This window comes from Salmo salar, chromosome ssa06 (genome assembly GCF_905237065.1).
Source record: "Salmo salar chromosome ssa06, Ssal_v3.1, whole genome shotgun sequence".
In the NCBI taxonomy this organism is placed as follows: Eukaryota; Metazoa; Chordata; class Actinopteri; order Salmoniformes; family Salmonidae; genus Salmo; species Salmo salar.
In genome coordinates, this window is record NC_059447.1 from 76,021,270 (window position 1) to 76,093,358 (window position 72,089).

The 72,089-nt window shown below is 42.7% G+C and overlaps 3 protein-coding genes across 5 annotated transcripts; 1 reads left to right on the top strand and 2 right to left on the bottom strand.

The window, feature by feature from the left end:
* Positions 1 to 576: 576 nt before the first annotated feature.
* On the bottom strand, positions 577 to 27,896 carry LOC106608088 (actin-related protein 10). 2 transcript variants are annotated; one of them, XM_014205791.2, is made up of 12 exons: positions 27,714 to 27,896; positions 27,235 to 27,307; positions 8,184 to 8,266; positions 7,917 to 8,025; positions 7,299 to 7,474; positions 6,979 to 7,058; positions 4,399 to 4,434; positions 4,114 to 4,193; positions 3,859 to 3,932; positions 3,401 to 3,482; positions 1,695 to 1,896; positions 577 to 1,568 (listed from the first exon to the last, which is right to left on the bottom strand). In XM_014205791.2, the coding sequence occupies exons 1-12, from the start codon at positions 27,788 to 27,790 to the stop codon at positions 1,387 to 1,389; spliced, it is 1,254 nt and encodes a 417-aa protein (XP_014061266.1). In that variant the 5' UTR covers positions 27,791 to 27,896; the 3' UTR covers positions 577 to 1,386. The 2 variants fall into 2 exon arrangements, with proteins under 2 accessions (XP_014061266.1, XP_014061267.1); XM_014205792.2 differs by lacking the exon at positions 1,695 to 1,896.
* Positions 27,897 to 28,491: 595 nt separating this feature from the next.
* LOC106608087 (armadillo-like helical domain-containing protein 4) lies at positions 28,492 to 38,379 on the top strand. The gene is made up of 8 exons (XM_014205789.2): positions 28,492 to 28,812; positions 32,520 to 33,713; positions 34,954 to 35,307; positions 35,498 to 35,653; positions 35,796 to 35,948; positions 36,123 to 36,154; positions 36,444 to 36,596; positions 36,829 to 38,379. Exons 2-8 carry the CDS (start codon positions 32,612 to 32,614, stop codon positions 36,901 to 36,903), a joined length of 2,025 nt encoding a protein of 674 aa, XP_014061264.2. The 5' UTR covers positions 28,492 to 28,812; positions 32,520 to 32,611; the 3' UTR covers positions 36,904 to 38,379.
* Positions 38,380 to 41,896: 3,517 nt separating this feature from the next.
* LOC106608086 (N-alpha-acetyltransferase 30) lies at positions 41,897 to 46,628 on the bottom strand. Of its 2 annotated transcripts, none has more exons than XR_001329377.2 (4): positions 45,301 to 46,628; positions 44,179 to 44,302; positions 43,847 to 44,004; positions 41,897 to 43,614 (listed from the first exon to the last, which is right to left on the bottom strand). XR_001329377.2 is itself a non-coding variant. In XM_014205788.2 (4 exons), the coding sequence occupies exons 1-4, from the start codon at positions 46,177 to 46,179 to the stop codon at positions 43,477 to 43,479; spliced, it is 1,197 nt and encodes a 398-aa protein (XP_014061263.2). In that variant the 5' UTR covers positions 46,180 to 46,625; the 3' UTR covers positions 41,897 to 43,476. The 2 variants fall into 2 exon arrangements, 1 of the variants encoding a protein (XP_014061263.2); XM_014205788.2 differs by having other exon boundaries at positions 43,949 to 44,004; positions 45,301 to 46,625.
* Between the last annotated feature and the right edge of the window lie 25,461 nt (positions 46,629 to 72,089).

The following is a 72,089-nucleotide window of genomic DNA, read 5'->3' on the forward strand; positions in this document are numbered from 1 at the left end:
TGTTTTAAACATAGTACACACATTAAATGATTTGCAGGTACTGGTTTAAAAAAAATGAACTATTGAAATAGAGAATAGATACCCGCACACTTGTCAAAGCTCACGTTACAACCCAAAATGACAAAGACCTTTGTGTCAGTGTTGCACAATGAAACAACGTGAGCATTCATTAGTGTGCAGGCATCTTCTCTTTATTTCATAATTCATGTGTCAGACTAATGGCACTCCATACCAGAGCAGCCAGTGACTGTGTCAGAGAAGAGACTACTTCCGCCCAGGTAGTTCAGAGATCTGCGTGTGCTGCTCAGCCTGTTATTTCTTATAAGCATGATACAACTGGTGATTACTTTGGCCTGGTGTTCATTACTTTGAAAGTGACAGTGCTGGGAAATACCCATAAACCATCTTCAAACAATCCTCCTGACTGCTGTCTCATGGAGTGAACATTATTCAGCCAGTGTACTCTATAGTATGCTTTCTAGTAGTGGGCATATCTGTGAAACATCACTTAAAGGCTCTGGAGAGTGAGAAATAAGTCTCATGAGAGACGGGACAGAGCAACATAGACAAGACAGGAACGACAACATGAATGTTTATTTAGCGCTGTTTGAGTTGATGCATTACATGATAAGAGCTCTTGGGAGATTGAAACTGATATTACAATGTTTTACATGGCAAATAAAAAAATTAATAAAACTACATATTAGCTGAAAAGGAATGCCTGGGGGTAGCATTCACAAGGACTACATAAAGAGAAACTTGACAGAGACAAATTTCAAAACTGAACTGCAATTTATCTGGTTGAACTGCAGTACATTTTCTATATACAGCTCAAGAGTGTTTTAACACGACAAGCCTCAGTTTAGCTGGAAAACAGAGTCAAATCCACACCTCTGCCTCAACGGGATAGTCACCACAACTCTGTTCAAGACCACCTTGTGTACCACGATCTGGACCCAGAACTTGCTCTCCCTGACCCCAGCACTTTCAATTCAAATGCTGACTACTGTACCATTGCACTCCTTAGACAAAACATCTAGTTAGCAATAGAGTGAGCAGAATCTGGAACGCAGTGTGGCAGGAGTCTTACAGAACAAGAACAGGCACCAAGACTGATAGAACTAAAACCCCCACAATCCACAGCCATCTGGGGGTTGAGATGCTGGGTGCATCTCTATAGTCTAAAGTGGCTCCCTCGCCTTACAGATGAGGGGAAGGGCATGAGTAGAGGAAACCACAATAGCCTATTGAGACACACCCATAGCATCTGATATGTTCAAGTTATGTCTGGGGTGAGTTTTAGTGGCACCACTTTCCTTATATAGTGCACTCTTTTTGGTTTAGGGTGGCACTGCAGACGCAGACAATAGTGTCTGGTCTGGTGGTTTATTTCTCTGTGGAGAAGGCTCTCTTCATGAGTGGTGGGGGGGTCTTCCCTGCATCATAGACTGATTCTGGCAGCGGGGAGCTGAGACAGCACCAGTCGGGGATACGGCCTGTCTGGTTGTAGTAGTCGCGCGACACAGAGCGACTACCCAGGATGTCTTGCAGTGCTCCAAAGATCGCTCCTATACAGGGAGAGGAAAGCAGGAGACAGGGTTATTCAAAGCTGGTTTATATCTACCTGCATTACCACCCAACTGATCCATACAGCGTCCAAGGACAAGGTTGTGTATCAGACTACTGTCTCTCACCCCCGAGCCATGCGGTGCAGTTGGGTTTGGCTGGAGGACTGTGCAGCCTGAAGCTCTTGGTGGCCAGGGCGTCGCGGTACTTGGGTTTGTCCACCAGGAGGCGTATCTCAGCCAGGAGCCGGTGCAGGAAGCCAGGCAGCATGGCCGTGCCCCCGATAATGACCAGGTTTTCAGATAGCGCCTTACGAGTGTCGATGGGACACTGAGGGGGTTCATCAGATAGAAACACATCAGTATGTATCAATCTTTTGTATTTTCTCAAATGTACTTTTCACAAGTTTAACAGTAATCTGGGCTTAAACTCCCCAAGCTGCATAAGACTGTCTATGGGACAGAAATAAGGATTTAATAAGACCAACAAAAAAAACATGTGATCAGAAGAAATGAATCAGTCAGTCATTAAGATTTTTTTCATTTTCTAAATCAGTTGTACTTGTTAAGTGGTTCACAGCAACCGGTGCCAAGCAGAGGCGACAGTGGCAAGAAAAAAACTCCTTAAGGACTGGGTGGGACGAAACCTGTTCGTCCACAGTGCTGGTCTCTCAGGAGAGAAATCTCATTGACCGACCCTACACTGTAGAGAAGTGGACTGTTTACAAGCTTACTACACTGCCTGTCACACTTGTCCACAAAATACCAATGAGTGCTTATGGTACTGTGCTTACAGAGTGCAGCACAAGCACAAAGCATGCAAGAAGAGTAATGGAAGCTGCTCTGCCTTTTAAGATGAATGGTCTGTCATTGGTCTGATCCGACTCGTTGAGAAGTTGCCTAAACAGACTGTTCCCATGGATATCAGTAAAAAAATAAATTTAAAAAAACCACTGTCAAAAATATGCAATAGCATCTACAAGGCAGAATGTTGAATAAAATTATAGTTACACTTACTTTACCAGCTGTAGCGATGGGGTATCCACAGGAAATTGTTTACCTGACTTTCTACGGCACCGATAGGTTCTCTCACTTGTATATTCAATATGCTGACGCATTGCACATGACGCACAATAGATGAATGTAGTCAACCGAAGCACTTTATTTTGCTATCAGCTGGAAGTGTTTGCCTTCAGTTAGGCACAACCATATTGTGCATGTTTGTCACGTGCGAATTGCATCAGTATTGAAAATAAAAAACAGAAATACAAACGATATACAGACCAGCATACTGAAGGTCGGGTTGATAACACTACTCTGTGGATATTTTGTCTCACATTCCTACCTGCAAAAGGACCAACTACACGGACAACCAGTAAAGTATAATTTTATTCAGCATTCTGGCTTGTAGAGGAAACTTTCCTGATACAAATGCTAATTTCTGCTCAAAGTAGAACTCTATGCAATTCAACATTGGGTCTTCAGGCAACTCGAGAAGGAACCGAGATGATTTCACCTCAGTGAACTGGAGAGTCCCGGGAGGCTGGGACTGTTGCTATGGTAACAGGGTTAAAGTCTCTCCTCGTACGTGTCGGTGAAATGCGTTCGTCATTACAAAATGGAAAAAGAAGGAATTATGAAATCGCTGACGATTTTAATTAGAAGACGCAGATGTCTGATGAAAGGTCGTTGCGAACAAAACAGTGTCCAGTAATTACTGACAAAGTAACATGAATTCCGTACCCATTTTGACAGCATCTCATCTCTTGCGGTTTGAGCAGAAAGAAACCCCAGATTAATACATGGTATTTTTCAATTATGAAAACTAATGTTACCTTGACCAGAGTGTCAAGCACTAGAGTGGCCACACTCTTCTCCTCATTGTCCTGCTCAAACAGCATCTCCATCACCGAGTCCCTTCAAAACACAACAACCCACACGTCACTCAGAGTCCCTACAATACAGAACCAACATCAATCAAGAGTCCCTGCAATAAGTTTGCAAAAATTTCAATTCAATAAACTTTTGTGGCCCCAAGGGTCAATTGTAGGTTCATTGGCCGCCCCTGAGAAGAGCATACAGACAGACATGATGGAAACCTTGACAACCCAGATTCAATAATAGAAGGTGACCCAGATATTAAAAAAGGAGACACAGAACCAAATATCTAAGTTTGAAATGTTCTGGACATGTATGAAATGGACAGACATTACATCAGAAAACACGACCCTTTTGCTGCGTTTTGTAATTGTATCACATTTTAGCTGAGAAGATATATATAAAAAACAGCTACCTGATTGGTCCCTTGATATGCAGAATCTTCTCCCCATCCAATGGGTAATCAACATCAGGGGGTGGTGTTGGTCGCTATAAGGTGGAAGAACATGGATGCAAGGGTCTCAAATTCACTGGACTATAATACTCACCAAACTAACTTTAACGAATGACATTTACTGGAAGAACACAGCAATAGCTACTCCTTAAATATACCAGACAATGCAAATATAGAAATGACTGACAGCCCAGTTGGGGGTTAAAGGTCACTGACCTCAGCCGTGCCCTCTAGGTTAAACTTGGCCTCCTGGATCTTCAGGCCTCTCTTTAGGTCACTGACAAAACAGGTCCTGACTGGACAAGAAACACCACAAGAGGGTCTATGAGAGTATGCTACCGCCAACATACATGAACGGGGCGAAGATATGTTTTTAAAAATGAATTAGCTTTAGCTGCCTTTTGTAGCTAAATCCATTTACTTTAGCTGCTAAACTGGAAACCCAGCATCGTCTGTAATAAAGGCAATAAAACAAGTGGTTTCAGTCTCTTTTGAACATACCCTTGATATCTTCCACAACTTCCTCTGGGATGGAGCCTGGGAACAAAATACAAGACGAATAGTGAGACCTATTTATCAATGACCCACTTATCTTCCCTCACATAGAGCCCTTCCTTTCACGTCAATGGTTCTAATTACTGTACTAAATAATTGTGTCTCATTGTAGTCAAATGGTGTGTGTCCGAGACAAGGAGAGGACACCAGAGGTGCACTCATTGGTTGAGGAAGTATGAAAAAAGTGAAGAAAGTAGATTATATCAACTCCTGATAAGTTCAGAGCAGTTTACTTGTCCCAAATTTAATACACACTTTTTTTTGCTTGCCTTGGATACGTTTGCTACAGTTTAGTGTTTGCATTCACAACAGTCTCAAGCCATTAATTACATAGGCTACATCAGTCATTTGACTGTAATAGTGCACTCAGTTGTGCCGTGGTACTGTAGTGGTGTGGTGTGGTTCAGTAGTGCAGAGAGAGAGGTGGTCTATGTTATGCCTGTTTAAATGATTTATGCCCATCAGGCCTGCCTAGCCCTGCATCAGCTAGCTAGTGAGCTACTGCTGCTCTTCATAGGAATTCACTCTCGAATCAGAAAATAAGTACTTCAAGGATACAGTACACAGGGAGAAAACTAACTCAAATAGGCCGTGTGTGTGTGTGTTATATATACTGCTCCAAAAAATAAAGGGAACACTTAAACAACACATCCTAGATCTGAATGAAAGAAATAATCTTATTAAATACTTTTTTCTTTACATAGTTGAATGTGCCGACAACAAAATCACACAAAAATAATCAATGCAAATCCAATTTATCAACCCATGGAGGTCTGGATTTGGAGTCACACTCAAAATTAAAGTGGAAAACCACACTACAGGCTGATCCAACTTTGATGTAATGTCCTTAAAACAAGTCAAAATGAGGCTCAGTAGTGTGTGTGGCCTCCACGTGCCTGTATGACCTCCCTACAATGCCTGGGCATGCTCTTGATGAGGTGGCGGATGGTCTCCTGAGGGATCTCCTCCCAGACCTGGACTAAAGCATCCGCCAACTCCTGGACAGTCTGTGGTGCAACGTGGCGTTGGTGGATGGAGCGAGACATGATGTCCCAGATGTGCTCAATTGGATTCAGGTCTGGGGAACGGGCGGGCCAGTCCATAGCATCAATGCCTTCCTCTTGCAGGAACTGCTGACACACTCCAGCCACATGAGGTCTAGCATTGTCTTGCATTAGGAGGAACCCAGGGCCAACCGCACCAGCATATGGTCTCACAAGGGGTCTAAGGATCTCATCTCGGTACCTAATGGCAGTCAGGCTACCTCTGGCGAGCACATGGAGGACTGTGCGGCCCCCCAAAGAAATGCCACCCCACACCATGACTGACCCACCGCCAAACCGGTCATGCTGGAGGATGTTGCAGGCAGCAGAACATTCTCCACGGCGTCTGTCATGTGCTCAATGTGAACCTGCTTTCATCTGTGAAGAGCACAGGGCGCCAGTGGCGAATTTGCCAATCTTGGTGTTCTCTGGCAAATGCCAAACGTCCTGCACGGTGTTGGGCTGTAAGCACAACCCCCAGCTGTGGACGTCGGGCCCTCATACCACCCTCATGGAGTCTGTTTCTGACCGTTTGAGCAGACACATGCACATTTGTGGCCTGCTGGAGGTCATTTTGCAGGGCTCTGGCAGTGCTTCTCCTGCTCCTCCTTGCACAAAGGCGGAGGTAGCGGTCCTGCTGCTGGGTTGTTGCCCTCCTACGGCCTCCATGTCTCCTGATGTACTGGCCTGTCTCCTGGTAGCGCCTCCATGCTCTGGACACTACGCTGACAGAGACAGCAAACCTTCTTGCCACAGCTCGCATTGATGTGCCATCCTGGATGAGCTGCACTACCTTAGCCACTTGTGTGGGTTGTAGACTCCGTCTCATGCTACCACTAGAGTGAAAGCACCGCCAGCATTCAAAAGTGACCAAAACATCAGCCAGGAAGCATAGGAACTGAGAAGTGGTCTGTGGTCCCCACCTGCAGAACCACTACTTTATTGGGGGTGTCTTGCTAATTGCCTATAATTTCCACCTGTTGTCTATTCCATTTGCACAACAGCATGTGAAATGTATTGTCAATCAGTGTTGCTTCCTAAGGGGACAGTTTGATTACACAGAAGTGTGATTGACTTGGAGTTACATTGTGTTGTTTAAGTGTTCCCTTTATTTTTTTGAGCAGTGTATATATAATTCAAAAGAGATGGAGCAGGTCCTTCCTTTCTTTCACATCAGGCTATAGCAACGACCTCTGAATATAAAATGTTGCATGATTGATTCACCCAGAGAGCGCAATTATAAATTCCTTCCTTCCTCTACATATAACAATGGAACACCAGCATCATTATGAAGCTAATTAGGAAAATCAATTCACAAGAATGTGAATAGCTGTTGTTGACAATGCATGATATAGCCACAGCAAGAAAACAAGAGGATCCATGGGACGACTGAGACAGTTTATACAATGACAAAGCACTGCTTGAGTTGTGCGGTAAGTTACTCATGATTTTGACAAGGAGGTTTCTGATGTCGGGGTCTTACCAATGACTGTAGGTAGACTCTGTCCAGTACTGGAGTCTGAGTCTACTGTACACTGTTCCACCAGGAGCCCATCCAACTCCCTGTGGTTTAGAACACACACAGCCACTAAGAACAAAGGGGGCAAGTACACCTGAAAGCACACACCTTGATACACTTGATTCTGTCACAGTAGTCCAGAAACTGGGACTTGAAACACACAGCTCTCAAGAGGTGAACAAAAGGTTGTTTCCCTGAAGTTCAGTACGTGACACAAGCAAAGTAGCACACACGGCAATATCTTTACATAATTACACCATCTCAAACACATGCACACTACTTACTTATGAATGGCCTTTCCACCCAAAGGCAGGGCTTCCCAGGCTGACAGGATGGGGATGCACTCATACACAGGCAGCACCAGTGTCTCAGTGTAGCCACAGTCCATCACCAGGCCTGAGTTGATGCCCAGAGACATGATGGACATGAGGTGACTGGGAGCAAACAGCACTGAGGGCACCTGGAAAACACAGAGGCATCATCCTAAACATCCATTGCCTGATCTGAAAATATAAAATCCATGCCCTTTTGTGTTCCAACTACTGACAGGTGTGAGCACTATGGAGATGGCTCCATCTAGCCTCCCTATTGGCTTAGGGGAGCATTGCATTCACCATTTAGCTTACACCCATCTAGTTTGGGTTAGGAGAAGGGGATAGCATTTCTGTACCAGGTAAAGTGGTTGTACACATAAGAGGCTGAGTTTACAAAGGCAGCCCATTTGATATGTTTTACAATAATTGGTTTTGACCAATCACATTAGATCTTTTCACATCAGCTCTTTTTCAGAGTTGATCTGATTGGTAAAAAAAACAATTCTTGAAAAAAAAAAAAAGATCAGAATTGGGCTGCATGTGTAAATGCACCCAGAGACAGATCATTGGTCCAGCTGGTCTCAGTACCTCAAACTGTTTGAAGAAGACCTTGGTGAGGGTTTCTCTGAAGTGGGAGGGACAGAGGATGGACTCGATGATCAGCACTCTCCTGTCACGGGGGTTCACCAACAGATGCCTGGGCAGGACAGAAAGGTAGTAGACACAGACATTCAATCAATGTTTATGGCCTGGGGTGCATCTCCAAAATTGCTGACTCACATGGTTGCTTTAATGTTACCGCCACTGATGTGTCAGTCATTACACACACTACTAGCTATGTCAAATGCTCCTTACCTGAAGTAGAGCATGTGGATGAACTCCTTGAGGTTGGAGTAGAGTTCCTCTGTGTTGATGTTGTACTGAACCACTTTGATAGACTGTGAAAGACACACCGACAAATGGTTATAGAGGAGGCTGTCCATTTCAATACTCTGAGTCGGTATTCAGGTCATATGAAGGAATTTCCCTCAACCACACGCACAAATTGGGGATTTTTTTTTAATTCTTTCCCATTGAAAAAGAGACAACTTTGTCAATTATTTTATTATACAGAAATAACAAAACATGCGGAAAAGCTGCTGTGTTGTTCAGTGCCTTCGGAAAGCATTCAGACTTTTTCCACATTTTGTTACGTTACAGCCTTATTATAAAATGGATCAAATCAAATCCTCATCAATCTACACAAGTGACAAAGCGAAGAACAGGTTTTTAGAAATGTTTGCAAATGTATAAATAAAAAACAGAAATACCTTATTTACATAAGTATTCACACCCTTTGCTATGAGACTTGAAATTGAGCTCAGGTGCATCCTGTTTCCATTGATTATCCTTGATGTTTCTACAACTTGGTATCCACCTGTGGTAAATTCAATTGATTGGACATGATTTGGAAAGGCACACACACACACACACGTCTATATAAGGTCCCACAGTTGACAGTGCATGTCAGAGCAAAAACCAAGCCATAAGGTTGAAGGAATTGTCCGTAGAGCTTCGAGACAGGATTGTGTTGAGGCACAGACCTGGGGAAGGGTACCAAAAAATGTCTGCAGCATTGAAGGTCCTCAAGAACACAGTGGCCTCCATTTTTATATGGAAGATGTTAGGAACCACTAAGACTCTTCCTAGAGCCAAACTGAGCAATCGGGCGAGAAGGGCTTTGGTCAGGGAGGTGACCAAGAATCCGATGGTTACTCTGCCAGTGCTCTAGAGTTCCTCTGTGGAGATGGTTGTCCTTCTGGAAGGTTCTCCCATCTCTGCAGCACTCCACCAAATCAGGCCTTTGTGGTTGCGTGGCCAGACAGAAGCCACTAGTCAGTAAAAGGCACATGACAGCCTGCCAAAAGGCACCTAAAGACTCTCAGACCATGATAAACAAGATTCTCTGGTCTTACAAAACCAACAAATTCTTTGGCTTGAATGCCAAGCATCACATCTGGAGGAAACCTGGCACCATCCCTACAGTGAAGCATGGTGGTGGCAGCATCATGCTGTGGGGATGTTTTTCAGCGGCAGGGACTGGGAAACAAGTCAGAATCGAGGCAAAGATGAACGGAGCAAAGTACAGAGAGATCCTTGATGAAAACCTCTTCCAGAGCGCTCAGGACCTCACACTGGAGGCGACGGTTCCAACAGGACAACGATCCTAAGCACACAGCCGAGACAACACAGGAGTGGCTTTGGGACAAGTCTCCGAATGTCCTTGAGTGGCCCAGCCAGAGCCCGGACTTGAACCAAATTAGCAATTATTTCTAAAAACGTTTTGCTTTGTCATTATGGGGTATTGTGTGCAGATTGATGAGGAAAATAAACAATTTAATACATTTTAGAATAAGGCTGTAACGTAACAAAATGTGGACAAAGTGAAGTGGTCCGAATACTTTCCGAAGGCACTGTACATGTAACCTGGTCAAAAATCCCAACCTATGGTTCACAATGCTCCCACGTAGGGAAATGGAGCCTGCGAGAAGCTCCCTGTGGCTTCAGGATATTCAGTGTGTAGGAGTGCGAAATTGTGGGGACCCGGTGTCCAAGTAGGCTACACGCAGCTATGTGTGTAGAAAACATTTAATCAAAGGTAAGATATTTAACTGGTGTAGTAAGGTCTGTAACTCCACTCACTACTTGTAGTATTATAGTCGGTTTGTTTGGGTTGTTGGTCTTGGCTAGCTTAATAAATGTTCTGGTTGGTAGCTAGCCAACACTCAAGTGGCTAATGTACATGAAGAGGCATGAGGGAAGCCCTACAATATTAGAAAAACCTAAGTAGTGAGAATACTTTTCAACATTGCCTGCTACCAAGAAATCTTTAGACATGCTGTACTTTTCTTTAATGTAGTTTTGTAATGGACTTAAACAAGCAGACAATGTTGTTTAAAAAAATTTCACGTTTGAAGGGGAAAAGGAACAGGGGTTCCACAGCAACGGGCGCAACATTCTATTTAATATGGACTGGGACTAGAATGGACCATTAAGCTCTTAAAAGATATCAAGGGGGGTAGCCATATAATAAAATCACAATTTATCTAAGGCATCTATTTGTGTGACTACCTGGACCTACCATTTGGTTATGACGTATTGAAACCAAAACATATGGATTTGAATAAAAAGTATTTGAATAAACACGAAAAGGTGAATGTAAGAAGCACACAGTTTCAAATAGGGTACATGTCATATTAAACAGCATATAAACACTAAATAGGTCAGGAGCCAGACAGGCAGCCTAAGAAGGAATGAAGATGAATTATTTTGGCTATATTATTTAAATTATTTCAAGGCTATAACCTACAAAGAAACACATTGTGAAGTATTTGCGAGTGCGACACAAAAGGCTGGTAGGGACAAAGCACTCAGAATTAAAAATTGTAGTTGTATTAAATCATAGTCTACAAATTGCACATATAGGCTGTGACTTAGAATTTAATACAACATTTAAATAAATATGACTTATTAGTGCCTTTGAATTCATTTTTATAAACAAGTTTAAGGACAGATGCGTTGAGACGGGAAGCAAGTACAGGGAGTGAATATTTAATGAATAAACAACGGCAACAACACAAACAGCTTCTGGACAAGGGACACGTAACGACATTTATGCTGACTCCGGAAAGAAACTGAGGAAGTGACAGATAAAGGGGAGGTAATGAATAATGTGATGGAGTCCAGTTGAGTCCGATGAAGCGCTGATGCGAGTAACGATGGTGACAGGAGGTGTGCGTAATGATTAGCAGCCTGGCAACCTCGAGCGCCAGAGAGGGGGAGCGCCAGCAGACGTGACAGAGTTTGTCCAGTCTGTGGCTTCAGGTTGATGTAACGGTGCCTGGAAAGCAGGCCAGCAACAGAGAATATCCTCTCTACACTGGCAAAGCCACTGGGGATGCTAAACACCCCTTTGGCCACTCTTGCCAGGCAGAGATGCAGAGCTGTTATTTTTATTTGTCTATAGGTAGGCCTAAAGGTTTTTAGGCAAAATAATCCAATCAAAACGGAGAGCTCCTTGAACGTGGGAATATTCCAGGCCTATTGGGATCAAAATCAATGATGGCCTATGTATACAGATAACAGAACAAAAATGAACTTAACGTTTAAGAGATCTGATTTTTATTAATAATTTGCTATAACGACAGTTATCTACAGCAGCACAGAAGTAGACAAAATGCATGCTGGGCATGGCCTGAGCTCGTGAAGTGAGCGCTACTGGGGCAAAATTGGAGCTGGTGAGAAGGACGACGCTCAGCTTTTGGGAATCTTGCACCACGCTCCAATCAAATTGGGATCGCTCTGCTCCACTCACATATTCTGGACCATACTGCCTGTCCATAAGTTAAAATGGAACTGACAGCATTTTAGCAACATGAAATCCTATTAAAATCTGTCATTCAAGGAAGAATGACACCTTTATAAAATAAAAAATAAAAAGATTGACAAGCGACCGCTTAGATATGCTCGTTTTGGGAATGTTTGGGAATGATGTATAAGGCATTTGTGAAAGCAACCAAGCTTTTGGACAATTAATAGACCCTGCACTAAATAAAACATCCGTCTCGTCCAGGACCAGACTCTACGCAGACTGGTGCACCATAGGCAATCAAAGCTACAGTAGGCCTTTACGCAAACAAGTCATTTGCCACACAGGCCTGCCATCATTCACTTTGAACTGGATGTTTGCAGACAGTTCCAACAGCGCGACTTTAAATCATTAGAATGCATTCGCTAAAAGCCACAAAATGCACCCGAATGGTTTTCTGCAAATATGTAAATATCACAGGAGTTCTTACATTTGGTAACTTTACAGTCCTATTGATCAAACAACCATGAAAAGGTAGGCTCTCTCTCCCTCAGTTATGCACATCAACAACTAATGCTAGCCAGAGCAAAATGAGCTAAAATCGAACAAAGGCACATTAGATAAACTCTCAACTTTTTCTGCTAGTTGTCCGTGAAAATTGCACTGGTAAACGATGGGGAATTGTAGCCTACTCGTCCTTCTGCAGCTGCCTTGTCCCAATCAAGCACCCAAGTTAATTGGCTAAAGTTGGCTAGCTAGCTACTTCCAGACAAATGAGAGAACACCACACTGACCATTTGACCCTAGCAGAGCTGATTAGGGTGTTTTCATGTTAGGCTGAAAGAGGCTCTCATGTCAGATGATGTGGAAGCAATATGGCTACAGGTTGATGTGCCTCACCTAAAGCCTATGCTCGTAGGAAGTTGCTATAGACCACCAAGTGCTAAAAGTCAGTATTTGGACTATGTGTGTGAAATGTTGGATAATGTTTGTGATATCATAAGAGAGGTATATTTTCTGGGTGTCCTAATTATTGACTGGTTGTCATCAAGCTGCCCACTCAAAAATAATCTCCAATCGCTAACCAGACTGCAATCTGGTTCAAGTCATCAGTCAACCTACCAGGTTTACAAACAGAACAGTAACTAAAATCATCCATGTGCATTGATCAGGTCTTTACTAATGTTGCAGAAATCTGCTCTAAAGCAGTATCCACACCCATCGGATGTAGTGATCCTAATATAATAGCCATATCTACAAAAAACTAAGTTCCAAAGACTGCATATTATGATCACACAAGAGGATTTTCAATGATTCCTATGTGGAAGATGTAAAATATTTGTTGGTCTGATGGGTGTAATGAAGAACATCTGGACACTGCACTTGAAGAATTTATGAAACTGCTTCTTGTGGTTACTGATAGGCATGCTCCCATCAACAAACTGACTGTTAGAACTGCCAAATCCACATGGATAGATGATGAATTGAAAAACTGTATGGCTGAGAGGGATGAGGCAAAGGGAATAGCAGATAAGTCTGACAACACAGACTGGCAGACACACAGTAAATTGAGAAATTACATAACTAAATTAAACCAAAAAACTATACTATGGAAGATGATAAAGAATGATGTAAAAAAAACGATAGTAAGAAGCTCTGGAGTACTGTAAAAGAAATTCTAGGCAAAAAAAGCAAATACAGCTCCATCCTGCATTGAGGCAGACGGCTTGTTCATAACAAAACCCTTTGATTATTGCCAATCACTTTAATAACTTTTTATTTGACAATATTAGCTGACTTAGGTATGACATTCAAACAACAAATGCTGAGCCTTCATTTCATGCATAATGGACCAAATAATGAAAGACAAGCACTGTAGTTGAGTTCCACAAAGTAGTTGTGGAAGAGGTGAAAAACTGTTGCTATATATAAATAAGGACAAACCACCTGGTACCGACAACCTGGGTGGTAAATTGCTGAGGTTGGTAGCGGAATACACTGGGACTCCTGTTTGCCACGTCATCAATTTAAGCCTAAAAGAAGAAGTGTGACCTTGAATAGCAGAGCACCCTTTAATGGTTCAAACAGCCGACCAATCAGCCTGTTACATAGGGCAGCAGGCAATTAGCCCAGCGTCGTCCGGGTTAGGAAAGGGTTTGGCCGGTGTAGGCCGTCATTGTAAAATAAGAATATGTTCTTAAATTACTTGCCTAGTTAAATACATTATTATGTTGTTTTTTTACAAGTGCTTAGCAAACTTTTGGAAAAAATTGTGTTTGATCAAATAAAGTTATTTTACAGAAAACAAATTAACAACAGACTTTCAGCATGCTTGTAGGGCACTCAACATGCTCGGCACTGACACAAATTACTGATTTCCTGAAAGAAATTGAGAGTAAGAATGTTGTGGGAGCTGTTTTGTTAGACTACAGTGCAGCTTTTGATGTCATTGATCATAACCTATTGCTGACATTTTTTGCTGTTATGGATTTGGATCCTCTACCTTATTATGGATTGAGAGTTACCTATCTAATAGAATACAGAGGGTTTTCATGAATGGAAGCCTCTCTCATGAAAATTCAGTTGAATGTGGTATACCGCAGGGCAGCTGGACAGGGCCATTATTGATTTCTGTTTTTACAAATGACCTTCCACTGACCTTGAATAAAGCCTATCTGTCTATGTCGCTGATGACTTAACAGTATACGCATTGGCTGCAAAAGTCAAATAAATAACTGAGACACTTAACATAGAGCTTCAGACAGTTTTAGAATGGGTAACTAGCAATAGGCTGGTGCTAAATATCTTAACTAAAAGCATAATAATAATTATTAATTTTGCTCTTTATTTAACCAGCCTACATATAAAACCTTATTTGTTCATCGAAAATTGGGAATAATTCACCACAGGTTAATAATGAGAAGGGTGTGCTTGAAAGGATGCACATAACTCTGCAATGTTGGGTTGTATTGGAGAGAGTCTCAGTCCTAAATAATTTTCCACACACAGTCTGTGCGTGTATTTAGTTTTCATGCTTATGAGGGCCGAGAATCCACAATCATATAGGTACATGGTTGCAAAGGGCATCAGTGTCTTAACAGCTGATTTGCCAAGGCAGGATACTCTGAGCGCAGCCCAATCCAGAAATCTGGCAGTGGCTTCTGATTAAATTCAATTTCCACAGAACTGCTTGTTGCAATTTCGATGAGACTCTTGTTCAGATATCAATAAGTGGACTGGAGGCAGGGCATGATAGGGATAACGAATCCAGTTGTTTGGGTCATCCGTTTCGGGAAAGTACCTGGCTCATTCCAAGATTGCGTAGCAGTCAGACGTCTTTGTCCTGTTGTGTCCCTTGTATATATCTTTTTATATCTTTTTCTTCGCATATCTTTTAAAAATATTTTCCTAAACCTCAACTTCTAAATACTCTCCTGCAACCCGCCTCACCCAATGTGGCTTGGATCTGTTTTTTCTAAAGTACTTCTATTTACTTCAGATCTGTAATCCCTCAACTGAAGCTAGCCAGCTAACTAGCTACCAGTCAGCGAACCACTGCTAGCGGTCATCAGTTAACCTTTAGCTCGGAAAGCTCTCGCCAGTTCATACAACGTGACTCAAACCAGAGTATAACGGACCTATTTTTTTTTTCTCCATAACCCCGGATTCCTACCGCAAACTCTGAACATTTTCATCTGGATCTTCGCAACTAGCTAAACACAATCCCGGGTGACTACTCCTGGCTAGCGGTTCCATCCCGGAGCAAGCACCAATTAGCCTGAAGCTAGGGCTCCTGGGCTACCACCGAATCCCACTCCTGGGCGACAATATCCGGACCCCTTCTACTGCCGGTACGGGGCACGGAACCCCGCCGATCCTCTACGACTGGAATACCGACATAATCTGCCCGAAGGATTCCAACAGGCCCCTCAGGCGCGACGTCCTCTGAAGGTCCATTCTGCTAACCGCGGCCTGCTAGCTACCTAGAGCACGAAGTGGCAAAAACAGACTTACCTCCACCGCGACGTCCCCCAAAGGCCCTTCTGCTAACTTGCTAGCCCAGGTCTGCTAACTGCTAGCCCCGGCCTGCTAACTGTCTGAATCGCAGTGTCCCCAGTCAGCCCAACCACTCACTGGACCCATATGATCACTTGGCTACGCATGCCTCTCTAATATCAATATGCCTCGTCCATTACTGTCCTGGTTAGTGATTACTGTCTTATTTCACTGTAGAGCCTCTAGCCCTGCTCAATATGCCTTAACCAACCATGTTGTTCCACCTCCTACATATGCAATGACATCACCTGGTTTAAACATCTCTAGAGACTATATCTCTCTCATCATTACTCAATGCCTAGGTTTACCTCCAATGTACTCACATCCTACCTTACCTGTCTGTACACTATGCCTTGAATCTATGCCATCATGCCCAGAAACCTGCTCCTTTTACTCTCTGTTCCGAACGTACTAGACGGCCAGTTCGTATAGCCTTTAGCCGTACCCTTATCCTACTTCTCCTCTGGTGATGTAGAGGTTAATCCAGGTCCTGCAGTGCCTAGCTCCACTCCCACTCCCCAGGTGCTCTCATTTTTTTGACTTCTGTAACCGTAAAAGCCTTGGTTTCATGCATGTTAACATTAGAAGCCTACTCCCTAAGTTTGTTTTACTCACTGCTTTAGAACACTCTGCCAACCCGGATGTCTTACCCGTGTCTGAATCCTGGCTTAGAAAAACCACCAAAAACCCTGAAATCTCCATCCCAAACGATAACATTTTCCGCCAAGATAGAACTGCCAAAGGGGGTGGTGTTGCAATCTACTGCAAAGATAGCCTGCACAGTTCTGTCTTACTATCCAGGTCTGTACCCAAACAATTCAAGCTTCTACTTCTAAAAAGTCACCTTTCCAGAAACAAGTCTCTCACCGTTGCCACTTGCTATAGACCACCCTCTGCCTCAGCTGTGTCCTCGACACCATATGTGAATTGATTGCCCCCGCATCCATCTTCTGAGCTCGTGCTACTAGGTGACCTAAACTGGGACATGCTTAACACCCCAGCCATCCTACAATCTAAACTTGATGCCCTCAATCTCACATAAATTATCAATGAACCTACCAGGTACAACCCCAAGTCCATAAACATGGGAACCCTCAGATATCATCCTAACTAACTCGCCCTCCAAAAGTGCCTTCTGATGAAGATCAAAGGTAAGTCAATATTTCTAATGCTATTTATGATTTTAGATGACTCCAAAATGGCAGGTATCTGTATTGCTTGATGTCTTTTTCTGAGCGCAGTACTCAGATTATTGCAAAGTGTGCTTTCCCCGTGAAGCTTTTTTGAAATCTGTCACAGCGTTTGCATAAAGGAGATGTTCATCTATAATTCTTTGAATAACAGTTTAATATTTTATCAACGTTTATGATGAGTATTTTTGTAAATTGTTGTGCGGATTCACCGGCAGTATTGGAGGCAATATATTTTCTGAACATCACGCGCCAATGTAAAATGCTGTTTTTGGATATAAATATCAACTTGATCGAACAAAAAATGGATGTATTGTGTAACATGATGTCCTAGGAGTGTCATCTGATGAAGATCGTCAAAGGTTAGTGCATAATTTTAGCTGGTTTTCGTGACGCCTGTCCTTGCTAGGAAAATGGCTGTGTGGTTTGTCTTGTGTTGGAACTGTCCTAACATAATCTAACTTTATGCTTTCGCCGTAAAGCCTTTTTAAAAATCGGACAATGTGGTTACATTAAGGAGACGTATCTTTAAAATGTTGTAAAATAGTCATATGTTTGAGAACTTTGAATTATGACATTGTGGTTTTGAATTTGGCGCTCTGATTTTTCACTGGCTGGCGTCCCACCTCCCCAAGAGAGGTTAACTAACCTCCAGACGAGCTTCAATGCCATACAACTCTCCTTCCGAGGCCTCCAACTGCTCTTAAATGCAAGTAAAACTAAATGCATGCTATTCAATCAATCACTGCCCGCACCTGCCCGCCCGTCCAGCATCACTACTCTCGACGGCTCTGACTTAGAATACGTGAACAACTACAAATACCTAGGTGTCTGGTTAGACTGTATACTCTCATTCCAGACTCACATTAAGCATCTCCAATCCAAAATTAAATCTAGAATCGGCTTCCTATATCGTAACAAAGCATCCTTCACTCATGCTGCCAAACATACCCCCGTAAAACTGACCATCCTACCGATCCTCGACTTCAGCGGTGTCATCTATAAAATAGCCTTCAACACTCTACTCAACAAATTGGATGCAGTCTATCACAGTGCCATCCGTTTTGTCACCAAAGCCCCATACACTATCCACCACTGCGATCTGTACGCTCTCGTTGGTTGGCCCTCGCGTCATACTCGTCGCCAAACCCACTGGCTACAGGTCATCTACAAGTCTCTGCTAGGTAAAGCCCCGCCTTATCTCAGCTCACTGGTCACCATAGCAGCACCCACTCGTAGCACGTGCTCCAGCAGGTATATCTCACTGGTCACCCCCAAAGCCAATTCCTCCTTTGGTCGCCTTTCCTTCCAGTTCTCTGCTGCTAATGACTGGAACGAACTGCAAAAATCACTGAAGCTGGAGACTCATATTTCCCTCACTAGCTTTAAGCACCAGCTGTCAGAGCAGCTCACTGCACCTGTACATAGATAGCCCATCTGTAAACAGCCCATCTACCTCATCCCCATACTGTATTTATTTATCTTGCTCCTTTGCACCCCAGTATCTCTACTTGCACATTCATCTTCTGCACATCTACCATTCCAGTGTTGAATTGCTATATTGTAATTACTTTGCCACCATGGCCTATTTATTGCCTTCACTCCCTTATCTTACCTCATTTGCACTCACTGTATATAGAGTTTTTGTTTTCTACTGTATGTTTTGTTTATTCCATGTGTAACTCTGTTGTTGTGTGTCGAATTGCTATGCTTTATCTTGGCCAGGTCGCAGTTGCAAATGAGAACTTGTTCACCTAGCCTACCTGGTTAAATAAAAGATGAAATATATATATATATATATATATATATATTTTTTTTTTAAAGTAATTGGGCATCCAACTCACTCAGGTGCTTCGCTATATCACATTTGACATTGTCCGTAAGCTTGAGTTCATTTGCACACAAAAAAATGATACAATGATGGAAATACCTGTGTGTTGTCCTTGCTAATGCAGACAGAAGAGCTCCAACTTCTTAATCATAGCCTCAATTTTGTCCCCCACATTGAATATAGTTGCAGAGAGACCCTGTAATCCTAGATTCAGATCATTCAGGCGAGAAAAAACATCACCCAGATAGGCCAGTTGTGAAAAGTGAAAATTATGGTCAGTAAAGAACTGACCATAAACAGAACTTTAAGCTCGTCTCTCAATTAAAATAAACGTCAGTACTTTGCCCCTTGATAACCAGTGTACTTCTTTCTGTGTTGTAAAAGCGTTACAGGGTCGCTGTCCATATCATTGCATAGTGCAGAAAATACACAAGTTCAGGGGCCTTGCCTTAACCATTTTCACTGTAGTGTCAAAAACGTTTTTCAAGCTGTCAGGCATTCCCTTGGCAGCAAGAGCCTCTTGGTGGATGCTGCAGTGTACCTAAGTGGCATCGGGAGCAACTGCTTGCACGCACGTTACCACTCCATTATGTCTCCCTGTCATGGCTTTTGCGCCATCAGTACAGATACCAACACATCTTTACCACCAAAGTCCATCTGATGTCACAAAGCTGTCCAGTACTTTAAAAATATCCTCTCCCGTTGTCCTGACTTCCAGTGGTTTACAGAAGCGGATATCTTCCTTAATTGACCCCCCATAAACGTAACGGACATATACCAGGAGCTGTGCCAGGCCTGCTACTTCGGTTGACTCATCCAGCTGTAACGCATAGAATTCACTGGCTTGTATTGTATCATCCAGCTGTAACGCATAGAATTCACTGGCTTTAATTGTTTCAAAACGTCGCCTGCCATGTCACTGATGCGTCATGAAACAGTGATATTTGACGAAGGCATTCGTTTTTTTGGCCTTTTCCCCCAGCCATATCCTCAGCAGCAGGAATAATTAAGTCCTCCACAATAGTATGGGACTTGCCTGTCCTAGCCACTCGGTAGCTCACCAAACAAGACGCTTCTAGCCCCTTCTTATTAATGGTATCTGTTGCTTTTATACATGACTTAGTACTTGAAAGTCGTCTTAATTCTCGCTCAAAAAATCCTGTGGCTTATTTTCCAAATTGGCATGTTTTGTTTCAAAATGTCTGCCCAAGTGTGAAGGTTTCATCAAGTTGTGAGATAGTACTTTTGCACATATAACACACTGTGGCTGAGGAAAGGCACTACTCCCAATATAAGTGAACCCCAAATCAATGTAGTTCTCGTCATATTTGTGCCTCTCGATGGTCCAACGTCCCTGTCTTTTTTTTGCTGCTTTCCCGGGTAAGGGGGCAGTAGCTCTTCAGCTGCATCAGATTCACAACTGTCAGTGTCCATGCTAGCTGGGTTAACAACAAATGTAGAATTACTGATGCTAGCATTGGATGTGCTCGTGGAAGCAGAACAATGTGTCGTCGACAGGTGCAGTACTGCTGGTAGTAGCAGTATTTTTTTTTTACCATTTATCAATTTTCGAGCAAAGGGAATGAGCAGCAGCTACTTTTGGCTACATACGGATTGTTAGTGGAATTCCCGCGAGAGAGTAACGGTTGACTTGTTTACGTGCCACTGTGCGTTTTGTTGCCGATCTTACTTTGCTACCTGACTACCTCACGGTTTTTACTTTTTCATTACCGTATATTTTTAGTTTTTCCCCTCACTCAACTTTTTTCATTCAACTTTTACACCCCGGAGGTTTTATCTGGACATGGTTCGTCAGGACTTCAAACAGCCGAAGCTAAGTAACATTAACATGATGCCTTCTAATTGCAGTCGTTGTACTTATAATATACAGGAGAACGATCGCCTTACGGCAAGGATAGCTGTGCTGCAAGCCCAGCTTCAGACGCAATCGTTAGGCAAGGGTAATTTCAGTGTAGGAAAGGATGAAACAGCGTCTGTGCCACCAGTAAGTACAGATAGTAACGTTAGTATAAACCCCCTCGCACGGTCCCCGCAGCCGGACAACTTTCTCATGGCTTCTGGAGGGAAATGCTGTAGGAATGCTCAACCGGTGTCGCTTATTCAGCCGACAAACTTTCAACCGGTTCTCCCCATTAAGCGAGTCGGAGGCTGAAACTTCTCTACTCCTCCCGTTGTGGGGTCTGAGACGCCGAAGGCTCCCACCATTAGCTCTGACAAATTGAAAACCCTAGTCATTGGCGACTCCATTACCCGCAGTATTAGACTTAAAACGAATCATCCAGCGATCATACACCGGTTACCAGGGGGCAGGGCTACCGACGTTAAGGCTAATCTAAAGACGATGCTGGCTAAAGCTAAAACTGGCGAGTGTAGAGAGTATAGAGATATTGTTATCCACATCGGCACCAACGATGTTAGGATGAAACGGTCAGAGGTCACCAAGTGCAACATAGCTTCAGCGTGTAAATCAGCTAGAAAGATGTGTCGGCATCGATTAATTGTCTCTGGCCCCCTCCCAGTTAGGGGGAGTGATGAGCTCTACAGCAGAGTCTCACAACTCAATCGCTGGTTGAAATCTGTTTTCTGCCCCTCCCAAAAGATAGAATTTGTAGATAATTGGCACTCTTTCTGGGACTCACCTACAAACAGGACCAAGCCTGGCCTGTTGAGGAGTGACAGGACTCCATCCTAGCTGGAGGGGTGCTCTCATCTTATCTACGAACATAGACAGGGCTCTAACTCCTCTAGCTCCACAATGAAATAGGGTGCAGGCCAGGCAGCAGGCTGTTAGCCAGCCTGCTAGTTTAGTGGAGTCTGCCACTAGCACAGTCAGTGTAGTCAGCTCAGCTTTCCCCATTGAGACCGTGTCTGTGCCTCGATCTAGGTTGGGCAAAATTAAAGATGGCGGTGTTCGCTTTAGCAATCTCACTAGTATAAAGACCTCCTCCATTCCTGCCATTATTGAAAGAGATTGTGATACCTCACATCTCAAAATTGGGTTACTTAATGTTAGATCCCTCACTTCCAAGGCAGTTATAGTCAATGAACTAATCACTGATCATAATCTTGATGTGATTGGCCTGATTGAAACATGGCTTAAGCCTGATGAATTTACTGTGTTAAATGAGGCCTCACCCCCTGGTTACACTAGTGACCATACCCCCCGTGCATCCGGCAAAGGCGGAGGTGTTGCTAACATTTACGATAGCAAATTTCAATTTACAAAAAAAAAAACAATGACGTTTTCGTCTTTTGACCTTCTAGTCATGAAATCTATGCAGCCTACTCAATCACTTTTATATAGCTACTTTTTACAGGCCTCCTGGGCCATATGCAGTGTTCCTCACTGAGTTCCCTGAATTCCTATCGGATCTTGTAGTCATAGCAGATAATATTCTAATTTTTGGTGACTAACATTCACATGGAAAAGTCCACAGACCCACTCTAAAAGGCTTTCGGAGCCATCATCGACTCAGTGGGTTTTGTCCAACATGTCTCTGGACCTACTCACTGCCACAGTCATACTCTGGACCTAGTTTTGTCCCATGGAATAAATGTTGTGGATCTTAATGTTTTTCCTCATAATCCTGGATTATCGGACCACCATTTTATTGCGTTGGCAATTGCAACAAATAATCTGCCCAGACCCCAACCAAGGAGCATTAAAAGTCGTGCTATAAATTCTCAGACAGCCCAAAGATTCCTTGATGCCCTTCCAGACTCCCTCTGCCTACCCAAGGACGTCAGAGGACAAAAATCAGTTAACCACCTAACCGAGGAACTCAATTTAACCTTGCGCAATACCCTAGATGCAGTTGCACCCCTAAAAACTAAAAACATTGTCATAAGAAACTAGCTCCCTGGTATACAGAAAATACAAGAGCTCTGAAGCAAGCTTCCAGAAAATTGGAACGGAAATGGCGCCACACCAAACTGGAAGTCTTCCGACTAGCTTGGAAAGACAGTACCGTGCAGTATCGAAGAGCCCTCACTGCTGCTCGATCATCCTATTTTTCCAACTTAGTTGAGGAAAATAATAACAATCCAAAATGTATTTTTGATACTGTCGCAAAGCTAACTAAAAAGCAGCATTCGCAAATGGAGGATGGCTTTCACTTCAGCAGTAATACATTTATGAACTTCTTTGAGGAAAAGATCATGATCATTAGAAAGCAAATTACGGACTCCTCTTTAAATCTGCGTATTCCTCCAAAGCTCCATTGTCCTGACTCTGCACAACTCTGCCAGGACCTAGGATCAAGGGAGATACTAAAGTGTTTTAGTACTATATCTCTTGACACAATGATGAAAATAATAATGGCCTCTAAACCCTCAAGCTGCATACTGGACCCTATTCCAACTAAACTACTGAAAGAGCTGCTTCCTGTGCTTGGCCCTCCTATGTTGAACATAATAAACGGCTCTCTATCCACCGGATGTGTACCAAGCTCACTAAAAGTGGCAGTAATAAAGCCTCTTGAAAAAGCCGAATCTTGACCCAGAAATTATAAAAAAACTATCGGCCTATATCGAATCTTCCATTCCTCTCAAAAAATTTTGAAAAAGCTGTTGCGCAGCAACTCACTGCCTTCCTGAAGACAAACAATGTATACGAAACGCTTCAGTCTGGTTTTAGACCCCATCATAGCACTGAGACTGCACTTGTGAAGGTGGTAAATGACCTTTTAATGACGTCAGACCGAGGCTCTGCATCTGTCCTCGTGCTCCTAGATCTTAGTGCCGCTTTTGATACCATCGATCACCACATTCTTTTGGAGAGATTGGAAACCCAAATGGGTCTACATGGACAAGTTCTGGCCTGGTTTAGATCTTATCTGTTGGAAAGATATCAGTTTGTCTCTGTGAATGGTTTGTCCTCTGACAAATCAATTGTAAATTTCGGTGTTCCTCAAGGTTCCGTTTTAGGACCACTATTGTTTTCACTATATACTTTACCTCTTGGGGATGTCATTCGAAAACATAATGTTAAATTTCACTGCTATGCGGACAACACACAGCTGTACATTTCAATGAAACATGGTGAAGCCCCAAAATTGCCCTCGCTAGAAGCCTGTGTTTCAGATATAAAGAAGTGGATGGCTGCAAACTTTCTACTTTTAAAAACTCAGACAAAACAGAGATGCTTGTTCTAGGTCCCAAGAAACAAAGAGATCTTCTGTTGAATCTGACAATTAATCTGGATGGTTGTACAGTCGTCTCAAATAAAACTGAAGGACCTCGGCGTTACTCTGGACCCTGATCTCTCTTTTGAAGAACATATCAAGACTGTTTCAAAGACAGCTTTTTCCATCTACGTAACATTGCAAAAATCAGAAACTTTCTGTCCAAAAATTATGCAGAAAAATTAATCCATGCTTTTGTTACTTCTAGGCTGGACTACTGCAATGCTCTACTTTCCGGCTACCCGGATAAAGCACTAAACAAAACTTCAGTTAGTGCTAAATACGGCTGCTAGAATCCTGACTAGAACCAAAAAATTAGATCATATTACTCCAGTGCTAGCCTCCCTACACTGGCTTCCTGTTAAGGCAAGGGCTGATTTCAAGGTTTTACTGCTAACCTACAAAGCATTACATGGGCTTGCTCCTACCTATCTTTCCGATTTGGTCCTGCCGTACATACCTACACGTACGCTACGGTCACAAGACGCAGGCCTCCTAATTGTCCCTAGAATTTCTAAGCAAACGGCTGGAGGTAGGGCTTTCTCCTATAGAGCTCCATTTTTATGGAATGGTCTGCCTACCCATGTGAGAGACGCAGACTCAGTCTCAACCTTTAAGTCTTATCTCTTCAGTAGGTCCTATGATTAAGTATAGTCTGGCTCAGGAGTATGAAGGTGAACGGAAAGGCTGGAGCAACGAACCGCCCTTGCTGTCTCTGCCTTGCCGGTTCCCCTCTCTCCACTGGGATTCTCTGCCTCTAGCCCTATTACAGGGGCTGCGTCACTGACGTGGTCTTCCTGTCTGGGTTGGCGCCCCCCCCCTTGGGTTGTGCCGTAGCGGAGATCTTTGTGGGCTATACTCGGCCTTGTCTTAGGACGGTAAGTTGGTGGTTGGAGACATCCCTCTAGTGGTGTGGGGGCTGTGCTTTGGCAAAGTGGGCGGGGTTATATCCTGCCTGTTTGGCCCTGTCCGGGGGTATCATCGGATGGGGCCACAGTGTCTTCTGATCCCTCCTGTCTCAGCCTCCAGTATTTATGCTGCAGTAGTTTATGTGTCAGGGGGGCTAGGGTCAGTCTGTTACATCTGGAGTATTTCTCTTGTCTTATCCGGTGTCCTGTGTGAATTTAAATATGCTCTCTCTAATTCTCTCTTTCGGAGGACCTGAGCCCTAGGACCATGCCTCAGGACTACCTGGCATGATGACTCCTTGCTGTCCCCAGTCCACCTGGCCATGCTGCTGCTCCAGTTTCAACTGTTCTGCCTGCGGCTATGGAACCCTGACCTCTTCACCGGACGTGCTTGTTGCACCCTCGACAACTACTATGATTATTATTATTTGACCATGCTGGTCATCTATGAACATTTTAACATCTTGACCATGTTCTGTTATAATATCCACCCGGCAGAGCCAGAAGAGGACTGGCCACCCCTCATAGCCTGGTTCCTCTCTAGGTTTCGGCCTTTCTAGGGAGTTTTTCCTAGGGAGTTTTTCCAAGCCACCGTGCTTCTTTCACATGCATTGCTTGCTGTTTGGGGTTTTAGGCTGGGTTTCTGTACAGCACTTTGAGATATCAGCTGATGTACGAAGGGCTATATAAATAAATTTGATTTGATTTGATTTTGATGTGATTGGATGTTAATTGTTTGAGTAGGCTACCTGCATTTGACATTGTGTTGTTATTTCGCTGAACACTAGATGGTTTAATTTTCTTTTTGGCAGTGAAATGAGGCTACTTAGGTGAGAAAAAAACCTCACCCAAATGTATAGCCCTGTTGGAAAATATAAATGGACTGTATGAAAATGTGAGAAAAAAAAAGTAATCAAATAAATATATAAATCACATTTGTATTTGCCGTACCCCCGACGGCATTGTGCGTACCCCTGGGGGTACGTGTACCCCAGTTTGGGAATACCTGGTCTAGAACAAAGCAACACGGAGGAAAAGTGTCATGCATGTCAGTCAATCCTGGCTCAAAGTTGAGGAGAGATTGACTGCATCACTATTGGTCTTTGTGCGAGGTATTGACGTGTTGAAGGTACTCTGCGTTCAAGCAGTTGGCACACAACACAAGACATGCAACCAGAGGTCTCTTCATAGTCCCCAGGTCCAGAACAAAGGCTGGAAAATGCACAGTATTTAATAGAGCCATGACTACATGGAACTCTACACCACCACAGGTAGCAAGCTAGCAATAAAAACAGTTTTAAAAAAACAGATAAAAGAACACCTTACTGCACAAAGGGGACTGTGAAGAGAGAGCCATTTTATATATATTGTAATTTGCAGTGTACTATGTATTATACCTAGATATTGTGTGTACGTACTGATATGTAGGCTGTGTGTGACATTATAGAATGTATTTCAGTCCTTGACTAATAATGTTCCCTACTATGTATTATGTCATGTTTCATGTGGAGCCCAGGAAGAGTTAGCTGTTGCAAAAGCATCAGCTATGGGGATCCTAAAAAATACCAAATCTAGAGCGTTCGTGACTCAGCAAATGTTGCATGTTTGTAAATAAAACAGTTATTCTGCACTCTGGCACACAGGTGAGAGTGCTCTGAAATCGGAGTAGCTAGATATATGCTAACTGTATAATACAGGCGTTCAGGTTCTTGCTAGCTAACAAAATGACACCTGCATCTCTAGTTGTGTATAGCCACCGAAAAACAATGAGTGGGAGAAGTCACTCACCCACCCCTCCAATGACATGATATCCTCCTAGCAGTAAGCTAGCTAGCTAGCTAACGTTATGCTCCGTGTTTTTATCTTGCTACATAAATAGATACCCTAGCCTATTATGACTGACTTGTGATCATTGCCCTTGCTCGGTTGATTGTATTGACATTCCCAGTCTTAGTTACATTCGTCCATTTTTGTCAAAAATATTGAGTAATTGAAACAGAATCAGTGCAGCCCAGGTGGAGGCAGCAAACAATGTACCAGCCCAGCTGTGATTTACAACCTGATAATGTATTGGTGAATTATATTAATCATGCACTGAACTGCATCCATCTAATCTATTCTGCCAAAAATGCCTTAGTGTACATCATGGAAAAACCTTTTATAAAGTTGGTTTTGTAGCATAATCTGGGAATTTGATATATTTTACTGATATTATGATTGTCTGTTTGTTTCATATTTGAAAAGTAGTTAAAACGCTGTCAGTTCCACTTTAAGAGCACTAGTCATTATTACACACACGATTTCAATAATGCCTGTCCATAAGTTAAAGAGCACTAGTCATTCATTAATTCGCTCACTAACTCCCTCACCTGCTGTTGTCCCGGCTTCTGTAGCTCACTAGGAATGATGAACCTGGGCCCCGTTTCTCCAGCAAAGCCACACCTGCATCATCATACAAAACCATTTAGTTTGTGATGAGTGAAATCATTGACACTTGTCAGACAGTACTCAATGCCAATGAATGTGGATTTATTGAGTTAAGGGCCTTAGTGTGTCGCAATGTGTGTCTGATTGTCATATGATCTTCCCCAGCCCAGGCACTAGACTGGTGCTGTTCCTTACATTGCTAGCTAGCTAACATTAGCCAGCTAGCTTTCGTTAATATTGCTAGCCCTTTTTCAGCAAAAACACATATTTAACACATTGTGACCAACTAAATAACGTGCTTTAAACATTGGATAGTCGGTTTATATTTGCTTAAACCTCTGATGTTCAGTACTTAGCATTTGTGACAGGCAGTGGCCAATGTTGTTAGCATGTAAACATATCTAGCTAGCTAAATACTTACTTTGTGTAGGCTGCTCCTAAATCAATGACGACTGCAGTTTTCTCCCCTCCACTCCCCAACCCTTCAAACAAGGGCATTTTATATTTACTTAATCGTTTCCGATATACAACATGCAATCGCAAATAATTTAATTTCTGCTGGGTTTGGCAGGGTCCTTTCTTTCAGTTTGAGGAATGACGTCTGGGGAACGCGCCTGATTAAAAATAGTTTGTCCCTACTGTAAAATAGTTTATGCAATTATACTTGTGTGTTATAAATCAAACGCAAAATAAAAATACATCACGGTCTATACTAGTCATATCCAAATATTTATAGAAGTCATTTTTACACACTTGATATGGACTGAGAATTTGAACGATCTATAAAGAACATGATATTGTTTGGGCAATATATTATGCAATCAATTTCATGTTCTTATAGATCGTTCAAAAGTAGACAGGATGAAAGGAGAGAAATTCGGTGTTTTCTTTATTTGCCTTGAAGTGATGCATCGACTAGAGACAGGTAGTCCGACAGAATAAATAAGCGGATCAACTTTCATGTAATTTACTTACATTTTTAGATTTCACATTTATCTTCAATTAATTAATTGCCATACGGCAGGTAACTTTCTAAGACACCCAACACAACAATTATTATTATTATTATTATTATTATTACAGGTTTCAGAACCAAGGAGCTGTCCATTCAGCACTACCTCGGGAAAAACAAAATCTGAGGTTCAAATAGAATTTGAAAACATTTCCCCAGACTAAAACAATTGCCTGTTATGCAACGCATTGGACATAAAATATTACTGAATGTTCTTCATAAATCATATCTCTACACGCGCTCAATCACAGAGCAGATCGAGGCATTCTGCCAGTTGAGGCGCGCGCATGCACACGCACTCCGAAGCGTAGCCTACATTGTGTGATCAGCACATTAATAAAGACTAGGCTATTCCTTAAGCTTGCTTCCGGATCGATATTGGCAGCTTATTGATATTATATTGGTACAGTTGTAATATACAACCCGTTGTTTAAAGGAAAGGCTGGAGGGAAATACATACCGCCCTGTGCAATGAGATGAACATCATTCCCGTCTACGACTCCGGCAGGTAAGGACAATGCATTATACAGTGCATCTTTTTTTAATGACTTTTCATCTAACATAACCCATTTGTTTCGATTTGTTTAAAATGTAAAACATGATCTATTGATAGAACAATATGGTTCATGACAGGCTTCTAAGATGAGAAGCACCGTCTCTACTGTAGCCGATGTGGCATAGTCACACACGCACATATGAATACACGGATTTTAATGCACTAGAAGACTAGGCTACTTAGATCTCTTGGCATTGAATCTGTACACTAAAGCGGTTTATGCCTGCGCCGCAGTGGCGTGGCGTGGGTCTGGATGATGATGTTTGTTTACCGGATGGAGGTCTATTTTAATCCTCATAATTGGTTCATAACTGGTATTGTGGGTGTCAAGCAGCAGGCGGCTCTCTTGACTCTTGTTGAGTACATTGATTAGCGATGGTCAGCTGGGGGTCGGTAGTGTTTGTTAGAGTAAAAAGGTGCGTTTGTGTATGTGTGTGTGTGTGTGTGTGTGTGTGTGTGTGTGTGTGTGTGTGTGTGTGTACAATGCACTAACTGGAAGTAGCTCTGGATAAGCACACGTTACTAAAATGTCAAATGTGTGTGTGTGGTGTGTGTGTGTGTATGTGTGTCAGGGTTTGACGTTGATGTCTGTGAAACGCCTGTCTGACGTCTGACACCAACCTGCTCTCAGAGCCTTTTGTATTATTGTGTACGTAAATCAGACACTCCATTTAGTATATTATGTTTTGTATGGTATGTATTCATTTTTGGATGGCTGTAATCCGTTTAGTATATGTTACAAATTACAATTCGTATGATATGTTAGGAATATGCTAGGTGGCTAACATTAGCTAGACTAGGGGTTGGGGTTAAGGGTTAGTGTTAAACTTAGGGGTAGGACTTAGGTTAAAGGGTTATTAAGGTTAGAGTTAGGGGAAGGGTTAGCTAAAAGGGTTAAGGTTAGGGGAAAGGTTAGCTAACATGCTAAGTAGTTGCAAAGTAGCTAAAAAGTAGTAAGTTGTTGAAAATGTGCTATTGTCTAAAATGCTGAAGTTGGCAGTGATGAGATTTGACACAACCTTTTTGTTTTTGCTAGACTTTTGGATTATAAACCCACGCCCACTCCGACCAACCACCTTTCTTTCGTTTTTGCCTTTAGTAACTTTTTGTCTTATGTAACCATACCAAACGTAACATATTATAGTAATTTGACTGAACCGGATTTACATTTACTTTGTTACATCTAGTCTATGAGACCAGGCTGCTGACACACTGCAGCAACATAGGGAATCTGAGGGAAGCAGGGTGTCTTCCAGGCAACCCAATGGGAACAGAATTCTCTGTTTACAAGTCAACTCCATTTGCCAAGAAAAATGCCCCTTGCAGATTACCAAAGTATTTGTGCAGTGTCCTAGTCTCTTCCTCACTTGATATTTGAATGTGTTCTTTCTGTTATTATAATGGTATTATCTATTTGTATGGTACATTTTATATGAAAGTGCAATAACTGAAACGTGTTATTATCTATCTAAAAATATTAACCTGCAGAGTCCAACTGAACAGGACTGAGTCATTCTGGAGATAACCTTCTATTTATAGTTATTTTAAAAGTACAATGCAAGGGTTTGCTGTGTCAGGCTGTACTTACTGTGTGAGTGTGTCAGTGTTAATTTCGTCAACAAAAATAGTGACACAAATATTTGTCAAACACTTGTTTTTCAGTGGCAATTGACGAGACTATAACTGACTAAATAGACCCAGAAAAAAACTATAACTAAACATACATTATTTTTAATTTCAGTAGACTAAAACGAGACGAGACAAAATTATCTCTTTGACCTGACTACTAAGTGGACTGGACAAGAGTTTTTGGAGAGATTGAGCTTTTCAGTGATAACATATTTAATATTAGCAGCACAGATGCACAGCGCAGTTCTGTTCAGCAGTGGGAAGGAAGCAACGTACCCAGCACACACAGCCCACATCAGCTGGTGAGCTGCGGGGGAGCAAGCGATGAGTGTGGGCAGACAGACAGACAGGCTCCGCCTTCGATTATACACATCGCGCAAATTACTCTCTTGCTTCCCCATAGCTAACCAGTCACCCACCAGCCTTCTCGTTAGCTACCCTTTGCCTGGTTAAGAAACACAAGCTGCTTTACGAAATTAAAAGCAATAGCAGCATTGAGTTTAATAGTAAAACAACAGTGTAGCTATATTTTTCTCTCTCTTGAGTATAGAAAAGAAGGCTGTCTTTGAATTTGTAATCTCGTTCAACCCTCCCACTTTCTCCACTGCAAGGCACTACGTTTTTTTCTTTCTATCGTGTATTGGTGGGCCGCATTTTACATTCATAAAGCATATTGCAGGCCAATTCTAAAACTAGGTTACTTGCGGACCGGACCATTAATCATTTGTTTAGCCTACATCTTGTTCACTCATTTTACCTCATTAGCTAGCCATAGCTAACAACCTAGGGCGCATTCAGCAGGACTTAACGTTTTGGAACGTTCAGATAGAAATATGCTTTGTAGAACTAACCAAACTTTATTTTGCGTTAATGGGGACCAAGTGACTCAGACTTGAGCACTTGGATCAGGACTACTGTACACATAGGGACTCGGACTTTAGCTATAGGGACTCGTGACCCGACTCGTGACTCAACCATTGGTGACTCGGACTTGGACTCGCGCACAGAGGACATGGGACTCGATTCGGACTCAAAATGTAGTGACTCGACCACATCACTGTGCGAAACAGTCATTAGCTCACATTCAAAGTCATTAGCCCCCGTTCTAGTGTTGGACACCAATGTGGCTGCGGTGTCAGTGAAACGTGGCTGACAATGGCAATGACGCGACCGAGTGACGGATGTGCAACTCATACTACTTTTCCAATACACTCTCTCTCTCTCTCTCTCTCTCTCTCTCTCTCTCTCTCTCTCTCTCTCTCTCTCTCTCTCTCTCTCCTCTCTCTCCCTCTCTTGTCTTCTCTCTCTCCCTCTTTCTCTCTCTCTCTCTCTCTCTCTCTCTCTGTGTGTGCTTGAGAATTTACATGGACAGATAATTCTTATATATGCTTATGTTTGTCATTTTTCTGCTGTTGGGAAGAGAATAGGATGTTATTCAGAAAAATATGTTGGTAGGACAAGGCTATGTGTTTTTGTACACATTTTGTTACTTTATCCCTCAAACTCAACTTTTTTCATTATTCCCCATCTAATCAGGGAATGATTTAGACCTGGGACACTAGGTGGGCGCAATTAATTATCCAGCAGGGTCTGGACCTCGTAGGGTAAGCGTTGAATACCCCTGCAGTGTTAATGATGCAATACAAATGTGATGTGACTACAATGAAAGGGCATTTAGTTGACTGAAATGGCCCACTGTTGTTGTCATTTTGACAATAACTAGACTAAATCATTATTCAAATGACAAAATGTGACTAAGACTAAATGATATTTTAGTCAAAATGACTAAGACTATACTAAATGTAATAGTGTATAGAAAATTGTCACAAAATTAACACTGGTGTGTGTGTGTGTGTGGAGAGGAATGGAGTAGAAGTACAACAACTGGAGAGAGGGCTCAAAGGTCCACATTCTCCACGAAACTGCCAGACTACAACATCAAAGGAAAGGCTTACACAAAAGCTAATATAATCCTCAGCCTCAGTTATCTTAGGTTCAGCAATAAATAAGTGGTTCAATTCTTTCCTCAGCTGAATCGCCATACCTGCCCCCGTCATCTGACCACCCCCTTCTAGCCACTGCGACCCTTCTCTACGTCTTCATGTTTACTTTGTGGTGAGAGATGGGAAAGATGCTCTTCCCTGCGACTCTCCATCACCTCCTATTGGTAGGGGTCTGTCTCTCCATCTACAGCACCCCAGTCCTGCCCCTCCACGACTACGCACCAGCCTCACAGGACAGTGGCTGTGATGGACAAGCTGGGGAGCCAATGGAGGGAGAGCCCTGTGTAACACCAGCAACACCTGTCAGTGTGACATCAACAAGTGTCCAATCTGGGCCCTCTGATCCCGGCAGACGGTCCTATGGGATGGCAGAACACATGACTGGCAGCTGGACTGACCTATCAGAGAATGTTGGAGCAGGGGGAGGCACTGGCCCTGATGTGATGGGACGCAAACCAGGGATAGAGCCGGTGACGCAGGCACGAAACGTGGACAGTCATGAGGGTATATCTGGACCGGGAGGGGCTAAGAGCCAGGGGAGGGAGGCAGAGACAGGGGCTGCCTCTGAGAGCTTCTCTGAGGGGCAGGAGACTCACAGACTGCATGTAGAAGCTCCAGAACTCTACACAGACAAAGAGATGAGAGTAGGGCCCGAAGAGAATCATATGGAGGATATACCTACTGTCACCACTGGGGCCATGATAGCTTCCCTAGGAGAGAGGCAAGGGATGACAGTGGCCATGAAAACACCCAGAGCTGTTCTACATGGTGGTTCCACAGCAGTCAGTGCCCCAGAACCAGACAGCCAGACAGGGACGCACCTTGCTGGGGAGAGAAGAGATCTCATCCTGGAAGAGAGGCCAGATCTCCATGGAGAAAAGGAAGGGGAACTCAGAGAGAGCTTGCCCGACCTCGGAGCTCCTCTTATGGGGCAGGAGACAGAGACGGCCAGACCGAGCTCCTCATCTCCCCATAGTATCCTTACAAACTCCCCATTGACCTCCATCCCTCCGTCAGTATGGGGATCCAACAGAGACGCTTCACCGCTGCCCCCTAGTGGTCTGGAGGCCGCTGGCCCTGCATCTCCACACCCCCAAGATGGAGAGACAGCGTTTGCTCTCCCAGACCCCCTCCTGCCCGACCTTGGACCAGCCCTGACAGGATCCTCCAGACAGGATGACCCTGACAGCCTCTGGACTGAACCACTACAGCAAAATGGGGGTGAGTATGCAGTATGCTATGGTCCAATGAGTACATGCTGGATATGTTAGAGACAGCCACTGGGAACTCAGCCACCTGGAGTGAGTCTGCTCTACAGATGCACTTGAGGGCCACATTCTATGTTGAGTTTTTGCACATGCACACAACAACACACTTGCTCTGCCTCACAACAAGGTAAGGTGCTGCTCTAGCTGTTGTTGTGTTACACCATAGAATTCCATTACACGGGTTGCCTGTTTGCTTTTCGCTGGGTTTCAATAGGTTTCATTAAAAAGGGAAGGGAAATGAAAGTGACACGTCTAGCTGCAGAGATCTCCTTTGATGATCGTGGGGGATGGTGGGGGGGGGCGAATGCTTGGTTTTCCACGCTTCACTTTGAACCTTAGCAGGCAGGGTTCCAGGGAAGCAGTCTAATTACTTTCTATTTCTGACGGTGGAAATAAACCTCACATGACTGCCAGGAGACAGCAATGACAGGGGCTGTTATACAAGTCTGGGGGATTCACTCCCCCTTTATCTCCATCTCCCTCCCTCCATCAGAGAGGAACAGTAAAGACCTAGGCACTGGCAGGGCCAGCCAGGCAGTTTATTACTGTGTGATGCAGTAGAATAGAGGAGTCTGTCTGAGCCAATATGTGTTCCTGACTGTTCCTGCCTGTCTGACGTCCCTCTAAGGATTGTCTGTTAGCGCTACAGGCAGCCTGTTAGCGTCCCTCAGGGACGTGTGCGCGTATGTACATATACGTATGTGCGTATATTTGTGTGTGTGTGTTCCAGCTTCTCTTTGGGGACATGAAGCTTCCCTACAAGGGAAACCAAGCTACCTTGATGAGTAGTATGTAGAAGGAAGGATTTTCTTTTTGGAACACCCTTTTCAACATGGCAAAAAAAAAAAAATCTACGACTGAAAGAGATGCAGAAATAAACATTTTGATTGAATCTTCATCAACAATTACAAGAATAACCTGTCCCAGAAAGCTGCACCATATGGTGGATTCCTTCCATGGTTATGTTGATATGGGATTTATATATTTTTTACTTGTGAGCAGAGCAGTTAGAATGTAGTTGAGAACTGGAAGCAGAGCTGTGGGTCTAAAACTCCTCTCTCTTCACCAGTACATACCATCATGTTTCTAGTCACAGGCTGATCTCTAGCAGTCACTGAGCCAATACGAATTTCCTATGGACCATCAGTAGGCCTGACCCAACATCTGTTGGTGTGTGTGTATTTTACTGACAGCCGTGGATGCCAGTGCCCCTCCCTTGCAGGATGCGTCCACAGAGGGTACGATGTCATCGGAGGACCTCCCTCTCATCTTCGAGCCCTTTGATGATGTCACACCTGAAGGGGCGGGGATAGCGACAGCCGCTCTCATGCCCGGCAACTCACAGCCGTCTGTCTCCATGGCTACCACGGGGATGCTACTGTCAGAGGTGGAGTTCGACCAGGTGGACACGGGACCATCCCGTGTCCCACCCCTGGTGCTACCAGATTGGACGTCGCCATGGCAGACATCCGGGGCTGAGATCTCTGAGACTATCTGCCCCTCTGGTACACCCATAGACCCTCCCCCTTCAGAGACAGAACAGCCAGGTGAGACTTCTTTCTTATTAATCTTCCTCTTCATTATTCCATTTGTCCTCTTCATCTTTTCACAATATTGCTTACACTCATCCGATCCGTTTAGATCTAGAAGTTTCTACAGTGGTATCTAAGGACTAGATGTTGATGTTATACTTCACTATATCCACTATAATGATCCAGCCGTGATGGTTATATTTAGGTGGCAGTGAGACCATACAGAACCCAGATGAAACCCTGCCCACCTCCGAACCCAACCCTAAAAGCATCGCCTCCCAGCAGACCACCATGACAACGGTCACCAAGACAACCAATCTGCCTGTGGTCAAATCAGGTCTGGAGGAACTGGAGTCTGAAGGTAAGAGTCACACTAACACACACACATAATGCACACTAATACTCTAATGTACACACATTGTTTACACAATGTAAAGATGAAAGTTCACAGTTCAAATTGACAGGAAGTTGAATCAGCTGTTTTCCTTCTTTTCTTCCTGTAGAGGAGCCAGAGGTGGATGAGGACGATGAGAACACGGAGGAGTCAGAGGAAAGCGAAGAGGAACAGAAGGAGACCCCTATCCCAGCCCCCACTCGACCTCCCTACAGCCTCATCCCCCCGCCTCCTGTCTGGGTGCAGCGCAATCAGGGCCTGAGTGAGAGGAGACACACACACGAATGCATGCGCACCTAAAACTAACTTTGGCTCTTTGTGGCCATCAAATATGAGATATTTTCAATTAGGAAAGAAGTGTAATTGAAATAGTGGGTGACAATCCCTTGTGTGGGTTCAATGTGCTTCAAAGCCACTCTTCCTCCCTTTTTTTCAGTGCGTAGCTGGGTGGAACTGATCAGAGAAAAGGTAAAATCGCCATTAATGTTCATGACAGAACCATACTATCCTCATCATAAAGAATTGTTAGAAAGTGTGGTCCTTTTAGGCTGTTTGGCTATGTAGCAGGGATAATATTGACCCCTATTACCCTTAAGTTAAATTAGTCAAAAAACATCAACTGGAAGAGTTGTCTCTAAGACACTGGTCTACGAGTGGTCTGTATTTCCTGTCTGTGGCTAGTTTCTTTTCCCTGCTCGTCCCTCACACATCCCTATCGTTCACCTCTGTCCCTCACCCATGTTCCCTCTCCCTCCAGGCAGGGTATGTGTCTGGGATGTTGGCCCCGGTGGGCATTGGCATCATGGGGGCCCTGCTCATCGTTGGGGCCCTCTACAGCATCAGGATGATCCACCGTAAGAGGAGGAACAGCTTCAAACACCAGCGTAGGAGGAAGGCCAGGCACACTGAGGTTAATAGGAATATGCTCACTAACGCTACACTATTCACCTTGTGGTAGAAAGTGGCTTCCTCATCTCCACACCTTCATCTGTACTGTTTTAAAGACATTGGACAGCTTCTTTCACATCAGTGCAGATGAAAGAAAGGAGATGGAAGAGACTTTGGACTTATTGAGCTTTACACAACCTTTAACTCCATGTAATGAATGTCCTGACTTTTGGTATTTGCCGTCTTGTCTCCAGCAACCCAGGGAGCCAAGCAGCAACGGCCAGGACCAAGCCATGCTATTGGCTGATAGCTCTGAGGACGAGTTCTGATCCTGCCAGCAGCGCTGTGCCTGTAACCGATGAGACTCGGCTAGCGTCGTCGTCATCATATCTCCATGACTACCACATCTCCAATCACTGTGGGCCGATTGGCTATAATTTATCAGAGAGTATTTGACTGTCTAACCAACAAGACGGGTGGGTATTTGACATGTAAAACAGGGTTGAATGTTTTAACAACTATGTAGTTACAGGTGCATAGAGGGAAAAACAATACAATATTTGAAAAATAAACTCCAGGCTATTGACATTCTTGTATGATCCACAATGTGCTCGCGATCCTTTAAACCAACTGTGTGTGGAGCATACAAGAATGACTGTGTGCTGAAGCCTCTTTCAATTACTTTCTATGTAATAAAAGGGCTAGAGCAGAATCCACGGCATTTAATAGGATCTCTGTTTATATAGCTGACGAGGAGTGCATTTCAATAGTCTGAAGTGGCTTCCTCTTCTTGTCTCCTTTCCTACATTTAGGAAGCCACTTCAGAAATGAAGCTACTACAGGCTATAGAGATGCACTCACAGTTACTGGAGTAAGATTGTCACACACTATTGAGTTCATAACACATCATAGGCACTGAAAAAACACAAGCTGTCAACACCAGTGTGCATTAAAGTACTGTAGATACTTTCATAGACAGCCATTGCTTGATTCAGCCTTGTCGACTGTTTAAGGCCAAATGAATATCATCCTCCTTTAAAAGCATTCAGCAGGAACCAGCTCTCTCTCTCTGTGTGTAGTTACAGGATACTGATCATTCTATTGTTGCTCCTCCTGACAATGTTTTTCCTCCAGTGTGTGGCAGGCAACCTCTTTCATGACTGTATATACACAAGGCTAATGCTTATTTAATCATCTCCATATCATTTACTATTGAATAGCCTACTCTACAGAAGGTCCAAGTCATTCAGAATCATTACATCCCATAGCCATGCTGAGGAATGTTTTAAAGGGAGACTACTTGTATTTTCACGCAACCTCTCTCTGCTGTACTGTTGTTTCTCCATTTTTCTTATTTTGCACTGGGACCTGAAAGAACTGAGCAGGTGAAAGCCAAAACTCTAATGAGAAACAGGATGCTTGCTGCTAGTCTACGCACTTAATGTTGACAAAGGTTTCCATTCTCCCTGGTTGATGCCGTTGTGATCCAAATGTATATATTTATTCATTTCTGTGGTTGATGCATCTAGTGTCTGCATTTTAGCACTAAATATTAAAGGTGTTTTGAAAAGTCTAATTCAATGTAATTGAGTAATCTTGCATTGTAAAGTAGTCATTCAAGTTTGAAATGTGTCACATTTTGCGTGACCATCTCCTGGTAGGTTGCTTGAGATATATTGCCTGTGAATATGCAATAATAATGTAATGTACAGGTTCTTCTGTAAACTTATGGCCACATTTTGGGCTTTCTTTCTATAGATACCAAATGTGCAGTGTTACCAATAAAGCTCTCTTTTACCCAGGAGGATCTCTGTTTGTGGGAAGGGTTCACTATTTTTGTTTCTATTGCTAAACACAGTTGGAAGACAAAATGCCTAATCATGAATGAATCACATGATACATTGTAATACAATGTAAAATACTGCACTCTTTCAGATGTGCCGTTTGCTTGCTTTGGAAACAAGATCACCATCAGACAACCCAGAGTCAACCAATCCACCTTACAGCAGAAAACAAATCTAAGAATTTATTTCTGTGTACTTTTCCCACATTAAATAAAATATATCGTTGGACAGATTGAAATCAAAGAGACAGAGGAAGAGGGGCAGGGGAACAGAACGCTGACATGCAAAAATACCGTTCTCTCTTCCCTTACAGATCACAGGGGTCCAGGGCTAGTCACTGCAAAAAACAAAGAGACCCCCTTTAGCTGGTCCTGGGGGGGGGCACAGTGTGTGGGGTCCCCGAGTGGAGTGGTAAGAAGAGAGTAGATGCCCACTCAGCTAAGGTCAGTTTGCATCCCCCATCCGTAATGGTGAAGGTTAGGATTTGGACAGGGTAAACTGATCCTAGATCAGTGTACCAAAAGAGAAAATTCTAGCCAGAGCAAGAAACCAACTGGAATATCTAATAAAAAGCTTGACAACTCTTCCTCTCGTACAAGGAGATGGGAGAAGAGTGGTTGGTCTCTGGGGTGAATGGTAGCTAGGCAACCAGTGGGATGGTGGCCCTCCAAGACCAGTTTAAGTAGCCTTGTCATGTTCTTAGACCCTAAACTCTGAAATGGCAAGACAGCTTTTGATTTCTCTGTAGTGAAGACCATTCACTGACTTATTTTGAAGCCATGGGGGATGGGAAGGTATCAGCTAACCTGGATGCCAGCCTGTTTATTCTTTAGCTCACTCCTTTGTCAAAACAGACCAGAGACATAGATATACATTAAACAGATGTCAACGTCTTTTGAAATCACACCAGACTCTGGCCACTAACAGACTGACGAGGAAGCCCTTCAACTGGGGTGCATTCAATGAGGTGCAAAGTTAAGAACAATGCAGCTAGAAAGATAACGAATAGAGTAGATAATTCCCAATTCTACATGACAGTGAATCAAATTGGTTCTAGACAAAACATTTATATATGAGCATTCTATCTAACAGGGCACCCTCATGAACAGACCTCTGGTGTAGATGGTCAAACGGAGCTGTCTGGCCGATCATGGCAGGCAATAATGCCCACGGTCCCTACTGGCACTGCCCGGGGTTCACACTTTTAAAAACTAGGGGAGAAAAAGACGTTCTCTGGGAATGAGGAAAGCGGGTCGGACCAAAACAAAGACCAATTTAATTTGAAACGAGACAGGAGCCCACTCACACCTCTAGACTGAAGCAGGATCAGAGTGATGTCAGAAAGAGTCAAGATTCAACAGGAAGTGTATCTGCACAGGGAGCCAAATGGAAGTCTTCCCAGTGAATGGAACAGAGTGCCATTGGAACAGTTCAAAGCAGTATGGCTTTGGAACAGCTAGCCTAGCTCCCATCTGTGCTTCCGGATCTCTGATGACATCGTTGCTGTCCAATCCTGCATTCTTATTCTAGTCCTAATGGTCTAGATGGGTGAAAATAAATTAGCAGAGAAGAGAAACCGAAAACCTAACCAATCAATTCCTCCAAAAACACAATACACAAAAAAGATGCCCTCAGATGTCAAATGAATAGAGCGCAAACACTGTATACAAATCATCAATAAAAAAACCAAAAAGGTCATCTGATCGGTCTTTTCAAACACACGCACACACATACTATAACCACCCACACAGCAGCCTGTGTGTAAAGTATCTGTCGACATCCCTTCTCACTTCCTATTCTGCAATGTTAGCCGGTTGAATTGATGAGACGTTGAGGAACAGCTCCTAACTGTTTGCATCTGTTTTATTAAAGCTGCAAACTCTGAAATAACAGCTGCTAAAACTTTAGAGAAGCAGACACTGAGTAAACCTGGCCCATAATGTGTTGTGTATCCTAGTGTATACCTTATAGCTGCTCTCTCAGCCTATGGGACTTCATCACAGCTCAGCAGTACAGTACATTAGTGTCTCTGCTAGACAAGGAGCAAATCTTTAGTAACTACTACCACCACCACCACCGCCATTACTACTACTACCACCGCCATCAGTACTACTACCACCGCCATTACTACTACCACCACCGCCATTACTACTACTACCACCACCACCATTACTACTACTACCACCACCACCGCCATTACTACTACTACTACCACCACCGCCATTACTGCTACTACCACCATCATTACTACTACCACCACCACCACCACCGCCATTACTACCACCACCGCCATTACTACTACTACCACTACCACTACTAATACCACCACCATTACTACTACTACTAACCACCACCACCATTACTACTACTACCACCACCGCCATTACTACCACCATCATTACTACTACCACCACCACCACCACCGCCATTACTACCACCACCACTACTACTACCACCACCGCCGCCATTACTACTACCACCACCACCATTACTACTACTACTACCACCACCACCGCCATTACTACCACCGCCACCGCCATAACTACTACCACCACCACCATTATTACTACCACCACCACCACCACCATTACTACTACCACCACCACCATTACTACTACCACCACCACCATTACTACTACCACCATTACTACTACCACCACCACCACCACCATTACTACTACCACCACCACCACCATTACTACTACTACCACCACCATTACTACCACCACCATTACTACCACTACCACCACCACTACTACTACTACCACCACCACTATCGCCATTACTACCACCACCATTATTACCACCACCACCATTATTACCACTACTACCACCATTACTACTAACTCCACCACCACTACTACCACCATTACAACAACCACCACCATTACTACTATCATCCCCACCACCATTTCTACTACCATCCCCACCACCATTACCATCCCCACCACTACTACTACTACTACTACTACTACTACTACTACTACTACTACTACCACCACCACCACCACCTTCTATACCTAGCTCCTGGTGTCTTCACTATACTTCAGGGTTATCTAGAGTCTGAAATAACCGATTTTACACCATCAGTCAAAACACACACAGCTGACCTTTGTTCATTTATGCTGAAAAAAAAGGTTATTATTTATTTTATTTTTTTAGACAAAAAGCAGCCACAAATGCATATTTTCTTTGCCATGATTGGAGTAGATAGGAACTGCCTGGTGTGTCTGTCTTTCCCAGACAGAGGAGCTCTCAAATGTTACCGGAGTGTGTGCTTCATCAGAGTAAGGCCCCTGGAAAGTGCACACTAGGCTTGGCCACAAAGGGGAGTGAGTGTATGAGTGTATAGTACACAATCTAAATAAACTCAGAGAGCAAACAGGAAATAAGTAAACTGCTAACAATACTTTTGCCCTCCTTTAGAGGACCAAAGATCAACACACTGACTCAAACACACACACAGAGCAAAGCCAACAGGAATCCAGCATATTTAATAACACTATTACTCCAGCCTGACACTTTGCCATACTGAAACAGGACTCCAGTGCTCTGCATGTTGTTCATTCATAGACAACTGTGATGATTGAAAGACAGAGGGGTGCTTGGAAAAATACTCTCCAAGTTAGGAGGAATTTGAATGAACAAACTGCAACAGGGAAATATTTTCCGAGCCCAAACTTCTCCTTTGTCAATAATGATTTATCTTTCTCAGGAGATTTTTGAGCAATGTTCCAGTGGCTGGCAGTGCATTTTGGGAAAATTAGCTTTGATCTGCAAAAAGGGCCAACACAAGTGCCCAATCTCAAATCGGCCCCTCATCCTTACCCCTCTAAGCACTTACCAAGTGTATCTGAAATGATTGAATAGGTATTACTAAAATGGTAATAGCTCCACCTTTCCCTCTGACAGGCCAGGAAGAATTTACACCATATTGCTTACACCTATCCATACCTTTCAGATCTACACAAGTGCTTAGGAGTTAGGACTATGGGCCTGTTTGGAACTGGGCAATGTTCCGAGTGTTAATCAACACACACTCATCACTCATACCACCACTCTTGTTAAAATAAATGCATGCATATCTTTACAGGCTCCAGCTCTTGGTCTGGGGCACGGGATGAAAACTGAGCAGCAAGCAGCTGGCGTGTTCGTCTCACAATGTAGGGGTAATGAAAACACAGACAGGGGGAGAAAAGCACACTAACACGCACAACTCATGATTCCCACCAAGCATGCGTGCGCACACACACACCCATCCACTACATTACTTCACGTCCCTTACACATGTACACAATAGCATGAACACTTCCTTTTCCAAACCCCTAGGCAAAACACACACTCTCACGAACACACACATTAGCTTTTCCAACCCCCTGGTGAATCATGATTAAAAAATATAAACAAAAAATAAACTCCACAAATATTTCCTTCGAATCTGTCGTTTTCCCACCCTCTTCCTTATTTTCACCCTGTGTTATTATTCTTCTTCTGTTTTCCTGTGTTCCAGTGGGTGATTTTGCGTGATGCATCGCCCTCCGGAGGTTTGTGGGTTCACCCTCGACATCATGCCTTAGATACTGCTCCGTTGGAGGGGGGGGGTCAATGTTCTGAGGTTAAAGGTCACCAGACCACATCACACACTCCTCTTCCTTCCCCCTCTCACAGGGTCCTACAGCTAACAGGGCAAGGGCCTCTTCATAAAAACATTGTGGGATTTCTGTCTGTCTGTCCAGTTCAGCCTTGAGCTGTTTTCCAAGATGTCAAGGATCAAAAAAGGGAGGGTTGTATGTACTGTGTATGTCTGTGTACGAGTAGTGTGCATGTGCCTATGTATATGCAAATGTAGGTGAATCTATGCTTGTGGGTGTATGATGATGTGTGTGTGCATATGGGTGTATGACTGTGTGTGTATATGTGTGTGTGTGTGTGTGTGTGTGTGTGTGTGTGTGTGTGTGTGTGTGTGTGTGTGTGTGTGTGAGACAAGGGCAGGGTTGAGAGTGAGACTGGAGCTGCTTCAGTAAGAGGGCAGCACCTGTCATGCTCCCTCTCCTCTCTCTAGCGGAGCCACAGTTTGAGCCTCAGTGCGTCCACACCGTTCAGGTAATATCTGAAGAGCCGCTTGTCTCGGACAAAACCAAGGTTCTCATACAACTTTAGAGCTGACTTGTTAGTGATCTCAGTCTCCAGAACCACCTAGGAGTGAGCGAGAGAAAGAGAGAGAAAGGAGAGAGGGAGGGAAGGAGAGAGGGAGGGCGGGGAGAGATACTGCTTGTCAGAGCTGAAGCAATACAAGTAGTCTGTATCATTTTGTGGGGGTTTGTCATAAGATCATATTGTTCTATTATATCCCCATGTTATTCACTAGAGCAGTTCATTTTCTGTACTAGAGTCCACCTAGTGTGGATATATAATATGTGGTTAATACCTCAGGCCAAGTACAGTCAGGGCCACTAGCTGAGTGAAGGCCCCAGAGGGACAACAGGGCCTTCGGACGTCACCATCAGACAGACAGTACCAGTCCGCTTACCTCATCACAATCCCCCTCCACCATGGCATAGATGGCCTTCTTCACCAGGTTAGTACCTGCAACATACAGGCAACAAAAACATCTATTCAGTGGGATGGTACGCATAGAAGTTTGTGGAGAGAAAGAAAATGGAAGTACTTTGAGATCAAATATTTTTTTGTTGCAAAAAGGGCTATTAATAAAACGTGATTGGTCGTCATGAGAAAATGAGAGAGCATGCTGGTTCTCACCAATGCTTTTCCTCCGGTGTTTGGAGTCTACAGCCAGCATGGCGATGTAGCCACGACGAAACATCTTCTTGTGCATGTCCAGCTTACAAACAATGGCCCCCACACACTCCTGCTCCACCATGGCCTGGAATTGAATAATCAGTGAGTCATGTTAGTGCTGTGTCCAACCTAAAGCTTTTGAAGCCTTCTTAAGACCAGACAAAACCAGGAAGTAAACAAAACCCAATGCTTCTAGCCAATGAGCACCAAGAACACATCTACCCTGACCTCTAGTTTGATTACACTGCACATAGCACTTCCTCCTTCCTATAGGTCACTGAGGGCAGTAGACTGAGAAATCAAATTGAATAGGTAAGTACCATGGTTACAATGATGAATGGCTCATTCCTTTATGGAGAGGGAGACAGATCAATAGCAAGGACCTCATTGCATTTGTGGACACAAATTGTTTCTTATTAGCCTAGTTCACCTCAAAATACCAAATGAAATATCAAGACTAGAAACATAAAAAGACTTGAAAGAGACTTGCAAGTGTTTCACTGTCAGCAAGCCTCAGAGGTTGCAACACTATGCTAGGGTTAGGCTGTCCAAGGGGTTTGTGTGTGTGTGTGTGTGTGTGTGTGTGTGTAAGCGCATGTACATGCCACTTCATGTTCAACTGTATCTGTGTGACACCTCCAGATGATTAAATATAGACATAGTGAACAAGTCTACACTAGCAGACACACCAAAACTAACCAACCCTTTTAGTCCAACTTAAAAACTAGTTTCACTGTCAGACAAGACAACAGGGACGAAGAAGGGTGTGTTATTGTCTGGATCAACCTAAAGAGAAGCTACCCTTTACCTAGAACTTTAGGAACATCAAATGAGCAGGACTGCTATACAGAAAGATAGGAAAAGAACAACTGAAGCAGACACCGTAACAGTATCTAGGGCTAAATCAAAACGGTGCTAAGAGACACTACTGGCCTCTTAGGGTCAGAGGCAACACAGCCAAATGTCCCAACAAACTCGCTTTGTTGCCCCAGAAACTACTGGCCTCTTTTTATTTTGCTAATGTTCACCAACCAAAACCAAGTCAAGAAGGTGTTTTACTAGATAGTGCCATGTCATACTCACCAGAAAGCAGAGCTGAGGCCAGTTGTGGATGAAGTACCTATATGTATAAATGGAATACGGCTCAGACAAGTCCTTGGTGATCAACCTCATGATTCCTGGCATCTGTAACTCGGACTTGTAGCGGACATAATGAATCCCCTGGCTCTCTTCCGCTTCTCGGTCAGGCGAACAGTTCAGATCCAGCCTCGCTAATTCTGACACCGGCGGCTGGTGTATGACGTCGGGTTCACTCTCTACTCCAGCCCGGTGCTCGCCGAGGCCTTCGCAGTCTGGGGGCTGCTGGCTCGGTGGTCGAGGGGCTTCTGTGGGGTCACATTCCCTTTTCCTAACGTTACCACCGGGGCTGTGTCCGGTTACAGGGTGGCTTTGGAAAGCCTCAGTTCTTGTGATAGTCAACATACCGTTCATGCCATTGTTGTTCAAGTGAGGGTGGCGGCTGCCTTTCGAACACGGACTGTGGTCCTCATGTTGGCAGCAATGGTCGCTATTATTTTTGCCACTCGGGTCGTCTCCAAAACTGCTGCTGTCACAGAGCTCCATAGACGGTCTCGGATTGTCGGATCGGTTTTCCGTTGTGTGGTTGTAGATCTCACCGTCTTCAGACGGACTGACCAACCCGTTCAGCTGCTGTTCCTGTAGGGCCTGCGATTTGAGGTGTAGCGCAGTCGGGTTAGCATGCGATAGCATGTTTTTCAGTTTTTTCTTACTTGTCCGTTTGTCCTCGCTGATCCGCTGCTCCTGTCGTGTTACAGAGCCCTCCCAACCGCAGCCGGGCTGCTCCCCTTCCCCAGGTTCCACGCTCCCATCCCCGGGGAAGGGAGAAATTTCAGCCGGGGATGCTGGCAATGCGCTGCTAGGCCCAGTCGGCACTGCAGCCATCCCACCTCATCAAGGGGGCAATGTACGTTAGAAAAAAACCTCGAAATATAGTTTCGTCAACGGGTTTATAAACAAAGCTCACTTCACTTTGGCGATAATTGTATAAATCCGAGGGTTTCCGAAACAATTTCGTCTTTACTTCCAACGCCTGTCGTTGCTTTCTCCTCGGTTTCCCCGCTGCCGGAAAGTGCTGTCGCAGCAAACGCCATTGCAGCCGAAAGATGGTTGTCACTACTTACTACAGTCACAAAGTCAGAATTGGATTTAACGTAAAAATGTATGAAAACAAAATGTTGCTTTTTGGTATTCATTTAAGGCTAGGGTTAGGAATACGGTTAGCAGTATGGTTAAGGTTTCAAATCATATTTTAAGAAGCTAAATTGTAGAAATAGGCGGGGTTAGACATAATTCTGAATTTGTGGCTGTGATAAGTAGTGACTATCCTGAAAGCGGGTGGCGCTTTACGAGAGTGATGGGAAGCAAAGTCGATGCACGGGTGCCGCTTTACGACAGTGGCGAGAAGCATAATCTATGCGCGGTTTGCACAATTTTTTTGGGTCTCTCCCTCCTCGAGCATCAGCGAAGCTTACAAATTAATTTTAGTTAATCGACGGTGCATTATTTGATGTATCTAGAGACCGCAGTTTTAGGCATAAATAGACAATTCAAACCTCTGTAAAGCTATCAAAATTATGAATGGACTGGCTATTAACAAAGTAAATAGTGACCAAATAAAAAAACAATAATTTTGACGTATTACAAATGTATTCCCTTTCACACCTTTAACTCAAATTCATAAATTACGCAGGCCATCTCCGGATCCAATACTCTCTTGCCAGCAGAGGGTACTACTGTTATGTACATTGCAATATGGTGCAAATGTCCAGTTTCTCCCCAAGTATCATGCAGTAGGCTACTAATGGTGAAGTAATGTCAAGTGCAGTGCTTGACTTGGACTGAAATAGGTTCCGGTACTAATTTTGGGTGCCGGTACTATTTATATAGTATTTAGGTGCAGGAGCTGCTCCACAATATTTTTTAGCTAATATTCAATAAGAAGAACAGGAGCTCAAGCAGTAGAACATTTGAGGTGCCGGTACTCAGCTCCAGTGAGCTCCTGCCAAAGTCAAGCACTGGCCAAGTGTGTAATGGAGAGAGAACTATACTATACAGGTAAAAAAATTATAAACAAAAGTAATATCTCTGCAAATGCGTTAACCCTAATCACAACTGCTTGTAATATTATTTTCATTGACAGACAGTGACTCAACGTGCATACACACACTGCTGGACTCCTAACACCAGGGAAGCCCTTGGCAATGCTAGGCAGCAGACGGGGCACAGAGTGGATGTCGTAAAAGTGTAGGGGGTACACACTCCAGCTGGAGCACGGTTAGGGGGTGGCAGAGCCCAACTGGGCATCAGAGGGGGATGGAGCACCCCCAGCCGAGGGCAATAAGGGGGAAGCTGGGAGGCGTATGTGTGTTTAGGGGGAGGGTGTGTGGCCTGGACTGTTTGGGTGTTTGAGCAGGTGGAGGGATTAGATGAACTGGAGAGGCTGGATAAGGGTTCACCAGATTAGGATGTAAACACACACACAACCAGAGTTCCACCCCATTCAGCTGAATTCCTGTCAGATGAATTGGACATGGAATGCTCTGCAGGAAACAATTCAACTCTAGAAATGACTGGAAAGTAGATCGAGTTGACATCAACTCTGGTACAGGCACACGCGCATGCACTTACTAACTGGTTTGTGTAGTGCTCTTTTAAAACAGACAGGTGGCAGTGTTGCCCTATAACTTTGTCAAGTCCTATTCGAAGCAATCTCTCCAGTTGCCACATACTGTGGTAGTGCAATGGCTCAGTGGCGTGTCCAGAACATTTTGAAAGGGTGGCCAAGGTAGGGCACAAACCCAGTTTAGGGGGGCCATAACATTTGGAACCTTAATCGATGCAAGATGGGTTCTTTCTATATACAGTACCAGTCAAAAGTTTGGACACACCAACTCATTCCAGAGTTTTTCTTTATTTTTACTATTTTCTACATTGTAGAATAATAGTGAAGACATCAAAACTATGAAATAACACATATGGAAACATGTAGTAAGCAAAAAAGTGTCAAACAAATCAAAATATATTTTATATTTGAGATTCTTCAAAGTAGTCACCCCTTGCCTTGATGACAGCTTTGCACATTCTTGGTATTCTCTTGGCTGATTTCTTTGGATTTTCCTATGATGTCAAGCAAAGACGCACTGAGTTTGAAGGTAGGCCTTGAAGTACATCCACAGGTACACCTCCAATTGACTCAAATTATGTCAATTAGCCTATCAGAATCTTCTAAAGCCATGACATAATTTTCTGGAATTTTCCAAGCTGTTTAAAGGCACAGTAAACTTAGTGTATGTAAACTTCTGACCCACTGGAATTGTGATACAGTGAATTATAAGTGAAATAATCTGTCTGTTAACAACTGTTGGAAAAAATGACTTGTGTCATGCACAAAGTAGATGTCCTAACCGACTTGCCAAAACTATAGTTTGTTAACAAGAAATTTGTGGAGTGGTTGTAAAACGAGCTTTAATGACTCCAACCTAACTGTATGTACACTTCTGACTTCAACTGTATAACTAGGAATAAAGTGACAGATAATAAACAGTAGCAGCAGTGTATGTGATATGTCAAAAAAGTTAGTGCAAATAGGGTCAATTTAGATATTCCGGGAAGCTATTTGGTTAACTATTTAAACACCCATTTAGCAGTCTTACGGCTTGGGAGTAGAAGCTGCACAGGGTCCTGTTGGTTCCAGACTAGGTGCATCGGTACCGCTTGTTGTGCGGTAGCAGAGAGAACAGTCTATGACTTGGGTGGCTGGAGTCTTTGACCATTTTTAGGGCCTTCCTCTGACACTGCCAGTTATAGAGGTCCTGTATGGCATGGAGTTCGGCCCAGTGATGCCTTGCGGTTGGATGCGAAGAAGTTGCCATATTATGAGGTGATGCAGCCAGTCAAGATGCTCTCAATGGTGCAGTTGTAGAACTTTAAAGGATCTGAGGGCCCATACCAAATCTTTTCAGCCTCCTGAGGGGGAAGAGGCATTGTCGTTCCCTATTCAGCCTAGGTTTGGTACCTATCCTTGTTCAAAAAATTCATATTACGGTGTTGGCATTCAAGGTCAAGATTTTATGTAAAGCTATTAGCAAACAGCAGCTAATTCACTCGAAAGTGCCTTCCAGAGTGTGAATTAAAATCTAATAGAATGTTATTGGTCACATACACAGTACACATTTAGCAGATGTTATAGCGGGTGTAGCGAAATGCTTGTGTTCCTAGCTCCAGCAGTGCAGTAGTATCTAACTAAATGCTTGTGTTCCTAGCTCCAGCAGTGCAGTACTATCTAACTAAATGCTTGTGTTCCTAGCTCCAACAGTGCAGTAGTATCTAACTAAATGCTTGTGTTCCTAGCTCCAGCAGTGCAGTAGTATCTAACTAAATGCTTGTGTTCCTAGCTCCAGCAGTGCAGTAGTATCTAATGAAATGCTTGTGTTCCTAGCTCCAGCAGTGCAGTAGTATCAAACGAAATGCTTGTGTTCCTAGCTTCAGCAGTGCAGTAGTATCTAACTAAATGCTTGTGTTCCTAACTCCAACAGTGCAGTAGTATCTAACTAAATGCTTGTGTTCCTAGCTCCAGCAGTGCAGTAGTATCTAACGAAATGCTTGTGTTCCTAGCTCCAGCAGTGCAGTAGTATCTAACTAAATGCTTGTGTTCCTAGCTCCAGCAGTGCAGTAGTATCTAACTAAATGCTTGTGTTCCTAGCTCCAGCAGTGCAGTAGTATCTAACTAAATGCTTGTGTTCCTAGCTCCAGCAGTGCAGTAGTATCTAATGAAATGCTTGTGTTCCTAGCTCCAGCAGTGCAGTAGTATCTAACTAAATGCTTGTGTTCCTAGCTCCAGCAGTGCAGTAGTATCTAACTAAATGCTTGTGTTCCTAGCTCCAGCAGTGCAGTAGTATCTAACTAAATGCTTGTGTTCCTAGCTCCAGCAGTGCAGTAGTATCTAACTAAATGCTTGTGTTCCTAGCTCCAGCAGTGCAGTAGTATCTAACTAAATGCTTGTGTTCCTAGCTCCAGCAGTGCAGTGACCACCATCCACATGACCAGATGTTCTTACTGGATGCCATGAATGTGAGGTGTGGAGACACTTCTCCTGAAGACTGCTAGGATTGGATTAGGTATTCGAGAAGATGCTTTCCAAGATGCAGAAGATACTTCCCCAGAGAAAACATAGGATGTGATGTTGATGAGAACTTGTGGCCAAATGCTGGAGAGGGAGAACTAGAACACTCACAGTACTGTACAGTATGAGTGATTATACTATACATGTTGATGAGAACTAGAATCCTCACAGTACTGTACAGTATGAGTGATTATACTATACATGTTGATGAGAACTAGAACCCTCACAGTACTGTACAGTATGAGTGTTATACTACACATGTTAATGAGAACTAGAACCCTCTCAGTACTGTACAGTATGAGTGATTATACTAAACATGTTGATGAGAACTAGAACCCTCACAGTACCGTACAGTATGAGTGATTATACTACACATGTTGATGAGAACTAGAACCCTCACAGTACTGTACAGTATAAGTGATTATACTATACATGTTGATGAGAACTAGAACCCTCACAGTACTGTACAGTATGAGTGATTATACTATACATGTTGATGAGAACTAGAACCCTCTCAGTACTGTACAGTATGAGTGATTATACTATACATGTTGATGAGAACTAGAATCCTCACAGTACTGTACAGTATGAGTGATTATACTATACATGTTGATGAGAACTAGAATCCTCACAGTACTGTACAGTATGAGTGATTATACTATACATGTTGATGAGAACTAGAACCCTCACAGTACTGTACAGTATGAGTGATTATACTATACATGTTGATGAGAACTAGAACCCTCACAGTACTGTACAGTATGAGTGTTATACTATACATGTTGATGAGAACTAGAACACTCACAGTACTGTACAGTATGAGTGATTATACTATACATGTTGATGAGAACTAGAACCCTCTCAGTACTGTACAGTATAAGTGATTATACTATACATGTTGATGAGAACTAGAACCCTCACAGTACTGTACAGTATGAGTGATTATACTATACATGTTGATGAGAACTAGAACCCTCACAGTACTGTACAGTATGAGTGATTATACATGTTGATGAGAACTAGAACCCTCACAGTACTGTACAGTATGAGTGATTATACATGTTGATGAGAACTAGAACCCTCACAGTACTGTACAGTATGAGTGATTATACTATACATGTTGATGAGAACTAGAATCCTCACAGTACTGTACAGTATGAGTGATTATACTATACATGTTGATGAGAACTAGAACCCTCACAGTACTGTACAGTATGAGTGATTATACTACACATGTTGATGAGAACTAGAACCCTCACAGTACTGTACAGTATAAGTGATTATACTATACATGTTGATGAGAACTAGAACCCTCACAGTACTGTACAGTATGAGTGATTATACTATACATGTTGATGAGAACTAGAACCCTCTCAGTACTGTACAGTATGAGTGATTATACTATACATGTTGATGAGAACTAGAACCCTCTCAGTACTGTACAGTATAAGTGATTATACTATACATGTTGATGAGAACTAGAACCCTCTCAGTACTGTACAGTATAAGTGATTATACTATACATGTTGATGAGAACTAGAATCCTCACAGTACTGTACAGTATGAGTGATTATACTATACATGTTAATGAGAACTAGAACCCTCACAGTACTGTACAGTATGAGTGTTATACTACACATGTTGATGAGAACTAGAATCCTCACAGTACTGTACAGTATGAGTGATTATACTATACATGTTGATGAGAACTAGAACCCTCACAGTACTGTACAGTATGAGTGTTATACTACACATGTTGATGAGAACTAGAACCCTCACAGTACTGTACAGTATAAGTGATTATACTATACATGTTGATGAGAACTAGAACCCTCTCAGTACTGTACAGTATGAGTGTTATACTACACATGTTGATGAGAACTAGAATCCTCACAGTACTGTACAGTATGAGTGTTATACTATACATGTTAATGAGAACTAGAACCCTCACAGTACTGTACAGTATGAGTGATTATACTACACATGTTGATGAGAACTAGAACCCTCACAGTACTGTACAGTATGAGTGATTATACTATACATGTTGATGAGAACTAGAACCCTCACAGTACTGTACAGTATGAGTGATTATACTATACATGTTGATGAGAACTAGAACCCTCTCAGTACTGTACAGTATGAGTGATTATACTATACATGTTGATGAGAACTAGAACCCTCACAGTACTGTACAGTATGAGTGATTATACTATACATGTTGATGAGAACTAGAACCCTCACAGTACTGTACAGTATGAGTGATTATACTATACATGTTGATGAGAACTAGAACCCTCACAGTACTGTACAGTATGAGTGATTATACTATACATGTTGATGAGAACTAGAACCCTCTCAGTACTGTACAGTATAAGTGATTATACTATACATGTTGATGAGAACTAGAACCCTCACAGTACTGTACAGTATGAGTGATTATACTATACATGTTGATGAGAACTAGAACCCTCTCAGTACTGTACAGTATGAGTGATTATACTATACATGTTGATGAGAACTAGAACCCTCACAGTACTGTACAGTATGAGTGATTATACTATACATGTTGATGAGAACTAGAACCCTCACAGTACTGTACAGTATGAGTGATTATACTATACATGTTGATGAGAACTAGAACCCTCACAGTACTGTACAGTATGAGTGATTATACTATACATGTTGATGAGAACTAGAACCCTCTCAGTACTGTACAGTATGAGTGATTATACTATACATGTTGATGAGAACTAGAACCCTCACAGTACTGTACAGTATGAGTGATTATACTACACATGTTGATGAGAACTAGAATCCTCACAGTACTGTACAGTATAAGTGATTATACTATACATGTTGATGAGAACTAGAATCCTCACAGTACTGTACAGTATGAGTGATTATACTATACATGTTGATGAGAACTAGGACCCTCACAGTACCGTACAGTATGAGTGATTATACTATACATGTTGATGAGAACTAGAACCCTCACAGTACTGTACAGTATAAGTGATTATACTATACATGTTGATGAGAACTAGAATCCTCACAGTACTGTACAGTATGAGTGATTATACTATACATGTTGATGAGAACTAGAACCCTCACAGTACTGTACAGTATGAGTGATTATACTATACATGTTAATGAGAACTAGAACCCTCACAGTACTGTACAGTATGAGTGATTATACTAGACATGTTGATGAGAACTAGAATCCTCACAGTACTGTACAGTATGAGTGATTATACTACACATGTTGATGAGAACTAGAACCCTCACAGTACTGTACAGTATGAGTGATTATACTATACATGTTGATGAGAACTAGAACCCTCACAGTACTGTACAGTATGAGTGATTATACTAGACATGTTGATGAGAACTAGAACCCTCACAGTACTGTACAGTATGAGTGATTATACTATACATGTTGATGAGAACTAGAACCCTCACAGTACTGTACAGTATGAGTGATTATACTATACATGTTAATGAGAACTAGAACCCTCTCAGTACTGTACAGTATGAGTGTTATACTACACATGTTAATGAGAACTAGAACCCTCACAGTACTGTACATTATGAGTGATTATACTATACATGTTGATGAGAACTAGAACCCTCACAGTACTGTACAGTATAAGTGATTATACTATACATGTTGATGAGAACTAGAACCCTCACAGTACTGTACAGTATAAGTGATTATACTATACATGTTAATGAGAACTAGAATCCTCACAGTACTGTACAGTATGAGTGATTATACTACACATGTTGATGAGAACTAGAACCCTCTCAGTACTGTACAGTATGAGTGATTATACTATACATGTTGATGAGAACTAGAACCCTCACAGTACTGTACAGTATGAGTGATTATACTATACATGTTGATGAGAACTAGAACCCTCTCAGTACTGTACAGTATGAGTGATTATACTATACATGTTGATGAGAACTAGAACCCTCTCAGTACTGTACAGTATGAGTGATTATACTATACATGTTGATGAGAACTAGAACCCTCTCAGTACTGTACAGTATGAGTGATTATACTATACATGTTGATGAGAACTAGAACCCTCACAGTACTGTACAGTATGAGTGTTATACTATACATGTTGATGAGAACTAGAACCCTCTCAGTACTGTACAGTATGAGTGATTATACTATACATGTTGATGAGAACTAGAACCCTCACAGTACTGTACAGTATGAGTGATTATACTATACATGTTGATGAGAACTAGAACCCTCTCAGTACTGTACAGTATGAGTGATTATACTATACATGTTGATGAGAACTAGAACCCTCACAGTACTGTACAGTATGAGTGTTATACTATACATGTTGATGAGAACTAGAATCCTCACAGTACTGTACAGTATGAGTGTTATACTATACATGTTGATGAGAACTAGAACCCTCACAGTACTGTACAGTATAAGTGATTATACTACACATGTTGATGAGAACTAGAACCCTCACAGTACTGTACAGTATGAGTGTTATACTACACATGTTGATGAGAACTAGAACCCTCACAGTACTGTACAGTATGAGTGATTATACTATACATGTTGATGAGAACTAGAACCCTCACAGTACTGTACAGTATAAGTGATTATACTATACATGTTGATGAGAACTAGAACCCTCACAGTACTGAACAGTATGAGTGATTATACTATACATGTTGATGAGAACTAGAACCCTCACAGTACTGTACAGTATGAGTGATTATACTATACATGTTGATGAGAACTAGAACCCTCACAGTACTGTACAGTATGAGTGATTATACTATACATGTTGATGAGAACTAGAACCCTCACAGTACTGTACAGTATGAGTGATTATACTATACATGTTGATGAGAACTAGAACCCTCACAGTACTGTACAGTATGAGTGATTATACTATACATGTTGATGAGAACTAGAACCCTCACAGTACTGTACAGTATGAGTGATTATACTATACATGTTGATGATGTTGTTTTAAAAAAAATATTATTTGTTTTTTGTTTCAGCTTTTTATTTTTCACAATTAAATTACTATATGCAAAGATATAGAGAAAAAAAAGATATTGAAGCAAATTGCTGCTTTTCTGATTAATTTTTGTTACATACAGTTGAAGTCGGAGGTGTACATACACTTAGGTTGGAATCATTAAAACTCGTTTTTTAACCACTCAACACATTTCTTGTTAACAAACAATAGTTTTGGTAAGTCGGTTAGGACATCTACTTTTTGCATGACACAAGTCATTTTTCCAACAATTGTTTACAGACAGATTATTTCACTTATGATTCACTGTATCACAATTCTAGTGGGTCAGAAGTTTACATACACTAAGTTGACTGTGCCTTTAAACAGCTTGGAAAATGTTGTAATGGTTTTAGAAGCTTCTGATAGGCTAATTGACGTCATTTGAGTGCCTCTTTGCTTGACATCATGGGAAAATCAAAAGAAATCAGTCAAGACCTCAGAAAGAAAATTGTGGACCTCCACAAGTCTGGTTCATCCTTGGGAGCAATTTCCAAATGCCTGAAGGTACCACGTTCACCTGTACAAACAATAGTATGCAAGTATAAACACCATGGGACCACTCAGCTGTCATACCACTCAGAAAGGAGACGTGTTCTGTCTCCTAGAGATGAACGTACTTTGGTGCAAAAAGTGCAAATCAATCCCAGAACAACAGCAAAAGACCTTGTGAAGATGCTGGAGGAAACAGGTACAAAAGTACCTGTATCCACAGTAAAATGAGTCCTATGTCGACATAACCTGAAAGGCCGCTCAGCAAGGAAAACGCCACTGCTCCAAAACTGCCATAAAATTGCCAGACTACGGTTTGCAACTGCACATGGGGACAAAGATCGTACTTTTTAGAGAAATGTCCTCTGGTCTGATGAAACAAAAATAGAACTGTTTGGCCATAATGACCATTGTTAAGATTGGAGGAAAAGGGGGATGTCTGACTTCTGTGATTGCTATCAAGGGTTTTCCCACCAAGTACTAAGTCATGTTTTGCAGAGGGGTCAAATACTTATTTCCCTCATTAAAATGCAAATCAATTTATAACATTTTCGACATGCGTTTTTCGGGATTTTTTGGTTGTTATTCTGTCTCTCACTGTTCAAATAAACCTACCATTAAAATTATAGACTGATCATTTCTTTGTCAGTGGGCAAACGTACAAAATCAGCAGGGGATCAAATACTTTTTCCCCTCACTGTATATATTTCTCTTGTCCAGATGGGATAGGGCAGTGTGCAGTGTGATTGCGATCATCTGTGGATCTATTGGGGCGGTAAGCAAATTGAAGTGGGTCTAGGGTGTCAGGTAAGGTAGAGTTGGTATGATCCTTAACTAGCCTCTCAAAGCACTTCATGATGTCATTCAAGAGTCTCAACTTTTTCAACGGGACCTCCTATGTGTGAAATGTTTTATAGTAAAGACATGTAATTTAACTGTAAAAATGTATTACCTTTTAATGTGTCATGAACACAACCAGTCATGATGTTGTCATCTGATTGTCAAACAAATCACTTAAAAAAGTAGGTTAAGTAGGTTACCTGCGTAAGTTCTTCTTCACCAAAATAAGTCCAGCATCCGAATAGTGCCCCCCATTTGAATGGAATGGGACATCTTTTACAAACACCATAAGTGTAGTGACATTCAACCTACAAAGTGGTGTGTATTCGTGCATGGCAAGGGAAGCCAGGCTTACCAAAAAATCTTTACATTAAAAAAAGAAACAAACGTATACAATTATTTCTCATTCGTGTCTATCGTTTCATACCTTTAGTTCAATTCGCAAGAGGCTGAACCTATTTTACCAGAGAAAGCATCTGAGCGAGGCAAACAGCGATCCTCTTTCTTAGTATCTGTAGCCCATGTATCTGACGCTGTCTAGACAAAAATAATATGACATGTCATACTCTTTTTGGCCACACAGCATCATATACATGGGCTACACATACTGAGACAGAGGGGCGCTGTATTGCTTGCTCGGATGCTGTCTCCGGTGAGTTATATGAGTATTACTGTTGCTGCCTGTCTTGGTCAAAATTATATCCAATATTATATCCATATTGGTCAATATATTCAGAGACGTCCTGTCGTATCTCAGAATTTCTGGTGGGGCCACTGGGGAGGCCAATCAGATTTCAGGGGTGCCGTGGACATGCCACTGCTCAGGCTCAGAGTTTCTCTCAGTGTATGGGGATAGATGACTGCACTATGATGTCCTGCCCATACCTCCGAATCCCCAGTCATAATGGACAGCCATGATACACTCAACAAGCTCTCACAGTCTCACGTCAGAACTAGACGTTCAACCATGTTTCTCAAACGTCAAATTTTTAAGTCGTTCGAAATGTCACATTTTGAACTGTTTAGTGTTAAGTTTAGGCATTAACTCAGCATTTTAAAGGTTAGGGGTAAGTTTAGGCATTAACGCCAAAATGTTAAGGTTAGGCATTAACAATGAATGGTTAATGTAAGGGTTAAGGTTTGGCATAGGCTTAAAACAAAAATAAAATAAAAAACGTTCTATCGCTGAATTAGAGCATGCAACCTTTACGCCCATCCACCTTCCACATCCACAAAGCCCTGACAAAATCGAAACCTACTTGAAGGTAACAGCGCTCACTGTGGCCCCTAGTGGCCGGTTTCCACGTCATCTCCCAACGTCCTCAGACGTGGATGGACGTCGAATACTGACTTGTATCACGGCCACGGGTGACCTGGCTGGATACACTATGAACAGCACATTTCTAATAATAGCTAAAGAGATCACACAACAACCATCCATGAAGGTAAACATAGATAGGATTTGGCGCTAAGGAACGAGTTTAAAAGTGTTGACATGATGAAGCTGTGATCATCTGTCAGTTTTTCTCAGCCACATTTTATTTTTAGTTTACCCTGTAAATTGATTTCATTACAAGAGGCCATTGCTTTAAAGAGGAATATAAGTGTCTCTGTGGCCCACGTCATATTTCTTATGTCATCAACCCTCACGTTTCAGTGTGTGTGTGTGTGTGTGTGTGTGTGTGTGTGTGTGTGTGTGTGTGTGTCATGTTTGTGGTGTAACAAGTATGAATAAAGTGGTTTTGATTTAGAAAAGAAAACAGAGAGAGAGAGAGAGCGAGAGAGAGAGAGAGAGAGAAAGAGAAAGAGAAAGAGAAAGAGAGAGAAAGAGAGAGAGAGAGAACCAGTCCTTTGAAAGCTATAAGCCTTGGGACTGAGAACTCTCTAAAGAGCTGGAATCAGACATGCACAATCAGTTCCCCTCTTAACTCTCCTTTCCAGACCCATCTACTTCAACATTCTGCTCTTAATTACCTTCTATATCCTCTATAGCAGGGTCACAGCCAGTACTACTAACCGCCATCTCTATCTATCTGTCTGTCTCACTCTGTTTCTCCATCTTTCCACTCTCTCTCACTTATTCCATCTCTCCTGGCTTGCAAAAGCTGCATCATATTCTGACTGTATAGGTAAGGGGTTAGATTTGTGGCGTAAATGCAGTGTCTCCCCCTCCCAAACAAAGCAATCATCTGCTCTTATGAGGCCAATCGTGCATGGCTGCATGCTGAATGGGCTGCAGAAAATTAGCCTCTCCACACACCACTCCATAAGCAACTGTGTGTTCAGAACACAGTAATTAAAAAACAATGAGTTTCACACAAAGCCTTCAGAGAAAGCCTGCCTCCTCTGCCTAGAGACGCCAGCCACTGCCAAGTGCATTTACTCCGCTCCTCCCATCCCTTTGCTACACCTTGGCTCTCCCAAAGGAAAAAATGCATCTCCTTTCAAACCCTGAGCACATCTCTCTGTCAAACCCTCTCTCCCACTCTCCTTCTCTCTCTTTTCCTCCCCCTCTCTCCCACCCTCCTCTCTCTTTTCCTCCCTCTTTCCCTCTATTCGCCTCTCTATCCCTCTTTCCAGTCTAGGCCAACTGTGTAACATCCTGCACCTTTCCTCAGAAAACAATAACCAACAGCTCTCTCTCTCTCTCTCCCCTCCCTTTCTCCAGTCTTTTTTAGGGGCCAGGGCCTCAGTGGGACCACTGTTTCCATTTCTCCACTCCTGTCTGTTACTTTGGCTCGCTCCCCGCTTTCTCTCTACCTCCACTCCACTCTCATCCCCCCTTCCCTCTCTCCCTTTGTTTGGTGCCTGGTCCAGAAGAGCTGGGTTTAATTAGTTTCTGTTGGGTTAATTAAGGGGGAAAAGTTAGGGGGTTGGACCGGAACAAAAGCAGGTCAGACTGGCTGGACTGACGCAGTTGCTCTGGAGCAGTTGCCAGATTCCAGCGTTTAGATTAAAATGGCCTCTCAGCGCCTGGAGTGGACCTAGCTGTCAGACAACCAGAAATTCACTGTCTGGGGACAGATTTTACCACACATGTAATGGTAACCCAATGTAGAAATGTTAGAATAGATTTTAGGATTTACTTTTAGACTGCAGTAGATGGAATAAATTATTATGATGAACTATTTATTTTAGAAACATGGCATGTTGAAGAAACAAGCTACAATGTCTCTATTTTTCCACAGCTGCTTTATAAACAAGAACAAGTAAAAACACAGGGTCATTATAGCTGGCTAATTTCTTAATTTGAGAGTGTTCTGTGTTTCTCTTTCAAATGCTGGTTCACATCACTCTCTGTCAAGAATAGGAACCGCCTCCAAGCCATTGTGAATACCTGCTCTAAAATCACCGGGGTGCCTTTCAGAAGTTTGGCCTCATTCTTGGAGCTGCAGGCCAGGAGGAAGGCCAGTGACATCCTGGGGGACAACACCCATATCCTCAACCCGCAGTTCAAACTGCTCCCCCTTGGACTCCTCCTGCGCTGTCTCAAGTGCTCCACCAATAGGTGCAGGGCCTTGTTTGTGCCCGAGGCCATCCGCCTGGTTAACAGGACCATCAAGGAAGATCTAGGGACTACTCTAGAGATAGTTTAGACCTGAAATGAACTAAGAACTGTGGCTACCATTAACTTTAAGTTTCTTAAATTGCACCATGCACTTTTAATTGATGCCTTAAGTGTTCATATTACATGTTTTCTACTGTCTTTGTGTGTGTGTTTGTCCTATTGAAGCACCCTGTCAGCCCTGAATGAATTGTCCCTCATGGATTAATAAAGTTGTATTGTATCTTATTTTCTTCATTTCTTTATTTTTGATTTTGGAGTATATGTGTATTGTTTTGTATTGCTAGGTATTACTGCACAGTTGGAGCTAGAAGCATTTTGCTGCACCTACGATAACATCTTCAAATCTGTGTACTCAACCAATAAACTTTGATTTGATTTGGAGGCAGGTTGGCTGGAATCAACTGAATCTAGTCTTTCCTGGGGTGCTGTTTTATGTTTTACTTTCTTTGGATGCTGCATTAGTTAGTGATGAGCCAGTAGTGCTGTGTTTGCCCGGCTGCCAGTCTTCTTCAGCTGTAGCCAACTCTTCTGTCTTTTGCTGTCTTGCCCGACATGGTACTGTGTTCATGCCCAAGTACTGCAGTAGACCAAAGAAAGATCATTCTCATTCATTCATTCTTTTTCCCATTCTGCAAGAGGTGTGATACACACATCAAATGATGAAAGATAGGACTACAAACTGCATTTGTCAGAGTATTTATTCAAACAGGACTGCAGGATATCCTCAAAACATCACATTCTCTGTTAACACATGAGAAATATGACAAAGCAAGTATTGTACTGAATCCATGACCTTGAACACCTTGACCTTGAACAGGAATAAGATGAAGAGATACAGTGGGACCTTTTGACACATCTTGTGGAGTCAGGCTTTAACTGAGAGGAGGAAGGAGAGGGCTTGGGTGAAGTGATACGAGTCATAGGATATTGAAGTGGAGAGAAAGGGATTGGCATGATAAGGAGATGACAGAGATGAATGAGAGGTGAGAGGAGGGGAGAGGAGAGGAGAGGAGGCGCATTTGGTTTAATATACAGTAGAGATGTAAAATATACATATATGTAAAATATATTGGAGAGGAAAGATAAGTAAAGGAGAGGAAAAAATGTAAAGTATGACATGGCAATATGAGCCAATATGGAGATGAAAAAGAGAAGGATGAGAGGAGGATGGAGGAGAGGATGGAGGAGAGCAGTGCAGTGGGCAGCTCTGGCAGTGTAGCGGCCCCTCACAGTGAGACGGTCCCGGGGCCCTTTAGACGGGCGCCAACACAGCAGGGAGGAGAGACACGTACAGAGATGGTGGGATGGATGAAGGGGGAGAAAGGATGGAGGGAGAGAAGGAACACTGAAAGAGGGGGTGGAAGAGGAAGAGAGGTGAGTGGGAAGGGGAGAGTAAAAGGGAAAGAAGGATGACATTGAAAAGAAAAGGAAGGGAAGGTATGGTATGGGTGAGAGAGAGAGAGAGAGAGAGAGAGAGAGAGAGGGAGACAGGGGGAGAGGGAGGGAGAGAGGGAAAGAGAGAGGGAGAGAGAGAGGGAGAGAGAGAAAGAGGGAGAGAGAGAGAAGACAAGAGAGGGAAAGAGAGAGGAGGAGAGAGAGAGAGAGGGGGGGGAGAGAGGGAGAGAGATGGAGAGAGAGGGAGAGAGAGCGGGAGAGAGAGAGAGAGAGAGGGAGAGAGAGCGGGAGAGGGAGAGAGAGAGAGGGAGAGGGAGAGAGAGCGGGAGAGGGAGAGAGAGAGAGAGAGAGAGAGAGGGGGAGAGAGGGAGAGAGATGGAGAGAGAGCGGGAGAGAGAGAGAGGGAGAGAGAGAGAGAGGGAGAGGGAGAGAGAGAAAGAGAGAGAGAGGGAGAGGGAGAGAGAGAGCGGAAGAGGGAGAAAGAGAGAAAGGGTGTACTCCCTCCATAGAGGCTAGTCTTTATCAACACTCCGAATCGAGGCGTATGAACAGTGATCCAAGTCAACCATCTGCTGAGGACAGATAAGCCTGGGAGAGACGGCCATTGAGCTGTCACTCAGGGTGGAGGAGAGAGAAATAAATAAAGAGAGAAAGAGAGATGGAAAGAGAGAGAGAGGGGAGGGGATAAAAATCGAGAGAATGGAAAAAGTGGGTGGGAAAATCAACAAAAAGGTAGAAAACGAGGGAAAGAGAGGGTGAGAAAACAGAAACAGTCATGAAGGACCATTTATAAGGAGGAAGCTGGAAGAACCGTGGCATGATGATCATTTTCATTATCAGGGATCTAAATATCAGTCAGTCAGTCAGAGGAAGTCTTATCTCTCCCTTTGTCTCACCTCTTTATCATGTTCTCATCCATACGTTATCCATATGTTATGCATGTCACCCAAAACTGGTACACTACTGGTCCCAGTCTGCAGAGGCAACAGAGGAGATGTGTTGATACACTCAGTAAGCATGTCATAATCTGTGTTCTGACCCACTGACCTTAACCCTAATTTATTGCACCATAATACCCTCTCTCTACACACAAACACACACATCTAAAGCCCATACGCTTCTCTTTGTGACAGAATGATGATGGCAGGTTTGTCTCAGCCCAGGGGAGTATAACTAGCTAACCAGCGCTCCCTTGAAAAAGAGATTCATATCTCAATGGACTGACCTGTTTAAATCGAAAGGTTGCTGGATCGAATCCCCGAGCTGACAAGGTAAAATTGTGTCATTCTGCCCCTGAACAAGGCAGTTAACCCACTGTTCCTTAGTAGGCCATCATTGTAAATAAGAATTTGTTCTTCAGGATTGGTGGGTCCCTTGCAGGACAGTTGAGCTAAAGTAGGCTAATGCGATTAGCTTGAGGTTGTAAGTAGCAAGAACATTTCCCAGGACATAGACATATCTGATATTGGCAGAAAGCTTCAATTCTTGTTAATCTAACTGCATTGTCCAATTTACAGTAGCTATTACATTGAAAGAATACCATGCTATTGTTTGAGGAGAGTGCACAGTTTTGAACATGAGAAATGATTAATAAACAAATTCGGCACATTTGGGCAGTCTTGATACAACATTTTAAACAGAAATGCAATGGTTCATTGGATCAGACAAAAACTTTGCGCGTACACTGCTGCCATCTAGTGGCCAATATCTAAATTACACCTGGACTGGAATAATACATTATGGCCTTTCTCTTGCATTTCAAAGATGATGGTACGAAAAAATACAAAAAAAGGTTGTTTTTTTCTTTGTGTTATCTTTTACCAGTTCTAATGTGTTATATTCTCCTACATTCCTTTCATATTTCCACAAACTTCAAAGTGTTTCCTTTCAAATGGTACCTCGAAAATGCATATCATTGCTTCAGGGCCTGAGCTACAGGCAGTTAGATTTGGGTATATCATTTTAGGTGAAAATTGAACAAAAGGGGCCGATCCTTATTAACTGACTTACCTAGTTAAACCGGTTTGGGATAGGGGTTCCGCTAGTGGAACGTTTCGACAACATCCGGTGAAACTGCAGAGTGCGAAATTCAAAAAATATTCAAATTTTTACATTCACAAGTGCAATACACCAAATTAAAGCCTAACTTCTTGTTAATCTAGCCACCATGTCAGATTTCAAAAAGGCTTTACGGCGAAAGCAAACCATGCTATTATCTGAGGACAGCACCCCATCAAACAAACACATGACAATCATAATTCAACCTGCCAGGCGGGACACAAAACTCAGAAATAACGATATAATTCATGCCTTACCTTTGAAGAACTTCTTCTGTTGGCACTCCAATATGTCCCATAAACATCATAAATGGTCCTTTTGTTTGATAAATTCTGTCGTTATATCTCCAAAATGTCAATTTATTTGGCGTATTTTATTCAGAAAAACACCGGTTCCAACTCGCGCAACATGACTACAAAATATCTAATAAGTTACCTGTAATCTTGATCCAAACATTTCAAACAACTTTCCTAATACAACTTTAGGTATTCTTTTACGTAAATAATCGAGAAAATTTAAGACGGGATAAACTGTGTTCAATACAGGACAAAAACAAAGTGGAGCGAGCTTTCAGGTCGCGCGCCCCAACCACAACAGTACACTAGACTCGACCCTCGTTCTGAACAGCCAAACTTCTTCATTCCTCAAAAGAAAAACATCAACCAATTTCTAAAGACTGTTGACATCCAGTGGAAGCGGTAGGAACTGCAAGCAAGTGCCTTAGAAATCTAGATCCACATAAAAACCCCATTGAAAACACTGTCACATCAACAACAACAAAAATTCCTGTATGGTTTGTCCTCGGGGTTTCGTTCTGTTATACTCACAGACAGAATTTTAACAGTTTTAGAAATTTTAGAGTGTTTTCTATCCAGATCTACCAATTATATGCATATTCTAGCTTCTGGGCCTGAGTAGCAGGCAGTTTACTTTGGGCATGCTTTTCATCCAAAATTTCGAATGCTGCCCCCATCCTAAAAAAGTTAAATAATAATTGAGGATGAATACAACCAGTCATATCTGAGCTGCAGGTTGATATAGGATACATCCCAAATGACACCCCATTCCCTACATCAAAGATGGGCAACTGGCGGCCCGCGGCCTCCCTTTTGAAGCCCCTCGGATCAAAAAAATATAAACAGTACCAGCCAAAAGTTTGGACACACCTACTCATTCAAGTGTTTTTCTTTATTTTTACTATTTTCTACATTGTAGAATAATAGTGAAGTAATCAAAACTATGAAATAACACATATGGAATCAAGTAGTAACCAAAATTGTTAAACAAATCAAAATATATTTTGTATTTGAGATTCTTCAAAGTAGCCACCCTTTGCCTTGATGACAGCTTTGCACACTCTTGGCATTCTCTCAACCAGCTTAATGAGGTAGTCACCTGGAATGCATTTCAATTAACAGGTGTGCTTTGTTAAAAGTTAAGTTGTGGAATTCCTTTCCTTCCTAAGGCGTTTAAGCCAATCAGTTGTGTTGTGACAAGGTAGGGGTGGTATTCAGAAGATAGCCCTATTTGGTAAAATACCATATTATGGCAAGAATAGAGAAACAACAGTCCATCATTACTTTAAGACATGAAGGTCAGTCAATACAGAACATTTCAAGAACCATCAAGCGCTATGATGAAACTGGCTCTCAAGAGGACTGCCAGAGTAACCTCTGCTGCAGAGGATACAGTAAGTTTATTAGAGTGAAGCGGACCTCAGGTAGCATCCCAAATAAATGCTCCACAGAGTTCAAGTAACAGACACATCTCAACATCAACTATTCAGTGAGTAGACTGTGTGAATCAGGCCTTTGTGGTCGAATTGTTGCAAAGAAACCACAACTTAAGGACACCAATAATAAGAAGAGACTTGCTTTGGCCAAGAAACACAAACAATGGACATTAGACCAGTAGAAATCTGTTATTTGGTTTGATGAGTCCATATTTGAAGGAAAAGCAGCCAACAGGTGCTCAGCATATGTGGGAATTCCTGCAAGACTGTTGGAAAAGCGTTCCTTATGAAGCTGGTTGAGAGAATGCCAAATGTGTGCAAAGCGGTCAATTTTTTTCAACTCAGTCGGGGTCTCAACTTACTGTTGCAAGTTACAATAGTACAATACACAACTTACAGTTTAGAAATGTGGTTGTGCATCTGCATTTTCTCTCTTGTTCTGAAAGTTACTGATAGTCACTGAATTAGCCCATGTCAGCTAATATCTTTTAAATTGGTTAGTCTAGTGGCCAGCTATCTAAACTTAGTAATCATGGTCAAATTACTGGCCGGGGGGTTAGTCAGTTTCATTAGATATCATATTACAGTTTTTTTCAATTGCTAAAATGCAATGGTCAAAACTGAAGTCACATTGTCAAAATTTTCACAGTCATAGAAACAGAAGTGTATGTGGACCAAACTGTGAATCATTTTTCATTGCTTTCACACAAAATGCATTCAATGACCACATTCTCTGAAATCCATATACTCTTTTCTCATTCATACTCCACCACCTGCAAAACTATATATTTGCAACACGTTTTCAAATGCTAACACACTGTTTCCAAAACTGTTAAAAACACATTCAAAATAGAATGATGGCAAATGTCGTGCATTTCTACACTAACCAGATTGAAACATATAGAAAATCTCGGCAGAATATTTAATCATTCCAAACATAGCTGATTGCAATTTCAGCTGAAAGCCTACCCAAGTGTCCTGTTTTTAGTCTCGTTACCAAACAGACAAAAGAGGACGGCTTCGGAATGATTTAGCTTGGAAACATGGATCAAGGAAGACCGGTTGGTGGGGAAAGGAGAGTGGCAGGGAGAGGGAGAATGTGTGGAGGACAAAGGAGAGGAAGACCAAGAGTGGTGGTCTCTGATGAGATAAAGGCCACAATTACTGACCATGTTGTAAACCATGGTCTCTCTTTGAGAGAGGCCAGTTTTAAGGGTGCAACCAAATCTGCAGCGTTCAACAGTTGCATCAATAGTACGAATTTTCCGTCAAAACAACAGGTGAGATGTGCATCCTTCATTGATAATTGAACTACATATTACAGTACAATACAGTATGTTCACATTTTTACATGTACTGACATTTTGTGTCTTTCGTGTTTTTCAGTTGGATCCAAAGGTTGCCTCCCACAGGAGCGAGAGGCAGAATATTATCAGATGCTCAGGAAATTGCCATTGTTGACATGGTAATTGGCAACAATGAAATAAAACTGCATGAACTTCGGGACAGAGTGCTGGCAGACAATATCACTTTTGGGAATGTGAATAAGGTCAGCACAACAACAATTGCCAGAGTCCTAGGAAACATAAAATAAGGATGAAGCAGTTGTACACTGTACCCTTTGAGAGAAACGGTGAACGTGTGAAAGAACTCTGGTATCAATATGTCTAGGTAAGATGTCTGTTCAATAACCAAACAGGGTACACAGCTATGCATAGTACTGTAAAACCGTGGATTTACTGTATTTTAGAGAGTAATGGAGATGGGAGCCATGCAAACTGCACATATTTTCACCTTTGTGGATGAAGCTGGTCAACCTGGCAAAAACACGCCGCAGGGGAAGAAATGTGATTGGACAGAGAGCAACCGTGGATGTCCCAGGCCAGAGAGGAGCTAACATAACAATGTGTGCAGCACTGTCCAATGATGGTTTGCTGTTACACAAACCACTCATTGGCCCCTACAATACAGAGAGGCTCATTTATTTTCTGGATGACCTGCATAATCGACTTGTGCCAGCAGAGGAGAGAGGGGCAAGAAACTCCCCTACCTTCGTTGTTGTGTGGGATAATGTGGCATTCCACCACTCTGCTGCAGTCACAGACTGGTTTGCTGCACATCCCAGGATATCAGTACTATTCCTGCCTCCATACTCCCCCTTCCTAAACCCCATAGAGGAGTTTTTCTCTGTGTGGAGGTGGAAGGTTTATGACCACCATCCACATGACCAGATGTCCTTACTGGATGCCATGAATGCGGGGTGTGGAGACACTTCTCCTGAAGACTGCCAGGGTTGGATTAGACATTCCAGAAGATACTTTCCAAGATGCAGAAGATACTTCCCCAGAGAAAACATAAGATGTGATGTTGATGAGAACTTGTGGCCAAATGCTGGAGAGAGGGAGAACTAGAACCCTCACAGTACTGTACAGTATGAGTGATTATACTATACATGTTGATGAGAACTAGAACCCTCACAGTACTGTACAGTATGAGTGATTATACTATACATGTTGATGAGAACTAGAACCCTCACAGTACTGTACAGTATGAGTGATTATACTATACATGTTGATGAGAACTAGAACCCTCACAGTACTGTACAGTATGAGTGATTATACTATACATGTTGATGAGAACTAGAACCCTCACAGTACTGTACAGTATGAGTGATTATACTATACATGTTGATGAGAACTAGAACCCTCACAGTACTGTACAGTATGAGTGATTATACTATACATGTTGATGAGAACTAGAACCCTCACAGTACTGTACAGTATGAGTGATTATACTATACATGTTGATGAGAACTAGAACCCTCACAGTACTGTACAGTATGAGTGATTATACTATACATGTTGATGAGAACTAGAATCCTCACAGTACTGTACAGTATGAGTGATTATACTATACATGTTGATGAGAACTAGAACCCTCACAGTACTGTACAGTATGAGTGATTATACTATACATGTTGATGAGAACTAGAACCCTCACAGTACTGTACAGTATGAGTGATTATACTATACATGTTGATGAGAACTAGAACCCTCACAGTACTGTACAGTATGAGTGATTATACTATACATGTTGATGAGAACTAGAACCCTCACAGTACTGTACAGTATGAGTGATTATACTATACATGTTGATGAGAACTAGAACCCTCACAGTACTGTACAGTATGAGTGATTATACTACACATGTTGATGATGTTTTTTTTATTATTATTATTGCAGCCCCGGAATTTGTTTTTTGTTTCAGCTTTTTATTTTTCACAAGTAAATTACTATATGCAAAGATATAGAAAAAAAGAAGGCTATTGAAGGAACTTGCTGCATTTCTGATTAATTATTGTTACATACAGTTAGGTTGGAGTCATTAAAACTCATTTTTCAACCACTCCACAAATTTCTTGTTAACAAACTATAGTTTTGGCAAGTCGTTTAGGACATCTACTTTGTGCATGACACAAGTCATTTTTCCAACAATTATTTACAGACAGATTATTTCACTGTATCACAATTCCAGTGGGTCAGAAGTTTACATACACTAAGTTGACTGTGCCTTTAAACAGCTTGGAAAATTCCAGAAAATTTTGTAATGGCTTTAGAAGTTTCTGATAGGCTAATTGACATCATTTGAGTCAATTGGAGGTGTACCTGTGGATGTATTTCAAGGCCTCCCTTCAAAGTCAGTGCCTCTTTGCTTGACATCATGGGAAAATCAAAAGAAAAAATTGTAGACCTCCACACGTCTGGTTCATCCTTGGGAGCAATTTTCAAACGCCTGAAGGTACCATGTTCATCTGTACAAACAATAGTATGCAAGTATAAACTACATGGGACCAAGCAGCCATCATACCGCTCAGGAAGGAGACACGTTCTGTCTCCTAGATATGAACGTACTTTGGTGTGAAAAGTGCAAATCAATCCCAGAACAACGGCAAAGGACCTTGTGGAGATGCTGGAGGAAACAGGTACAACAGCATCTATATCCACAGTAAAAGAAGTCCTATATCAACATAACCTGACAGGCCGCTCAGCAAGGAAGAAGCCAGTGCTCCAAAACCGCCATAGAATTGCCAGACTACGGTTTGCAACTGCACATGGGGACAAAGATCTTAATTTTTGGAGAAAACTCCTCTGGTGTGATGAAACAAAAGTAGAACTGTTTGGCCATAATGACCATTGTCATGTTTGGAGGAAAAATGGGGAGGCTTGCAAGCCGAAGAATACCATCACAACCGTGAAGGACGGGGGTGGCAGCATCACGATGTGGGGGTGCTTTGCTGCAGGAGGTACTGGTGAACTTCACAAAATTGATGGCATCATGAGGGAGGAAAATTATGTGGATATATTGAAGCAACATCTCAAGACATCAGTCAGGAAGTTAAAGCTTGGTCACAAATGGGTCTTCCAAATGGACAATGACTCCAAGCATACTTCCAAAGTTGAGGCAAAATGGCTTAAGGACAACAAAGTCAAGGTATTGGAGTGGCCATCACAAAGCCCTGACCTCAATCCCGTAGAAAATGTGTGGGTAGAACTGAAAAAGCGTGTGCGAGCAAGGAGGCTTACAAACCTGACTCAGTTACACCAGCTCTGTCAGAAGGAATGGGCCAAAATTCACCCAACTTATTGTGGGAAGCTTGTGGAAGGCTACCCGAAACATTTGACCCAAGTTAAATAATTTCAAGGCAATGCTACCAAATACTAATTGAGTGTATGTAAACGTCTGACCCACTGGGAATGTGATGAAATAAATAAAAGCTAAAATAAATCGTTCCCTCTAATATTATTCTGACATTTCACATTCTTCAAATAAAGTGGTGATCCTAACTGACCTAAGACAGGGAATTTTTACTAGGATTAAATGTCAGGAATTGTGAAAACTGAGTTTAAATGTATTTGGCTAAGGTGTATGTAAACTCCCAACTTCAACTGTATACATTAGTACAGTCAATGAAGTGAAAAGGTGTTATTCTTATTCTATAATGAAATACTGATTTATGTGAAAAATCATTCAAACTTCAAAGAGAAAAGTTCATCATTTATGTAATGATCCCTGTTGTTAGTATTTTTCAGGTCAGTGTGTTATGAGTGACAATGTATGCTTTCTGAGTGAGAATTGTTACCAGTGTTAAGGTCAAACGAGCTTATTTTGAGACATGTATGAATTGTTTTGGTGGTTTGAGTGAGTTTTGGAGGTGAGATTAACTGTTTGGCCAAGGTGCATGTTGGTAATGCAGACTGTGTGAAGAGTTTTGAAAAAATGGCTGCAGTATTGACAAATGCTTGTTTGCAATTGAAAAAAAATTGTAAAAACAGCTAAGTCTTCTCTCCGCCCCATGGCTCAACGTGTAGAATTGAAGCAAACTTGCTTTAAAACTGCAGCATTTACACCTGCCCTATATAGTGCACTACTTTTCACTAGGGCTCTGGTCAAAAGTGGTACAGTGGAGAATAGGGTGCCATTTGGGACGGACAATGGGCTTTAAGGATGAATCCTGCTGGTGGATTGGCTTTCGACTTAGCACAGGTGATTACCTTAAACCACTTAAAAACATGCACCACTAAACCGCTCATATCCTCACCACACACAGGTAATAGGGTGAGCTGTGTGTTTGTGTGAGAGGCATATTCGCAATATGTAGGGCTTTCTCTTTCTCTCTCTTAATGTTCAGAAAAGATTTGGTGGTATCATGGGACTAGGGTTAGGACTAAGACTGGGGCTGGTGCGTGGGCTGGAGTCCAGAGGCTGGGGTATAGGAATGGGGTTGGGCTATGGGGATGGGGCTGGGGTATAGGGCTGGGGATGGGGTATAGGGCTGGGGATGTGGTATAGTGCTGGGGATGGGGTATAGGGATGGGGCTGGGGTATAGGAATGGGGTATAGGGATGGGGATGGGGTATAGGGCTGGGGATGGGGTAAAGGGCTGGGGATGGGGATGGGGTTTAGGGATGGGGTATAGGGCTGGGGATGGGTATAAGGATGGGGTATAGTACTGGGGTATAGGAATGGGGTATAAGGCTGGGGATGGGGTATAGTGCTGGGGTATAGGGCTGAGGATAGGGTATAAGGCTGGGGATGGGGTATAGGGCTGGGGAAAGGGTATAGGGCTGGGGAATAGGGCTGAGGCTGGGCAATAGGGCTGGGGATGGGGTATAGGGCTGGGGTATAAGGCTGGGGTATTGCGCTGGGGATGGGGTATAGGGCTGGGGTATAAGGCTGGGGTATTGGGCTGGGGATGGGGTATAGGGCTGGGGATGGGGTATAGGGCTGGGGTATAGGGCTGGGGTGTAGGGCTGGGGATGGGGTATAGGGCTGGGGTATAGGGCTGGGATATAGAGATGGGGATGGGGTATAGGGCTGGGGAATAGGGCTGGGGTAGAGGGCTGGGGTATAGAGCTGGGGATGGGGTATAGGGCTGGGGTATAGGGCTGGGGAAATAGGGCTGGGGTATTGGGCTGGGGTATTGGGCTGGGGTATAGGGCTGGGGATGGGGTATAGGGCTGGGGT

Bases quoted from the DNA above. Each gene is read 5' to 3' on its own strand.
- LOC106608088 (XM_014205791.2), bottom strand. From the start codon at position 27,790: ATGCCCTTGTTTGAAGGGTTGGGGAGTGGAGGGGAGAAAACTGCAGTC. The intron at 8,026-8,183 runs GTAAGGAGCATT...TGTCCTGCCCAG, and splicing joins ATCCACATGCTCTACTTCAG to GCATCTGTTGGTGAACCCCC. The intron at 1,569-1,694 runs GTGAGAGACAGT...CTCCCTGTATAG, and splicing joins CTGCACCGCATGGCTCGGGG to GAGCGATCTTTGGAGCACTG.
- LOC106608087 (XM_014205789.2), top strand. From the start codon at position 32,612: ATGGGAAAGATGCTCTTCCCTGCGACTCTCCATCACCTCCTATTGGTA. The intron at 35,308-35,497 runs GTGAGACTTCTT...GGTTATATTTAG, and splicing joins TTCAGAGACAGAACAGCCAG to GTGGCAGTGAGACCATACAG. The intron at 36,155-36,443 runs GTAAAATCGCCA...CTCTCCCTCCAG, and splicing joins TGGAACTGATCAGAGAAAAG to GCAGGGTATGTGTCTGGGAT.
- LOC106608086 (XM_014205788.2), bottom strand. From the start codon at position 46,179: ATGGCTGCAGTGCCGACTGGGCCTAGCAGCGCATTGCCAGCATCCCCG. The intron at 44,303-45,300 runs GTGAGTATGACA...ATTCAATTCCAG, and splicing joins GGCCTCAGCTCTGCTTTCTG to GCCATGGTGGAGCAGGAGTG. The intron at 43,615-43,948 runs GTAAGCGGACTG...GCTCACTCCTAG, and splicing joins TGGAGGGGGATTGTGATGAG to GTGGTTCTGGAGACTGAGAT.